This window comes from Schistocerca nitens, chromosome 9 (assembly GCF_023898315.1).
Source record: "Schistocerca nitens isolate TAMUIC-IGC-003100 chromosome 9, iqSchNite1.1, whole genome shotgun sequence".
Taxonomy (NCBI): Eukaryota; Metazoa; Arthropoda; class Insecta; order Orthoptera; family Acrididae; genus Schistocerca; species Schistocerca nitens.
Window position 1 is genome coordinate 390,558,807 of NC_064622.1, and position 72,089 is coordinate 390,630,895.

At 41.4% G+C, this 72,089-nt stretch overlaps 1 protein-coding gene across 1 annotated transcript; it reads left to right on the forward strand.

Annotated features, from left to right (window-relative positions):
• Positions 1 to 34,619: 34,619 nt before the first annotated feature.
• LOC126203804 (uncharacterized) lies at positions 34,620 to 47,089 on the forward strand. Its single transcript, XM_049938171.1, has 3 exons — positions 34,620 to 34,645; positions 42,225 to 42,471; positions 46,472 to 47,089. The coding sequence occupies exons 1-3, from the start codon at positions 34,625 to 34,627 to the stop codon at positions 46,927 to 46,929; spliced, it is 726 nt and encodes a 241-aa protein (XP_049794128.1). The 5' UTR covers positions 34,620 to 34,624; the 3' UTR covers positions 46,930 to 47,089.
• Positions 47,090 to 72,089: the final 25,000 nt, after the last annotated feature.

A 72,089-nucleotide genomic window follows, 5' to 3' on the forward strand; every position in this document is an offset into this window, starting at 1 on the left:
CATTAAGAGCAAAAAGATGATGTTAGCTAATATAACAATAGAAAGGTCACAAGTTGAAATGTGGGTGAGTGAATAAGGGTTTAAAATAACAGGGGCAATTTGAAACTTATTAAACTTTTCAGAGAAGTTGTTTAAATAGTTCTTGTTTTTTATGACTGTTTGCTCAATCAGTATTTTATATGAATGTTGACATACATCGGAGAAAATTCCTGCTTCTTCAAGTAAATTCATGCCCATTCCTTTGCTGACAATATGTAGTCTCTAAAGCTGAAGTGTTGTGTAGGTGTTGAGCTTTCTCCTTGTCTGAGCAATATAAATATTATCACTTTGTAGATATTTAATTTTATAAACACCTGACTGATTACACACCACACTGCAGTTTTAAACCCAAGTAATTGTTAGTCTATGAAGAGCTAGTGACATTACTTTCTTCTGAATAACTGAAAAACCTCTAATAAATGGGAGAATAGTATATCGAGTGGTTATAATTAAGTTTTCCCCATTTAACACGTTATAACACGGAAACTAATTACTGTACGAGTACCAAACTTGGTAGCATTAATGTCCAGACTATGAGGTGCACGATTTCCATACGTCAAGGAGCCACCGTCCAGTTCCAACTATGGCCACCAGCTGCAACGATCAGCCATCATGATTAATAGCCTCACACACATGTCCAGTCGGAGTTCACTTTTTGACATGTCAACATGAGATTGTAGAAAAGGAGCAAGGCATTATTGGTGAAGCTCTGTTATCAGAACAACAGTAATGCCGCAGCTGCATTTCGATAATATCGCTGGCTCAAAAGATTGTGGAAGGTTCTCCACCTGCTGTGCAGAGCATGATGAAGAAGTTCGAATCAAATGGAATACTGGCGTCGTTCCAGGAAGAAGCCGACGACCAGTTGCACCACAGGTGGTTGATGATGTCGCAGTTGCTATGGCAGACAAAGCTGCGCGAAATTCCCAGTCGTCAGGCAGTGCGTGTGCTGTGTCATCACAGTCGAACATCCCGTGGTCCACTGTAGGGAAGGTGCTTCGAACCATCCTCAAATGGTATCCGTACAAGATCCGTATCGCACAGCAGCTTGCAACACAGGACGCTCAACGACGTGTTGACTTGGCTCTCCACTTTCTCGCAAGGATTGAAGTCGACAGGGCCTGGCACTGAACTATCCTATTGACAGAAGAAGCTCAGTTTTCTCTGACAGGTGAGGTGAACAGACAAATTGCCAAGTGTGTGGGTCTTCACCTCCAGTCACTGTGCATGAAGTTCCTCTGTATGATGAACGTGGCGCCATGCGGTGTACTTCATCGCTATCTTCATCATTGGCCCGTTCTTTTGGAACAGACTGGCGCTCAAGGACCAAAGACGTGCATTGTGACTGGCCAGCATTACTGCGATCTGCTTCATCAGTGTTGTACCCGTCCTACAGGAGAGAGACGCACTGAAATCAACAGTTTTCATGTAAGATGGGGCCCCACCGCACATAACTCGTGAAGTTCATCAGCTTCTCGAAAACACATTTGGAAACGATCGAATTATCAGCCGATCGTTTCCAAATGCTTGGCCGCCACGATCACCTGATATCACATCCTGCGATTTCTGGTTGTGAGCCTACCTGAAGGACAGGGTTTACCAGGAGAACATTCACACATGTGCTGATCTGAAGCGCAACTTATCAAGAGAGGTAGCCAGCATATCTACGAACATGCTTGGTTCTGTTGCGTAGAATTCAATCCTGCGCTTCCAGGTTCTTCTGGTCACTGACGGGAGCCATGTTGAGCCCCTGATGTAGAAGTAATGGTACCGGTATGTAATGGTATGATGTACCGTAGCAGCGCATTAAAAGTGTTTCAGTTGAACTGATTCTGGACTATTTCTCTTCCCCATGTCCTTGACAGTAATGCTACCAAGTGGGGTACTCTTACAGTGATTAGTTTCCATGTTATGACGTGTTAAATAGGGAAAGTTTAATTACAGCCACTCGGTATTTAGTTTTCTTTCTGTCATCTATGTTCTTTAATATAATTTAATGCTGTATGAATTTTTATTTACTTGAATTCTGCACAGCAATGTACCGTAAAGTATTTAGCATATTGTGAATAGTGTCATTTGTTACATTTTCTACGTGTTCTGCCAATAAAACACAAGGTTTGGTTTCCTTTTCCTACAACGTTTTCTATCTGTTCTTTCCTATTTTAGTTGTTCCTAATTGTAATTCCTAGGTATTTAGTTGAATTTACGGCGTTTGGATTTAACCGTTCAACAATAAATACTTTCTAAATGAAAACATTCTTAATTTTGGGATGGCAACAAAATAGACTATCTTTCTCTTTCCGAACCTGGACTTTGGTGGCGTTTATTACGACTAACATGTGTGCATATCGGTTTTATGAGTTGCTATACACTAAAATAATACAGAAACAGAGTTATTGTAGAAGGTGACTTGAGAGCTAAGTGGAGTTGTAGACGTTCTTTCATCATTCTGAAAACTAACTGATTTTTGGTTTTTAAATCTGACTTACAGTCAAAATTTGATTTGATTCTACATTTTTCGTTGTTTGGTACTCTCTTGCACAACTGGTTTATATTATTTGTGGTGCAAAAGTTTAGTAAATATTTTGAATGTTAATACTTTCTTACGCACTGAATATTTGTATTAGAACTAGGTTAATATAATTAGCATTTTTTTGTACAAATGAACACAGACGACAATGAAACAACTTCCACAAAACCTAAGAGTTCATTGCAAAGCGAACGAGCTATAGCAGTACGCCTAAATTTCTAAAAATGTCAAGTGGTATGCAGCGACAAAAAAAGTCTGGGCGCTCATGACATATATAATGGAACCAGGATGGTGGTTGTTTTCAAGGAAAGACAATCCTGCTTACCTGTAAGGTCATTAAATTTGGGTGCGGGACAATAATACAAATTATAAAATATATGGTATGTCTGATTCGATTGCTAAATCAGGTACAATCTCTTATTCGGATCTCACAGTGGAATTCATTCATGATCTGAGAAAGTCAACTAACGGGATTCCTAGTACTTCTGGATGCCAGACGTAAAGTATTGAGTAGAACGTAAGAATCTTGTACAATAAAAAACTAACGGAGACTTCTACACACACATACCGGGAGCATCGCATAATCACATATAATTTCCTTATGAACCAGTCAGATATGCAGAATATACGCACGTGGGTATTTTGTAGCTGATTTCCACACTTCAGAAATAAAAATACATTTGCAAAGGAATGTGATTCACAGATTTCGAAGAGATTTAGAGTATCAAGAATTGTATGCACGATACTAGCACAAGAAACAATGTCAAGAATGTCCTGACTTGACAGGTCTCTGTAACAGAGCGTTAAAACAGCATCGACGTTCCCCCAACGGCATCGCGTTTAGCGCTTGCTAGGTGTCGTAACATGGTGCTGTGACTCCGAACGCCGCGGTGGACGAGAAGGTGGGCGTATAAGAGCCCGAAACCGGTCGCATTCTAAATAAAAGAACCTTACAACTGTAGCGGTATTTTCAATAATGCTCAGTTGGGGATGTTCCTCCAACAGGATTGTTTGTAAATGAGGATAGCCAGTCGGGGACCTGAACCACAGTACTCCCGAACGGAAGTCCAGTGTGCCATCCACTGCGACGTCTAGCTCGGCCCTCGCCAATGACACTTCGTACAAAACATCGGGTATACATATATTCGGAATTAAACGTGTCTTTCAGGCATGGACTGAAGATTTTAGGGCAATATTAATCGATTGCAGACACGTACAAAGCTTCAGACGTGGTTCAGGAATACGACGATGTAGTGGACAGAATTAAAAATGGGGAAAAAATCTGCTGGAAAATTCAGTCACTACAGATTTCGGAAGGTAAAGGAATGACGGCAACTAATATGTCTAATTTCCAGTGTGTGATCACCACCAAGTAGAATGAAGAATTAAAATTAAAAATTAAAATTTTCTTAAGAAGGCGTATTTTAAGTTTTCTTAATGCAGAGCAAATAATACACATGAGTTGGGTGACGAGGCTGAGATTTTACGGAAACCTCTCTCCACCACCAAGCAAATTTTAATTACGTCTGCATGTTATGTTTGAAGCCTCGATATATTCAAGCTGCCATTTCCTAACATGGTACCGACAGGACAAAACTGGTGTCACAGGAATGCGAACCCAGAAACAAAAAGCGCCGTGACTTACATCAAGCAGACTACCCAAAAACTAAAAAATCAAAATGATGACAAAGAAATTTTCTTGTTATTTTAAACCACACCACAGCACAGTCCCTGTGATTTTACGCACTGAAGCAAGGGGAAGCAGACACAGCGACACTGACATTTGACGAATTTAGTTCGGCAATATTATGAAAAACTTACAGAATAAAGAGTGACACAGTATACGCGTGGCAAGGTTTGCGCTTTGTGTCATGTACACAATGACAGCCACTCCAAAGCATTTATACCTTCGAAATGAGCCAGTAAGAATATAGAAATGGGCTGGGCCTAAGGTGGCTGTGATAAATGTGACGGTACTACAAGAAATACGGATTAGCTGCACTGGAAAATGTTTCTGACAGCAAGAAGCAAGACAAACTTGGTTAATAGGGCATTCCATTTGATAGACGATAAAGGCACACAAAACTCTTGAAACAATGACTGCGACAATTGGTTCATCTGATTTCCTTTCAACTGGTGGTTCTGGGTTCCTATTCCGCATGAAGGCGATTAGACTTAAACGGAAACTGATTCACTTTTAGTTCTTGCCTCGTTGTCATCGGTATCCTCTGTCCGCCCCCGGTAGCTGACAAGGGAACCTCCCCATCGCACCCCCCTCAGATTTACTTAAAAGTTGGCACAGTGGATAGGCCTTGAAAACCTGAACGCAGGTCAATCGAGAAAACAGTAAGAAGTTGTGTGGAACTATGAAAAAAATAAGCAAAATATACAAACTGAGTAGTCCATGCGCAAGATAGGCAACATCAAGGATACTATCAGCTCAGGAGCGCCGCGGTCCCGTGATTAGCGTGAGCAGCTGCGAAACGAGAGATCCTTAGTTCAAGTCGTCCCTCGAGCGAAAAGTTCAATTTTTTATTTTCAGACAATTATCAAAGTTCAGGAACTCACACATAATCAACTTCGCTCTTCAAAATTCCAGGACATGTTCAGATTTTCTTGGACATATGCAGGATTTGACGGTCTACACACGGAAAAATTTGAAAACGTTAAAAACATACGTTTTGACAGAGCACAGGGAAAACTGTGCGACTGTGAAACATTCATTTGTTGCAATTTATGTGACAAACTCTTATGTTTTCATCACTTTTTTGGGAGTGATTATCACATCCACGAGAAAACCTAAATCGGGCAAGGTAGAAGAATCTTTTTACCCATTCGCCAAGTGTACAAGTTAGGTGGGTCGACAAAATATTCCTGTCATGTGACGCACACGCCGTCACCAGTGTCGTATAGAATATATCAGACGTGTTTTCCTGTGGAGGAATCGGTTGACCTATGACCTTGCGATCAAATGTTTTCGATTGCCCTTGGAGAGGCACGTCCTTTCGTCTACTAACAGCACGGTTTTGCGGTGCGGTCGCAAAACACAGACACTAAACTTATTACAGTGAACAGAGACGTCAATGACCGAACGGACAGATCATAACTTTGCGAAAATAAAGAAAGTAAATTTTTCACACGAGGGAATACTCGAATCAAGGGCCTCTCGTTCCCCAGCTGCTCACGCTAACCACGGGGCCACGGCGCTCCTGAGCATTCAGTATCCTTGCTGTTGCCTATCTTGCGCATGGACTACTCAGTTCGTATATTTTGCTTATTTTTTTCGTAGTTCCTCACAACTTCTTCCTGTTTTCTCGATTGATCTGTGTTCAGTTTTTCAAGGCCTATCCACTGTGTCAACTTATAACTAAATCTGAGGTGGGTGCGATGGGGAGGTTCGCTTGTGAGTAGCCGGCACGGTAGCTCCGCGTGCTCGGTCAGAGGGTTAGTCGCCCTCAGTAATACAAAAAAACTGAGTTAATAGATCAACAACGAACTTAAAAGGGTGTCTTACGACGTCCGCCCCGATCAGATACAACGAACGACAACGAACAAAATGAAATTAAAAAAAAAGTGGTGATCACGACAGACTGTCAATCCTAAGGGCCCGGGTTCGATTCCCGGCTGGGTCGGAGATTTTCTGCGCTCAGGGCCTGGGTGTTGTGTTGTCCTAATCATCATAATTTCATCCCCATCGACGCGCAAGTCGCCGGAGTGGTATCAAACCGAAAGACTTGCACAAGGCGAGCGGTGTACCCGACGGAAGGCCCTCGTCACACGACATTATTATTATTATTTTCGCTATCTTCTTAGCAGGAAATGTCCGGTCAGACCATGGTCTCTGCTGATACTGAGATTTGAGGTCTACAAAAATTGATTTAGGTCGTGATACATCGTATTTTCCATTAATTAATAAAACCTTGTCTTCAGTCACCTTGTTTTTCAATAAATTAATATGTCGCCTAGTGCTAGCATGCATGAATGTGTCAAACAACCACAACGACAAAGAAGCCGGAGAGTGATACATTAGTCTGTTAACATCTTCGTTTGTTCACAAAACAAGCTAAGTGAAACATTCTTAAACATCGCTGCAAAATATTAGTACCTCAATCGAAGACCGCCGCACTCTTGTCTTTGCTCAGAATCACAGGATTAACTGAAACTAGTTCGCCGCCTGGGGACATTACAAGCAGATAATGTTACAGCTTTAGCAAACAGTCATTCAGAACAGAGTAATGATCACAATGATTTCACAGTGCGACAATCTCCCACATTTGTACATCACATGTGTGTCTTACTAATGGTATTCAGTCAAAAACGTAATTTTAACAGCAGAATTTAGCTTAGAAGAAGTCTAAAAGAAGGTTTTCACTGCACGTAAAACAGAGAGTAACGAAACGAAACTATGCTGTTACGGCAGCCTTGGAATATATGTGTAGGAAGTTTATGTCAGATTTGTGCTGAAAAATTCACTTCTAACATCGACGTATGTTACATCAGTGTATACCTCTTTTTACAACCTTCAGTTCACCGTTAAGAAAGCACTTTCTTCCGTTTCAAAATAACTACAGCTGTTTCAAAACCTCGGCAACTCAAGAAGTAAGAAGTATTTGACATACGGAGAAGTACACAACTGTCAAAAATAATACGCTCTGTCGAAAATAATAAGCGTTCGATATCTGGAATCTTTTATGAAACATTTGAGTCGTGTTTGTTCATAGAGGTGGTACACTATTGGTACGCATGCAAAAACATTGGCTATCTAATAAGCTGTTCCTAAACGCCAGGCTTAAAAACAGTATTTCCTTTGGGACTCATAGTTTGGGTTCTGTTGGTCATAGAAAGGTAGAATCAAGTGTTTTGGATAGTCATTGAGCTGGTCACCATTTATCTGCCCAACACAACGGGTCGTGTTAGTGTCACTATCCTACAGTAAAGTGTCAATGTATGAATATTACACACCTTCTCTTGTTTAGGCAAATGAAGCAAATCGGTTGGTTCTTTTCTACATTTGGTATGGTCAACGGGTGGGTCTTCATAGGCTTACGGAGGTGCCATTAGATCATGGGCAATTCCTAAGAAACCCTCCCAACCAACAAAGGCTTTTTTAAAACTATTTTCGTACCAAATCGAGCTACAGATTTCAAGAAGGCTATGCACAACAAGGGCTGATGTTTTGACGATATATTTATAAGATCACGATCGAAAAAGAAGTCGAAGATTTTCTTTATATCTTCGACGGTTTCCGAGTTGCAAAGGTTCAAAGTTACTCTACTTGTACATGTACCATACACACGTAAAATGCGGTATGAGATGAAATCTAAATAATAAAAAATCAGCAGCAAATTATCCTCTAGGCATTTATCCAGAAGCGCTATATTCCCGTTTTCAAAAAGCTTTTAGTTCGTGGGCGGTTCCTTAGAAAGCCCCAAAAACTGTTTCTATATGATTTTTTGCACCAAAATTAACCGCGGATCTCAAGACGGCTATACGCAGCAAATGGCTGAAATTTTTAAGATTCCTATATCGAACAACCTTGAAAAGTTTCTTGACATATTTATCCGTTTCTGAGACGCAGAGGTTCAAAGTTACCATACTTGTACACATAAGGTACGCACATAAATTCCAGTGTGAGGCGAAAATTCAATTTAAAAACTAACGTAGCGTAGAAATATGCTGTAAAATGTCTCTGTTATTATCAGAAGGGTTTTGGGATCCCCGTGTTGCAGTACTGAAGCACATGCAAACTTTTTGAGCACGTAAAATCAGGAGGTGTAAAATTGATTTTGCTTTTTTCAGTTTCACATAAGCAAACTATAATAATTTTACCGACCCACAATGTTACCTCATATGAGTGACATGACACGTTGTACCAGGGAAAAGAAGGGAACCCGCAGAAAAATCCTCCAATCGGAGCAAAAAAAAAAAAAAAAATACGAATATGCTCCTGTTTAAAAGACTGTGACGGAAAAGTGGGGTATTAGGCGACTCGTCCTACTTTCCTCAGCAACTGTAAAAAATTCCCAAACATTTTTGTGTGCGAACATATTCTCTCCTTTTGGTCTGACAGAGGAGAAGACACTGACAGTGTGAAATAGACGGATAAGTAATACATAATTTAAGGTAGTAGACAGTGGTTGTGGTATAAAAAGAGTAAAGGAGACAATGGCAGTGTGTGAGAAAGACAGCGCTGGTAGAATGTAGTTGACAGTGAGAGAACGGTGCTAGGAAAAGAGAGAAGGAGACAGTGCCAGTGGGAGAGGAATAAAGAGAAGGAGAAAGCTGAAGTGAATGAGAGCCAATGATAATGACAGACATAGTCTATGACAATTACAACCAGGAAGAGAGAGATAGAGATAGTGAGAAGATACAACAGTAGTGGGAAGGAAAGACTGAGACAGTAGCAGTGACAGAGAGCAAGAGGGAGACAGTGACAGTGACAGGACACAATAGTAGCTGGACAGAACGATGACGACTGAGGTTGTTAGACAGGAGAAAGTGACAGAGAGACACAAAGAGATAGCGACTATTAGATGTGCTGAAAGAGTGAGTGAGAATGGGCAAGTGGGAGCGGATGGTTTTGAGCGACCTACAGGCATAGAGTAGTTGGGTATGATCGAGTAACAGTTAGGGGAACTTTTGGGCGTGAAAAGTGAGTTGCATAATAATAAGGGCGTATATATGTTCGCAAGCCAAAATGTTAGGGCAAATTTTTAAAGGTGCTGAGGAAGGTAGAATGAGGCAAATGGTATCCCACTTTTCAGTCAGTGTCTTTTAAACAGGAGCATATTCGCCTTGTTTGTGCGTCGAAAATATTTTTCCGCTAGTTCTATAAACTGCTGAGCACAAACTTTCTTACCACCTGCTTAATAGCTTGTTTTTCCGTCTTTGGAACGAAATGCATCACTGATTCTGTGGTATTACATGTCTACGCACAGGTCACGTAATTTGTGTAAATAACGGGCCGCTGATTTGCGTACTTGGTGATAACGCCCTTAGCCACCCAGATGGGTCCCATGGGATTTATATAATGCGAAATTGGTCACCGGGACATCAACGTGGGTCCACTATAACGCTCCTGAAACCACTGTAGCACTGTTCTGGCTCCGACACACGGACTACTATACTGCTGAAAGATGGCATCGCCCTCGGGGAAGTAAGAAGGGATGCAGATGGTTCCCAGTTGTCAGCGTGTCTTCGATTATTACCGCAGGTTCCATTCAAGAGCACGAGAATGTATACCATAGCATAATAATGATCCATCCAGGCTGTAACCGTTGCGCGCTGGACGTTTCGAGCCGCCGTTAACCTTGATGACATCGTTTACGGAGACGACCATCGACCTAATGTAGCGAAAATCTGATTCACCCGAAGAGCCGACACTGTTACATCGAATCTCGATAGTCCCGTTCCCACTGCAATCGTAACTGGCGATGTCGTTGGGTGAACATGTGAACACGTAGAGGTGGTCTGCTGCGGAGTTCCATGTTGAACAATGTACAATGAACAGTGTGCACTTGTGTGTGCACCAGCATTGTGCTCTTGCGGCAGAGATGCCACAAATCACCATATACCCTAATTTACATAGCAGACAACCCTCCGAACGCCACGTTCTGTGAAGAGTCGTGGACGTCCAACTATTTAGCACCTGCTGGTAATTTCACTGTCCTTCTACCCCTTTCCGTAGATGCCCACGGTGGTAGCAGGTGAACGCTCGACCAGCTTCGCCGGTTTCGAAATACTCGTTCACAGACTCTGCCTAGTAATAATCTCCCCTATATCAAAGTCAATGGATTTCCCATTTGCAGACCACATCTTCGCTCAAGTGATCTAGCATGGCTTAAGTGACTGTACATCACAGGTGTCCGATCATGTTGGAATTCCATACTGCCAATACCCCTGAATGTTCACTAGAGGACAGAAACTGAAAATGTCACATTTGGAGTTTGGCGTCATAACGGAGCGATTACAGGGCTTGCGGCCAAGGCAGCGCTCGGTATGCCGTGACGTAACGGTGTCATCAGCTGTTACAGGCGCCTCTCGTGTAGCAGCCGACGTCAGCTCGGTACAGGCTCCTGACCCCACATATTGACACACATACCGGAGTCACGCACCGTACGGTATGCCCCGACTGCTGCAGTCTTCAGGCTCGCCGTTGTCGTAACAGGCCTTTGACACAATCTGGCACACACCCTCGCGTGTGACATAACTTCGTTTGCTGTCTTATTCCTCATAACTGTGTTCATGTTTCTACTAAATCTATGGCAGAGCTACATAAATAATATCGCCTATACAATCGAAAACAAAAGGAAAAAAAGACGCACCAAGGAGGACTTACCGGAATGACACGGAAATAGATGAACAGAGAATCAAATGGTAACAATTTAAAAAAAATGAATGATTTATTCAAGAAAAAGAGTTTCAGCTTCACAAATTGAGTAAGTCAGTAAAGCGCTGATCAACCTCTGGTCCTTTTGCAAGCAGGTATTCGGCGTGGCACTGATTGGTAGAATTGCTGGATGTTCCCCCAGGGACATAATGCCAAATTCTGTACAATTGGCGCGTTAGGTCGTCAAAATCCACCGTGTGTGGTGAACGTTATCTTCCTGAAATGTAAGTCAAGGGTAGCGCGCCGACAAGAACAACGAAAACGGGCGTACAACATCGTCAACATAGTGCTGTGTTGTAAGAGCACCGCGAATGACAACCAGAGGCGTCCTGCTAGGAAATCAAATGGTTGTCGGGCTGTATGGCGGGCGACAGTCAAGTTGGTATCCCACCGTTTCCGGGACGTCTCCAGACAGGTCTTCGCTGGTCATGGGGGCTCAATTCGAAGCGACACTCACCATTGAGGACAATTCTACTCCAGTCAATGAGATTCCACGTCGGAGACATGTCTAGAGATACTAGATAGTGGAAATATTAACACAAGAATCATGACCGGAGCGCTAGAATACTCTGACAGCAATGTCCAATCCCTCCGGATTTGCTTGTAAGAATACTAAATGTCGGTCAACGTTTTTGCCTCGTTGAACAAACCAGTTCCCGTTAGATCACCGATTATAAGCACCGTCGGCAGAGGCCAGTACTTGGACGGGTGACCGTCATGGTTGCCAATTTTCAAAAATGGTTCAAATGGCTTTGAGCACTATGGGACTTAACATCTGTCATCAGTCCCCTAGAACTTAGAACTACTTAAACCTAATTAAGGTAATGACATCAAACACATCCATGCCCGGGGCAGGATTCGAACCTGCGACCGTGGCAGTCGCGCGGTTCCGGACTGAAGCGCCTAGAACCGCTCGGCCACAGCGGCCGGCTCCCAATTTTCCTTTTGAATTTACGGCAGCAGGGACAGGAGGTGTTCTAGCATAAAGTCCTTGATCATGAGTCTTCGCGCCAATGTTCTGGATTAAGTTCCAAATCTCTCCAACGTAACTCGTGATACTTGGCACTGTTGATGATTATCTGTCCGTCGGAAGGGGACATTAAGCTCTGCGACCCCTTGGCGCTCTTTGAGAGGAGTTGGCTACGTGCCGGCACCAGGTTTCATCCTCTCCCGTCTATCAGGAACATGATTCTACACTTAATAGATACTCTTATGCACACAACTCCCATACTTCGCGAAGGAAAGGTGCCTACAAGGATGGAGGGTAGGGAAAACATTTACAATCAGCAAGCCGAACGTGCCCTTTGGAGTCTCCCAGCGTTCATTCCATACTACTTTAATTTAGTGACGGCATATGCCGTAACTAAGAATAACAAATTGACCCTTCTCAGGCAACAATTAATGTTAAAAGGAAACTGCTCACCACATTCAATTACCGGAACCTACATAATCTCCGTTACGTATTATTCCATTTTGTAAAGGAAACAACGAATTGCTGAGAACAACAAATGATGTCTTCGTTAAAGATAATTCAGGCACTGCGGATCACTGTACTAACGTCCTACACTAGCGCAAACTTTACAACGTCCAAAACGGTTACCAGGCCGAGTCTGACGAGAGTGCAGTACTAATAATCTACTTTTCTCCGTGACGAAGGCGGGGTGTGTATGTCACTTCTTAGATGCCTTTTCCCTGCCTTCACCATTTCACGTCACTTAGTCATTCCCCAGGACTCGAAGCCAGCTGGTGGCTCAGATGTTTTCTTGGATGAAACATTAATAAAAGAATTTTCCCCCACCGGCCTCAGTTCTCTCATCACTCAGCAACAATTTGAAATAAATATTTTTCTCACTTTTACTTGGATTTAATATTTTGCTACGGAATAAAATGCGGAACCTTGAAGATGAAGTGAGTAAAGAAAGCTTCGGAAACGGCTTTACAGTATAATTCAGGACACGACCAAAGGGAAGAAACGCGGCCCATCAAGTTAATGAAGTGAGCCCTGAGGTTAGAACAGCTCTCACGGAGCGACAAAAAGTATATCTTGGATTTCGTTTGGTTTCAGTGAACGACTATCTAGTAGTGAGGCAGTGCTTTCAGTCCCAAGACCTTGGTTATTTGGCAAGACATTGGGATAAACAAGTAGTAATTTGTGGACATTGTGGGGAAGAAGACCATATCAGAAAAGACTAATAAAATCAAATAAGCAGCAGCGTGTGTGTCACGTAAATATAAAGGTAAAAAATGCACAGGGAACAGAAACGAATGTCACACGTATGAAACCCTCCTAACGAAATAGATTTTAAGAACGAATTATGGGTAGGGGTCTCATAATAGTAGAAAGCAATGAGGACCGTAATGACACCATCAACTGCTGTCTATGTGAGAAACATAAATTACCATCAAACAGGAGGAGAGACGCCGAAAGAGCGAGGAATTTCTGGCAGAAAGTGAGCAGGAAGTTACATAGAACAGAGAATCATGCACCTATGAAAAACCAGGAAAGAAGTTTCTGGTAAAAATTGAGAACTATGTGTTATAACAAGGAAGAAAGATCAGAGACGGATTCGGAAGTGACATATGATATAACCGAACAGGATTTGGTGACACAAACTCGGTAGCTGTACGTAGAATGCGACAGCACACATCCTGAGGAATACACGGCTCTACCTACAGAAGTAAAAGAAGATTCACCAATGCAGAAAGTGAATCTGCAATAAAAACAGTACGAGACTCAGAGCCACTTCGTGCAGGAAACAAACACCATTTACAAAGAAGTAAACAATAAAACTCAGACCAGGACAGATCCGCGACAGCATAGAGAACGTTATGCAGTTCACTAGACTGGAAGAGGCTACGACGCTTACTACAGCGTTAAGACATCTACTAAAGTACACTATGTGACCAAAAGTATCCGGACACCTCAAAAAACATTAGTTTTTCATATTAGGTGCGTTGTGCTGCCACCTACTGACAGGTACTCCATATCAGCGACCTCAGTAATCATTAGTCATCGCGAGAGAGCAGAACGGGGCGCTCCGCGGAACTCTCGGACTTCGAACATGGTCAGGTGATTGGGTGTCACTTGTGTCATTGTACGCGAGATTTCCTCACTCTTAACATCCGTAGGTCCAATTGATTCCGATGTGATAGTGAAGTGGAATCGTGAAGGGACACGTACAGAAGCGTATAGGCCGACCTCGTCTGTTGACTGACAGAGACCGCCGACAGTTGAAGAGGGTCGTAATGTGTAAGAGGCAGCACAGGAATTCCAAACTGCATCAGGATCCACTGCAAGTACTATGACAGTTAGGCGGGAGGTGAGAAAACCTGGATTTCATGGTCTAGCGGCTGCTCATAAGCCGCACATCATGTCGGTGAATGCCAAACGACGCCTCGCATCGCGTGAGGAGCGTAAACATTGGACGAATAACGGTACACAATGTGGCGATCAGATGGCAGGGTGTTGGTATGGCGAATGCCCAGTGAACGTCATCTACCAGCTGGTGTAGCGACAACAGTAAAATTCGGAGGTGGTGGTGTTTATGGTGTGATCGTGTTTTTCATGGAGGGGGCTTCCACCCCTTGTTGTTTTGCGTGGCACTATCGGCACTATCACAGCACAGACCTACACTGATGTTTGAAGCATCTTATTCCTTCCCATTGTTGAAGAGCAATTCGGGGATGGCGATTGAATCTTTCAACACAATCGGGCACCTGTTTCTAATGCACGTTCTGTGGCGGTGTGGTTACACGACAGTAACATCCCTGTAATGGACTGGCCTGCACAGAGTCCTGACTTGACTCCTATAGGACATCTCTGGAATGTTTTGGAACGCCAACTTCGCGCCAGACCTCACCGACCGACATCGATACCTCTCCTCAGTGCAGCACTCCGTGAAGAATGGGCTGCCATACTCCAAGAAAGCTTCCAGCACAAGATTGAACGTATGCCTGCGAGAACGTAAGCTGTCATCAAGGCTAAGGGTGGGCAAACACCATGTTGAAATCCAGCATTACCGACGGAGATCGCCACGAACTTGAAAGTCATTTTCAGCCAAGTGTCCGGATACATTTTATCACACAGTGTATAAGCATCCAGAAGGGGAGTGTATTACGTAGAAGTAAATATCCTCGGAGTAGTGAAGCAACTTAAATCACTTAATAAAAGCAAGTCTTCTGGTCCAGGCTGTATACCAATTAGGCTCCTTTCAGAGAATGCTAATGCAATAGCTCCATACTTAACTATCATATACAACAATATTCAAGAAAGGTAGTACGAGTAATCCACTAATTTACAGGCCCATATCATTAACGTCGATATGCAGCAGGATTTTGGAACATATATTCGAACATTATGAAGTACCTCGAAGAAAACGGTCTATTGACACACAATCAACATGGATTTAGAAAGCATCGTTCTTGTGAAGCAGAACTAGCCCTTTGCCCGCATGAAGTGTTGAGTGCTATTGACAAGGGATTTCAGGTGGATTCCCTATATCTGGATTTCCGGAAGACTTTTGACACTGTACCACATAAGCGGCTTGTAATGAAATTACGTGCCTATGGAATATCCAGTTATGTGTCTGGACTCGTAAATTCCTGAGGTCACAGTTCGTAGTAAGTGACAGAAAGTCATCGAGTAAAACAGAAGGGATTTCTGGCGTTCCCCAAGGTAGTGTTATAGGCCCTTTGCTGTTCCTTATCTATATAAACGATTTGGGAGACAATCTGAGCAGCCGTCTTATCTTGTTTGTAGATGACGCTGTTATTTATCGACTAATAAAGTCAGCATAAGATCAAAACAAATTACAAAACGATTTAAGGGATATCTTTATGTTGCGAAAATTGGCAATTGACCCTAACGAACGAAAAGTATGAGGCCATCCGCATGATTGCTAAAAGGAATCCGTAAAACGTCGGTTACACGATAAATCAGAAAAATCTAAAGGCCGTTAATTCAACTAAAAACCTAGGAATTACAATTACGAACAACTTAAATTGGAAGGAACACATAGGAAATGTTGTGGGGAATGCTAACCAAAGACTGCGTTTTATTGACAGGACACTTAGAAAATGTAACAGACCTACTAAGGAGACTGCCTACACTACGCTTGTCGCTCCTCTTTTATAATACTGTATCGTGGTGTTGGATCCTTACCTGATAGTACTGACGGAGTACATCGAAGAAGTTCAAAGAATGGCAGCACGTTTCGTATTGTAGGGGAGAGAGTGTCACTGAAATGATACAGGATCTGGGGTGGACATCATTAAAACAAAGGCGTTTCTCGTTGCAGTGGAATCTTCTCACGAAGTTCCAATCATGAAGTTTCTCCTCCGAATGCGAAAATATTTTACTGGTGGCGACCAACATAGAGAGAAACGATGACCGTGAAAAAATAAAGCAAATTAGAGCTCTTACGGAAAGATATAGGTGTTCATTCATTCCGCGAGCTGTACGAGATTGGAATAACAGAGAATTGTGAAGGTGGCTCGATGAACCCTCTGCCAGGTGCTTAAATGAGATTTGCAGAGTATCCTTGTAGATGTAGATGGTTAGGGGTGTTAATGTAGTTTTGTAGTAGCAGAAGTACTTGCAGGTTTCCGGAAAGCTTTTGACACCGTTCCTCACAAGCGACTTCTAATCAAGCTACGGGCCTATGGGGTATCGTCTCAGTTGTGCCACTGGATTCGTGATTTCCTGTCAGGAAGGTCGCAGTTCGTAATAATAGACGGCAATTCATCGAGAAAAACTGAAGTGATATCAGGTGTTCCCCAGGGAAGCGTCCTGAAACCTCTGCTGTTCCTGATCTACATAAATGACATGGGTGACAATCTGAGCAGTTCTCTTAGGTTGTTCGCAGATGATGCTGTAATTTACCGTCTAGTAAGGTCATCTGAAGACCAGTATCAGTTGCAAAGTGATTTAGAAAAGATTGCTGTATGGCGTGGCAGGTGGCAGTTGACGCTAAATAACCAAATGTGTGAGGTGATCCACATGAGTTCCAAAAGAAATCCGCTGGAATTCGATTACTCGATAAATAGTACAATTCTCAAGGCTGTCAGTTCAACTAAGTACCTGGGTGTTAAAATTACGAACAACATCAGTTGGAAAGGCCACATAGATAATATTGTGGGGAAGGCGAGCCAAAGGTTGCGTTTCATTGGCAGGACGCTTAGAAGATGCAACAAGTCCACTAAAGAGACAGCTTACACTACACTCGTTCGTCCTCTGTTATGTAACAACTATAACGGCTTCTGATACCAAATGTAACAGTTGTTACTAAATGTGACACTTCTGTCACTAAATGTAACTGGGTTTTCTCTTTCGATGCAAGTCAATTGTCAGGATGAGCATTCTAAAGCATTCTGTCAGGGTGATAATATTAAATAAATTAACTTTTCTCTCTTACAACATGTGGGCAGGGTGGGTTCTTCCTTGGCTCGGGTATGAGGTCGAATGAAACATCATTTTTACATAAGATAACTTTTATTGAAGATTTGTACAACTGTATCTTACGGGATGTTCTGGTTCGGAGAGCGGCCGCTGTGTCGTTTGTGAAGTCTTCTGCTGCGGCAGCGGCGGCGGCGGCGGCGGCGGCGGCGTCTGATTACGCGTAGCGGTGTGTATCTCGTGTCGCTGTCTCGCTCAGTTGACTGGAGAAGCGCAGCGCGAGGTGGCCCGTTTAATTATTGCGAGCGAAATCGTGCATCGGATGATACCTTGGGTGTCGCGTCCCAGTGTTTCTCTTCTCTAAGCGGCCGCGTGTGTTCTGCGTCGGCCAGCGGAGCGGCGCGGCGGGGGAAGGCCAGTGTCCCGGACTCGAACCACGGACTCCCGCTTGCCAGTCTTCGGCTGTCAGGTCTTCATCCCAGCTCACAGGTGACTACTGATGTGAGGCCGTCTCCTTCCCGTCCTCACGAGTCACCCGGGTATGTAAAAACCAGACTTCAAATACCTTTTAACTTCTGTCTTCTGGCGCTACGGCGGCTGCTTGCTATTCCATTACAGCGGCGGACTTGGTTCGTCTGTGCATGATGCAGACTCTTCTTGCATGACGGTCTTCAGCACCGAAACTGACTGAAAACTACTGCTACTCTTCTTTTCTTCCTTCGTCTCTCGTCTTCGTCTTCGTCTCCGCCTCCGTCTCCGTCTCCGTCTTCATCTGACTTCCTTCCTCTGGCTCACTGCGTCTCGCGTATTTATTCACTTCAGTTTACTGGAGGTGAACGACTTCACGGTCATTGCCTCGTCTGTCACGTTGAAAAGCTTCTCGAAGAATCTTCTTAACGTCGGTCATTGGCTCTTGGAATGTAGGCGAGGGCCTTTGATCACACGTGACGGCTGAGAAACACGTGAGCCGGTCATTGCCTCTTCTGTCACGTTGAAAAGCTTCTCGAAGAATCTTCTTAACGTCGGTCATTGGCTCTTGGTATGTAGGCGAGGGCCTTTGCTCACATACGACAACTGAGAAACACGTGAGCCGGTCGGGCGATGCCCTGACGGCTGAATCGACAGCGCCCGCTTATGTGGAAGTTGCTGACTTCATGGTCATTGTTTCTTCTGTTCTGCTGTTCGGCCCGCTGTTTGCGAGTATGTAACTCTCTTAACTAAACCAAGTTTTTCATTAATTTATTTACTTAAGTACCACTCAACAGTTAGAATATTGCTGCGCGGTGTGGGATCCTTACCAGGTGGGATTGACGGAGGACATTAAAAGGGTGCAAAAAAGGGCAGCACGTTTTGTATTATCACGTAATAGGGGAGAGAGTGTGGCAGATATGATACACGAGTTGGGATGGAAGTTATTAAAGCAAAGACGTTTTTCGTCGCGGCGACATCTATTTACGAAATTTCAGTCACCAACTTTCTCTTCCGAATGAGAAAATATTTTGTTGAGCCCAACCTACATAGGTAGGAATGATCATCAAAATAAAATAAGAGAAATCAGAGCTCGAACAGAAAGGTTTAAGTGTTCTTTTTTCCCGCGCGCTGTTCGGGAGTGGAATGGTAGAGAGATAGTATGATTGTGGTTCGATGAACCCTCTGCCAAGCACTTAAATGTGAATTGCAGAGTAATCATGTAGATGTAGATGTAGATGTAGTTTTTTGTTCCTTTTTAATCTCCCTTTCTTTTTTTAAAAAACGAATGAGCTAATATTGTTAACAAGAAATGACAGTAAAGAATATATGCTTTGAGAGGACAGTCTCAAAATAACCAGACTCGTGAACAGTGGTCGACAACGGGTTCGTGAACTCACACCACTTATAGCCCGAACCGACCGTTTCTGAGCCAAAAATATCCTTTTAGAATGGGAAGAGCTACCCCAAAATTTAATACCATATGGCATAAGCGAACGAAAATAAGCAGAGTAGACTAATTTTCGTGTCGAACGATCACTCACTTCAGAGTCCGCAGCTCGTGGTCTAGTGGCTAGTGTTGACGACTCTGGATCACGGGATCCCGGGTTAGATTCCCGGCCGGGTTGAGGATTTTCTCTGCCCGGGGACTGGATGTTTGTGTTGTTCTCATCACTTTATCATCATCATCATTTATGAGAGTGACTAGATTGGATTGTGAAAATAACATGGGCTGTGAAATAATTGGGTCTTTGTAGGGGCGCTGATGACCGCGCAGTTGAACGCCCCACAAACCAAACATCATCGTCTCTCACTTCAGATACCGTTCGAATAGTAAAAATGACAGCATTAAGTCTTTGAACAAAATCCTGAACGTGGGCTTTCCACGACAGTTTACCATCTATGTGAACACCTAGAAATTTGAACTGTTCAGTTTCACTAATCATACTCCCATTGTGTGGAATTAAAACGTCAGATTTTGTTAAATTGTGTTTTAGAAACTGTAAAAACTGAGTCATAGTGTGATTTAGCATTAGTTTATTTTCTACTAGCCATGAACTTAGGTCATGAAGTGCACTATTTGAAACCGATCCAATGTTGCACACAACATCGTTTACTACCAAGCTAGTGCCATCAGCAGGCAGAAATATTTTAGACTTACCCGTAATACTAGAGGACATATCATTTATATAAATAAGGAACAGGAGTGGACTCAACAATGATCTGTGGGGGACTCCTCACTTGACTGTACCCCACTCAGACTCCATCACAGCCATTCTCAACATTATGAATAATGACCTTTTGCTACTGTTAAAGTAAGAGGCGAACCAGTTGTGAGCTGCTCCCCGTAATGGTGCAACTTCTGGAGCAATATTTTGTGATCAACACCAAGAAACGCCTTAGTTAAATCAAAAAATATGCCTAGCGTTCGAAACATTTTGTTTAACCCATCCAGTACCTCACAGAGGAAAGAGAATGTAGCATTTTCAGTTGTTAAACGACTTCTAAAGCTGAACTGTACATTTGGTAGCAAATCGTGTGATATAACATTATCAAATATCCTTACATACACAGCCTTTTCGAACACTGATGGCACAAAAGAGGTCTAAAATTGTCTACATTATCCCTTTCTCCCCTTCATTAAGCGGCTTTACTACTGAGTACTTTAATCGTTCAGGAGACAGACCATTCCTAAAGGAAAAATTACAAATATGGCTAAATACAGGGCTAACATTTTAATATTCTGTTAGGCACTCCATCATATCCATGAGAGTCTTTAGTTTTCAGTTATTTAATTAATGACTCAATCCTCCCCTTGTCTCTATCACAGAGGAGTATTTGAGACATCAGTCTCCGAAAGGCATTTGCCAAGAAAGATACAATCATCGTCTCCGAACTCTCCCTCTACTGTACTTAGTGCACAATGCTATAAAGTGTGTTCATGTCTATTCGTATTTAGCATTTTCTTAACCTCAATGACGGGACCACAACCCAGAAACGGAAAAGACTCGCACAGCGTGGAACCTTCTCTATAGTATACTGTTGGCATTACACATGATCGCAGGTAAACTTTAACTCTTGCATCGGAATGCAACAGAGAGTAGTGTGAGTCATCGCTCCAAATCACTCGCTTCCAGTTACTATCTAGTGTCGTCGCTCTTTGCACAACTTATCTGCCGCATAGAACTGACTACAAAAATTTTTGTCGTACGAGGAGCTGCTTGTACCCCATATTTTTTAACTCCCTGCGCAGAGTCATTGCTGCTACCACTGTGCGCTGATTCCATGCGATTTTGTACAGCCCCGATCCTCAATGCTCTTTTCTTTTCCTTTATTGTATTTCAATTGCCCATCGTGTGGCGGGCTGGCAGCAGCATATGCGCTTCTCTTCAGCCGAAAGACATAGAACAAATAATAGAAGACATTCAAAAACAACATAATGGAGAAAACATGGAGTACATAGATATAAAAAAGGGGGAACATCATGGAAGGCAATAGACAAAAAAGGATCGACTGTAAAATGGAGATAAAAACCGTAAAAAAGTAGCGCACACAAGAAACCACACACTGGGACAATTAAAAGAACACAAGGCGCAGTATGACCGGAGCACAGAAGTATCGACGGATGGCGTAGCACATAACAATCACTGACAGTCCAGCACACAATTAAGATCACACCTCTCGACGCACAGGAGAAACAGCACTAAACACAACACTGACGGGGCACACTGAAGATGACCAAAACGGAGGATCTGCCAGGCGCAAGGAGATGAGGGAGAAGGGAAGAAGGGAGGGAGGGTCTCAATGCTCGGCGGTCCCTGTCGTTCAATACATGAAGTCCGGCTGGTCTTGGTTCGGCTGTGGCTGTTCTTTCTTCATTCTACATCGCAGTCACATCACCAACATTCGATTTGGGCAGTTTCAGAAGGGTTTCAAAGGTCGCTTCTGAGTCTCTAACTCAGGCGACATTCAGTGAATAGTCCAGGTACTTCTGACCAGACCCATTCTGCCGTTACTGCTTCACTAATCATATGTCTGCACACCCCTATTATACTTGCGGGGCCACCTCTCCTGACATCTAGTGATCAGTTCTGCACTACATAAGAGTGTATGGATACTTTTAATCAGTGTAGTTCGATGAAGCTCTGTATAAAGTTAGTTATGCTTTGGCTGAAATTCATTGAGGTCGTCGCTTTCTTCTCGGCGGGAAACATCATCTCAGGCTTATGGGTTTGAAACGAAACGCCTAGAGTCCCAACAGCACATATCGCATCATCTTCATTTCTTTTATTGAAATTTATCAATGTTCATTATGTTATTGATTTGAAGTGTTCCAACTTTGTGTCCCTTTAGTACTCAAAACCGACAATGTAGAACAGTTACAAGCCGATAAAATTGAAAATTTATCCTACGCTTCATTCTAGTCTGATTAGGGTGTGAAGCTTTATCCCGACGCCCAGTGCATATACTTTTAATTTTTGATTTTATTTAACGCTCTAGTAATGGCAGTGTAAAAAGTTCGTTCAAATATTAAAATGCACCGCTACGTGCTTTTGCTTGAACTAATATGTAATGTAACCCCAAATTCTTTTCCAGCAAAATGGCTATTTGAATGTGGACAGTAATCATTCATCGCGAAATTTTTAATACCTCTTCATCACAATCCGTAAAGTCTATTGAGAGAGATAGACACCTTCCGAAAGTAGATTTTGTGTACGTTTCCTCTCATCTACCTGTTATAAGCTACTTCTTCTTTTTCGTTGCCCTAGCGATCATTCAGTTAATTATGCTTATAAATCGCTTCCTATCAATTTGAGGTATGCTTCTAGGTGCCCACAAAAGATATCTTATGATCTATCTGGTCGATGTACTATTATTAATTCCGTATATCAGTTTCCAGTCTGCATTATTGTGTGTAACTTTGTGGCCATTATGTATTTCGTGAATTAATGTTTTGAAACTTCTCACAATTTTATCAATATAAATCATATTGTTTTGCTTTTGAGAAGAATCTTCAAGAAGAGCATGCTCTGGAGACTAAGAAAGAAAAGTTTTCACGTACGGTGCTGGGAATAATAACATGAAATAGAAACAAATTTCAAATTTATTGGACAGTTACGGTAGTTCTGCTCAAAAGACACTAACCCACTAACCGTAAAAGTATTTTCGTCGATGCCAACATGCATATGTGAGGAACCTCAGTTATAGTAATGTACACAGTCGGATCAGAAATTTAATTTGCTATTTTCACAAGCTAAGAGGAAATCTCTTGCATGCGTTTCTAGATTGGCATTCGTGGCAGAAGAAAAGTTGGATAGATTAACAAAGGAATTAGGTCGCTTGCCATACTGTTCTTCACGAGCCAATAGCAAATACACCCGACGAAACAAACTTTCAAATGTAATACGTACATGATATTCACAAACAAGTAAGGCACCTTTCAAGTTATCGAGTAAGTGCGTTACCGAGTAAACCCTCTAATCAGCTTACGTTGATCACGAATTTTTCCTTCCGTGCGAAATTAGTGGAAAAAAGGGAAATTTATTATAGACTGCAACAAGGGGAGCACACAAATTCGTTATATTATATAATTTTTGGCCCGAAAAGAAGGACAAACCAAGAGAAGAAAAAACGAACTCGAATTTAGGGAATTTCAGTCGTAGTAAAATCTAGCATAAGCTACTTGAACTGTTACAATGTTGACTGTAAAATGTTTCAAAAGGCTCTGAGCACTATGGGACTTAACATCTGACTACTTAAACCTAACTAACCTAAGGACATCATACACATCCATGCCCGAAGCAGGATTCCAACCTGCGACCGTAGCGGTCACGCGGTTCCAGACTGAAGCGCCTAGAACCGCTCGGCCACAACGGCCAGCGACTGTAAAATACAATCATTTTAAATTATCAGCAAAGTTAATTCGACTGCATATACTGCCACAGATTAAGAATTTAGATTCGACTCAAACACTAAGAGAATGCAGACGTCTATATTTTGAGCACAATAATCTTGGGTATTGGCGCGCCTCATTGTAACTACTAAAAGAGTAAATTGCCGACGTTTCGACGGACTTGCTGCAGTCGTATTCAGGGCAGTTCACTGCAGTTACAACATACAAACTAAATGTAGGACTCGTACTGAATTATAAATTGGATAGATTTGATGTGTAAAAATGAAGAATTATAAAGAAAATGTTACGTACACTAAATTACGGAAATTGATACATTATGAGGAAATAAAATAAAGAAAATATTACAGCAATGCATATAGGAAAGTGAAATACAAAATTGATAACTATACGTTAACTAGATAGATCTTAAGATACATTTTGCAGGAATCTAGGCCCAAACATCAAATCAAGAAAGAACAACACGGTTACAGTGACGCTGCCAGTACATAAAATTATTTTATCCAAAATAACACCGGCCTTGGAAGCCTGCGAATTTACACCAAACTCCCATAATTTTGTGTAACCATGGAACTATGAAATATTGTATATCTGCAACGTTATGAGACTGCTCCAAAGCCATCAGACCACTCACTTAATGCAGAGTCATGTAAATAATACACAGAAGCAATTCTCAGTTGCCCATCTCGATGCTGAGGCCAACAAACGTCACATACAAGTGAGACTCGGATACTTGTAAGCGATAGATAAACGTATTTTGAAGGGGTTGCTTAACGGGTTTGTAAACGACCTGCTCGTATAGAGTAACCCGTTACGCTTACAGGAGAGAGAGGTGAGACAGACCTGGATTGCATCCTCGAGGCGTATTATTGACTGTGGGGTGGTACAACTTCCAGCCTGACAGTGGTTTTCGGTGGTTTCCCGCGTTCTTTTTTTGGCAAACGCTGTTCTGGTCTCCAAATTCTGCCTCAGAGAATGCGACACACCAACAGTTAAATACGATGACACAGAACAAAGCCTGCACGACTGATAGACTCACAGCGAACATGACTTCTCCCACCCATATGTTACGTTGACGACTGTGGCGTCAGCAAATTATCCGGATGCATAGTTAAATAAAAAAATTAAATTTGCCAAATCTTGGAAATCAGAACCCCTAATAGACGAGAAATAATTCTAGGGAATAGAAGGCTTACAACCCTGAGACCCAGTTTTAACAAAGAAGTAGTTCTACACGTATGAAAGACAATTATAGACTGGAAATCCATAACGTGCTACGTGCCAAAAGACTGATTCCGAGTTATTCACTTTATTTATTTTTTGACGAAAACAGTACAATGAAGACGTCTCAACAGTTTTTGTTTATTGTCTGCAGTAAGAGTCACACAACCATTACAAAAAATATTTAAGTTCCTTTCCTTTTATCAATGAAAAAAAAGACTTTATTCTGAAAAACCCAGAATCTTTTAAATGCCATATAAATGTCGGCAAAAAACGAGTTGTCTCATGTTAACAACAAACTTTTGTGGTTAAATTATTTTTAATCATTCTTTCTATTTTATAGAGCAGAAAGCAATTTTAGTTGATTAACTTACACACGTACTCTCATGTTTATAGTATGTGTGGATTCAAACAGCTATGGATTAATCACAAGGACGTTGCTACAAATGTAATATAAACTGCGTAAGGGACTGAAAATCGGCACATGGAAATCGATTTGCCGAAATATAAACTTAGTTAATTAGTAAATGCTTACTGATAGCAGTACATTACTACACCATCCTCGCCAAAGGACAACATGTCTCACCGTGTCGCACAATGTTTCATAGTTGACAAAACTGATTCCCACAGTGCAAAGACTTTGGTGGACAACATGTTCTACACTTCTACACTTGCGAGTAGTTTAATGGTTGACAGCTACACATTAACGTCTCCTAACTCAAATATACGTAAAGCATATTTAAACTCTTGGTGCCTTCTTCTGCATTTTCAACATAAATCAATGATTTTGTTACCTATGTGGTTGGTGTTCCAGAAAAATTTATGCATGGTTGATTATAATTTGTTCAGGTGGGAGAAAAGGATATTTTTTTAATGACCATGACCCTCTTTTGCTGTCAGTTAGTCACGACATTCATTTCACTTTACTGTAAATTCACAATATACCAACTCATGCCAACTACATTATCACATTGTAGTTGTATGGTAAACGCATATTACTACAAAGGCCTTCTCGCAGCTAACTTTAAAATACAGTTTCGTCAGCCGGTATGAACTTATATCTGTGGCAAGTACAAGTCTTTACACATTAATCATTTTTCCTTAGGGCATTGTATTCTACGTGGTAATAATTCAAGCCGAACAACGTAGTTATATTTTATACGGATTCCTTGATGATCCTACTAAATTTTGTATTTTGAATCATTTTTTATTCGCTGTCTTTATCGTTACGGACGATACGTTGCCAATTGTAAAAAGTTTCTCACTAATTACATTTTATAACCATAACGAACAAATCACTTTGGTAGACACAAGTTATCTTAATGGAATCCATCATACGCCAACAACAAATTACAAACTACATCTTCGACGGAAAATTGCGAATTCTGCACATCAAATTTTTATGTAGTATGTTTGCGTATCATAGTATTATATTTTTGTAATTTAAGTGACAAACGCTCGCATTCGTACATTTGAAGACAGCAAACATGAAGCAGAAGTTCGTATATACTGAATTTGTATAACAGTTACGTGGAGCAAGATCTCAAATGCGTATTTTAACTGTCGTGATTATAAAACAATAAACGAAAGCTCCCCCTCCCTCAAAACTATATGTACCAAAGGAATCAGGAAAGCCCATAGACTTTAGCCGTAATGGTAGGTTTTTAATAATTTTGACCCTCTAATATCTAGTTTTAATAACAATTCTTAAAACTAAATTTAACTATTTAATAATTTAGCGTATGTAAAATTATTTTTGTCATTTGTTGTTAAATTATTAGAATGTACTATTAAAGACCCTGGTACATATCAGTATTTTACTAGAAAGACATCTCTGGTCACGGTTTCGCTGTTACGGTAGCTGTTGCATTCCACGATAGCTATGCAACGGTCATCGAGGCAGTCGTACATTCTGTAACAATGAAGAACAGGTGCTGATGTGTTGTTTCGAAGAACAACTCAGCGAACTACGGACTTGTGTCAGCTGACCAGTTATGTAATGAGTAATACAGTGCAGTAACGTGTTCCGTGGCTTCTGAAGAATGAGAACCTCGTCGTAAATGTGTGACAGTTTCGTACCGTTCTTCCATCTTACACAAAACAGATTTTCGTACTCGAACAACAGTTACAATTCAGATTAGAAGACGACGTCCTCCAAATAATATCTTAATAAACAGCATTTGATTCCTTTTGAAATCTGATGAAAAAGTGAGAAGAAGATAACGGAGATAAGAACCCCGTTGCAAGTTACCACTTCGCACAGAGAGAACGACTTTGGACTTATCTGGACAGTTGTCAAAGCTATATTGTAAATTGATGATGGTACAATATAAAATATTTGCATGAAATGTAAAAGATGTTGTGGCTTAGGAAGAAGGGAGTGAAAATGTAGAACCAGTGATTAAAGCAAATGAGAAATCGCAATAAAGAAGCGGCTTGCAAACCGACTTTTCCCCAAAACAAGGGTAATGAACAAATTATTGGAACACTTAAAGTAGTATTATCTGCTTTGTATAGAACAACAGATGTGCCGAGATATGAAGATAGGATCTGTGTTGTTTTGGTCTTTAGTCGGAAATCTGGCATGATGCAGCTGCCCATGCTAGTCTATCCTGTGCAAGACTGTTCGTCTCCGAACAGCAACCCACATCCATTTGAAACTGATTAGTGTATTTATTCCTTGAGCTCCCTCTACAATTTATACCCCGCACACTACCCTGCGTTATTTAACGGGATTTCTTGAAGCATCACAATGTGTCCTGTCGTCCAGTCCCTTCTCTTAGCCGTGCGGTTAAAGGCGCTGCAGTCTGGAACCGCAAGACCGCTACGGTCGCAGGTTCGAATCCTGCCTCGGGCATGGATGTTTGTGATGTCCTTAGGTTAGTTAGGTTTAACTAGTTCTAAGTTCTAGGGGACTAATGACCTCAGCAGTTGAGTCCCATAGTGCTCAGAGCCATTTGAACCATTTGAACCTTCTCTTAGTGAAGTTGTGTCCTAAATTTCGTTTGTCCTCAGTTCGGTTCAGTACCTCCTCATCAGATACGCCATCAACCCACCAAATTTTGAACCTTCTACAGCGTCAAACTTCAAAAACTTATATTATCTTCTTGTCTGAACTGCTTATCGTCTTAGTTTTCTTTCCATACAAGACTATACTCCAGACAAATATCATTATAAAAGACTTCCTAACACTAAAAGTTGTATCCGATGTTAACAGATTTCTCTTTTAAGGAATGCACTTGCTGCTGTAGGCAGTCTGCATTTTATATCATTTCCGTTTCGGCCGTCATCAGTTATTTTGTTGCCCAAATAGCAAAACTCACATACTTTGAGTACATCTAGTATCTCATTTCCTAATATAATTCGTTCAGGATCGCCTGATGTATCTCGACTACATTTATTAGTAATGTTGACGCTCGTCGAACAACCTCTTTTCAAGACACTGTTCATTCCGTTCAGTTGCTCTTCCAAGTCCTTTGCTGTTTCTGACAAAATCAAAACCTAGTCAGCAAAACTTGAAGTTCTTTTTTCTCCTCTCTAAACTTTAACCTTCCTCCAAGTTTTTCTTTGGACTTCTTTACTGCTTGCTCGATTAAATAACATAGGGGATAGGCTATAACACTACCTCTCTTCTCAACTACGGCATCCCTTTCATTCTTCGACTTCTACAACTGCACTCTGATTTCGTTAAAAACTATGTATAACCTTTAGCTCCCTTATTTTATCCCTGATACCTTCAGAATTTCGCTGTATTCGTGTAAACATTGTCAAAAGTATACAAATGCTAGAAATATAGGTTTTCCATCATTTAATCTATATTCTAGGATAAGTCGTGGGGTAGTGTGTTCCTACATTTCTCCGCAACCCAAAACGAACTTCTCAGAGATGTATTTCTGCCAGTTTTTTCTTTCTTCTCTAAATAATTCGTGTCGGCAACTTGTAGTCATGACTAGTAATTAGGTTCAGTAATAATCAAACGTGTCATCATCTGCCATGTTTGTAACTGAAACTATTACATTCTCCTTTTTGAATTCTACTTGTATTTTGAATGTGTGATATTTCTTGTACACCAGATGGAAATGTTCTGTCATAGCTAGTTATCCCGAGCATTGGAATAATTCTGACGGAATGTCGTCTACTCGAGAAGCCTTGTTTTTACTTAGATTTTTAGGTGCTCTGTCAAATCCTTCTTGCAGTACCCCATTTCGCATCTCATCTTTTTCCACTTTTCTCTTCGTATAACCAGGTCTTCAAGTTAATTTACCTTATAGAGGTCCGCTACATGTTCTTTCCACTTTTCAACTATCGCTTGTTTAGTTAGTACTGACTTGCCACCTGAGCTTATAATATTCACACATTTGCTTCTCTTTTCTCCGAAGATCTCTTTAAATTTCCTATAGGTAGTTTGTGCTATTACGCTAGTAATACGTGCCTGTACAGAAGCGTAAGATATTACCTGAAATTTAAAAATAATTTTTTGACACGGCCTTCTCGAAATGCAGACTTCTTCGATAATCGTCGATTCGACATTTTATGTGGTGATATTCGATTATACCTAAAATCGATGTTTTCCTTTTGTGTCCCTGGGCTGTGTATCTGTGAGTGAGTTTATTGTACATTATATTCCTATTACGTTACCTTTAGTTCGCTGTATACAGAGACCTGGGCAAATGATAACCTTTGAAAAAATCATACAGCTATTCTGCTAAATACCAGGCCAACAGGAGATGGAGGGAAGGGAGTATCGAATTTAAATATTTGAATGTATTTCCAGTTAAAACACTTTCCTTACCAAATCTAACACGCACTTCCCAAAAACCGTGGTCGGTATCGTGGAAAGGAAACCGCTTTAAATTTAAGGGCGGAGTATCCCAACCAAAGAATATAGAAGCGAAGTGAGGGGCAACGTGCATTTGTTAAAGCGCAACGCATGTGCAGCAATTCATCTGTCCAAACTGCTTACAGACTGAGGGAAGAGTTTCTTAATAATTTAATTTTTTACTGTTGATGCGGCTTATACGAATACGTGACTTAGTTTGAAGAAAACCTGAAGATATAATGGATACTGACTAGGCCAAATGTACCCACAACAAATTTGTCTTGCACTTGGCGACCGTAGAAATTTTTTCAAGGGGAGGGGGCAAGTTTCAAATATTTTCATTTTTTATATAACTTGTTTGGTGAGTTTGAAAACGTATCGTGTTACAAGAACTAAATCTGACAAGAAGTACACAAAAATTATTGCATCTCAAAAGATTTATAATGATGCCTTTAAGGTGGATTACTTTAGTACCAAAATAGTAGGTATGCATCCATATAAAGTACATATGGATATGGATGTCACCTTTTGATTCAACGACTTGAAATTACATATTCATGTGATTAAACCCGGGATATTCATCGACGTATAAAATAAAGCTACAAAACACACACAAAACTAATTTACTCGTACTCCGATAACGTTAGGTTGAAACCGAACGTTAAAAATGTGAAACAGGGAGAAAAGTCAGAATGACTGAGAAAATCATCCTCGATATATATATATATATATATATATATATATATATATATATATATATATATATATATATATATATATATATAATAATACTCTTGAACAGGAGAAACAATTTTAAACATTTTGATCCAACTTTGATATCATATATACCACTTTATTTATAAAACTTCACATCTGTTCATGTTACTGCGCTTCCTTCATGATTTCTACTTTTTTAATTTGACTGAAATGGCTTCAGTTAACAAAGCGTGTTTTGAACGCTAATATTTTTAGGTTGGTTGGGTAAAGTGTAACTGTAGGCCAGTATACGACTGAACCATCCTCAAATTTACCATCCGAATCAAGATAATCTCGTTTCACCAGTTTGTCACATTACTGTGCAGCCCCTTAACAGGAAAGCAGAATGCGTGTGGCGCTGTTTTGCGCCCACGGATTTTGACAAGATCCTAGTCCTAGACAGCACTTTTTCTGGCTCGAAATTTTAGACCGAGCGAGGTGGCACAGTGGATAACACAATGGACTCGGATCCGAAAGTACGACGGTTCAAACCCGCGTACGGCGATACTCATTTAGGTTTCCCGTGATTTCCATAAATCGATTAAGATAATTGCGGGAATGGTCGCTTTGAAAGAGCACGACCTATTTTCTTCCCCATCCTTCCCTAATCCGAGCATGTACTCCGCCTCGTTGTCGACGAGACGTTAAACGCTTGTTTCGCACTTTTTACCTCTCTTCTAGTGCAGCAAATGGTATTTTGTTTTCGATTGATGTGTTTGGAATTAAATATAGAAAATCTACAATATGCCACGGCTGTGTACTTCCAAGTGTACTATCATAGTTCTGTCCTGTAAAACTTAATGTAGAATTACCATTACCGTTTCACTTTTTCCACGGACAAATGCTAAACTGCTGTTTAGCGAAAGAAGTTTATGGAAGACACTTGCCACATCAAGTGATACTTTAGTCGGACATCTCCTACGGCACCCAGGAATACTTAACTTGACGTTAGAAGGAGCACTAGAATGCGCAAATATTTCGGGAAGACAAAGACTACAAAAAACATAACGGATTTTGGAGACAGCTGGATATAACTTGCGTACACGTGAAAAATTAGTACTACAGAAGATAGGAAAAAATGGAGGACAACGTTAAACCAGTCGACAAACTAATGACTCATTAGGTAAATGAGTAAAAATAAATAAATAAGTTTTAAGGAAGTTAACCTACGTGTATAAAAAATCCAGTTATTGATGAAGTATTCTTACCCATACCTATTACTTTTCCATCTGATGTTCAAACTAACATTTAATTTCTGAACTGTAGTGTCACATATTTCTAAAGGAGGCAGTGTTGATCAAAATTAAAACAAAAGTTCTTGTAGTTATACGTCCAGAAACCAACACCAGTTGAGATATGGGTTGAATGTCCACACATCACAGGCTCCATTATAGCAAGATGTTCGGAAATTCCCTTTAAGGACTTCTAGGCCTTGTAGAGGGTAGTGAGTGACGATTTCGTTTCAGATATTTAACTCATCCACTCCTGCTTGAGGAATTCGATTAGGTATGGCGCAGTAGAATTATCAGGTAACAATTCGAAAGGAAACGTATCGAAACATCTGTTAATCACTTAAGCACATCTGTTTGTGTCAACACTTAAACATTACGCGTTTACACAATTAAAAAAAAAAAAAAAGAACCAGATTACCGTACGTACGGAACAATACTGATGCATTAGATGAGCGGCTTCATGTGGCGACCACCAACGTTGTTACAGACATCTACATCTACGTGATTGCTCTGCTATTTACAATAAATTACCTGGCAGAGGGTTGAATGAACCACCTTCAAGTTGTCTCTCTACCGTTGCACTCTCGAACGGCATCCAGGAAAAATAAGCACTTAAATTTTTATGTGTGAGCCCTGCTTTCTCTTATTTTGTCATGATGATCATTTCTCCCTACGTAGGTAGGTGCTAACAGAATGTTTTCGCAATCGGAGGAGAAAACTAGTGATTGAAATTTCATGAGAAGATCCCGTCGCAACGAAAAACGCCTTTGTGTTAATGATTACCACTCCAATTCAGGTATTATGTATGTAGCACTATCTCCTCTGTTTCACGATAGTACAAAACGAGCTGCCCTACTTTGAACTTTTTCGTGTCATCCGTCAGTCCCACCTGATGCGGATCCCACACTGCACAGCAGTGCTGCAGAATATGGCGGACAAGCGTCATGTAAGCAATCTCTTTAGTAGACCTGTTGCAATTTCTAAGTGTTCTGCCAATGAACCGCAGTCTTTGGTTTGCTGTGCTCACACCATTATCTAAGCACTGATTCCAATTTAGGTTATTTGTAATTGTAATCCCTAAGTACTTAGTTGAATTTTTGTGACTTATCGCGTAATCGAAATTTAGCGGATTTCTTTTAGTACGGATGTGAATAACTTCACACATTTCTTTATTCAGGGTCAATTGCTACTTTTCGCACTATACCATTATCTTATATAAATCATTTTCCAATTCGTTTTGGTCATCTGATGACTTTACAAGATGGTAAATGAAAGCATCATCTGCAAACGATCTAATAGGGCTACTCAGATTGTCTCCTTTGTCGTTAGTATAGATCAGGAACAATAGAGGAGCTGTAGCAGTTCTTTAGATAACGCCGGATATTACTTCTGTTTTACCCAATGACTTTCCGTCTATTACTACGAATTGTGACCCTTCTGACAGGAAATCACGAATCGATTCGCACAACTGAGGCGATATTCCATGGGCACGCAGTTTGGTTAGAAGACCCTTGTACCTATGAAACATGTTCTAATACACACTCTCCATTCCACCTGGTGCCTCTTCAGTTTCTAGTGCATCGGACAGAACGTGTGCCAGCACGTCTCTCTCCGTCTCTACAGGAGTCTCATAAACTAAGCTTTTCGTACGATCACACGAGGAATAGCACACGCCATCTTGTCAACCCTGACACTTTTCTCTCTTCGTCACCAAACGTGGACGCGTTACACATACGATTTGAAGCCGTCATACAAAAGAAACGGCCCCTTTCTGTACATAGGTTCCTGTACAGAATATTATGTACTTACACCCATGTAGAAGCCGTAGAAGTTTGCAACGGGAATCTGCGTTTCCAGATGTTGCAGGGTTCACTAGAGGTGGCATATCAAAGTAGATGATGCAAGTCCTCGAGCAGTCATGGAGGTAACACATCAAGATTGCTGCATTATCAATGCATGGCCAGGAATTGTCGGTGACAGACTCATAAGGCCATACAGTTTACTAAACAGATTAATAGCTACTGTGTATCACCGATTTCTGTGAGATTAATAACCAGTGCTATTGGAGAACGTTACCCGTGCAAGAAAGACAACGATTATGGCCTATGCACTACGGGGCACAACCCCATTTTCTGAGGATCGTGCAACGGTATCTCAGCGCAATGTTTCATGGACGAGTCATCAGTCAAGGAGCATCCGAAACATGGCCTTCCCGTTCATCGCACCTGAATCAGTTGGATTTCTAGCTATGCGGATATTTAACGACATCGATGTTTGACCACAATGTGCAGACGTTAGTGTAGCGTCTGATCAATGTATGTATTTGAAAGAGTGCGTGATACACTGCGAAGAAAGGTTTAAGGATGTCAGGATCCGTGGTATCCATATGTAGCGCCGCCTATAGAGTCTACTTCTACGTAACAAGCGGATAGGAATGAGATATATTGCCCGTATCCTAACAGATACTGGTTTCCAGGTATAACATTACTGAAACAATTCTTTTAGTTCTGAGCGGTACTAACACCTGTATAGCATGTTAGTTTCGTGTGTGTTATTTCTGCTTTGTTCATCTTTCACAGAAGGAACGCAGAAATGCACCAAGTGTGTGGTTAGTGTCGAGTAGGGTGTCGTGCTGAAGAAAAAGAATGATCTTAGCTGAGTGAGGCAGCCTTGAGAGCTGTTGTATGGGATACGTGTGTTAACTTCGCGTAGTCGAAGGCTGTACTTCGGCCGTCGCCGCCGTTCGTGACAAACCGTCAGCAACAGCTTGTGCACCATTGCTGAGTCTGAATGCTTCACCTTGCGCAACGGCGGTATAAAAGCGTGGGACCATGTCAATGTACAGGCCCTCTCTACGAAAGCGGGATGGCGGCACTACAGTCAGCGGTGAGTAGCTCACACTCTGTCTGACGCCGTTCTAACAACATCCACTTGATACATCAGGACACTTAACACCTCAATGTACAGCTTTCATTTACGGCATGATTTGTAACGCGTGCTTTCATTTATCTTTAGTTCACTATTTTGCCCTGCCCCTCTGCCTTCCTTGTTTCTTTTTACCTGAAATTTTTGTGTTCATAAAATGGAAGCGTGGACAAAGCTTAGTATAATATTTCCATTGTAAAGGGTGGGGATCGTAATAGCAGACGCAGAATACAACTTGAGTAATTTTCACTCACTTTTTCTTTATTCGTGGTCTAAGGTAGAAAATTAACGATATGACCTACTAGTGCCTGATCTTTGCAGTTTGCCTGTATGTCTGAACTCAAGCAGACCGTGGAGTTCATTGAAGTCGGGCAGCTGCGACTTACATGAGCGAAGTGAGCACCATTGCCCGGGAAAATGTTCTTAACGCAAGGATGAAATCACTCATCAATCTAAACGGGGAGGAACATATTATATCAGTCGATAGGAGATCTGAAACTTCCTGGCAGATTAAAACTGTGTGCCCGACCGAGACTCGAACTCGGGACCTTTGCCTTTCGCGCCAGGAAGTTTCATATCAGCGCACACTCCGCTGCAGAGTGAAAATCTCATTCTGGAAACATCCCCCAGGCTGTGGCTAAGCCATGTCTCCGCAATATCCTTTCTTTCAGGAGTGCTAGTTCTGCATGGTTCGCAGGAGAACTTCTGTAAAGTTTGGAAGGTAGGAGACGAGGTACTGGCAGAAGTAAAGCTGTGGGTACCGGGCGTGAGTCGTGCTTCAGTAGCTCAGTTGGTAGAGCACTTGCCCGCGAAAGGCAAAGGTCCCGAGTTCGAGTCTCGGTCGGGCACACAGTTTTAATCTGCCAGGAAGTTTCATATCAGCGCACACTCCGCCGCAGAGTGAAAATCTCATTCTGGAAACATCCCCCAGGCTGTGGCTAAGCCATGTCTCCGCAATATCCTTTCTTTCAGGAGTGCTAGTTCTGCATGGTTCGCAGGAGAACTTCTGTAAAGTTTGGAAGGTAGGAGACGAGGTACTGGCAGAAGTAAAGCTGTGGGTACCGGGCGTGAGTCGTGCTTCGGTAGCTCAGTTGGTAGAGCACTTGCCCGCGAAAGGCAAAGGTCCCGAGTTCGAGTCTCGGTCGGGCACACAGTTTTAATCTGCCAGGAAGTTTCATATCAGCGCACACTCCGCTGCAGAGTGAAAATCTCATTCTGGAGATAGGATATCTATTTTCCGATACGTCGTCCCGGTTACGCTGCAGTTCTGCAGCATAAGCAGGACGACACAGAACATTCCAGAACAAAGACCATCTGCAATCTGAATGCAACCAGGTATTTATCGTGTTGTCGAAACCATCGATATTATGAAGTGCTGTAGGACTGTACTATGAAAAAATTGTTTGAAAATCTTGGTAGGGAGTTTTTCTAATAAGTTAATATTGCCATTCCGTAGTATAACCTGAAATAGATCATAATCACTAGTTTTTATCGTAGTCTATTAAATCCCTTTCTCCCGTAACTGTTCCATTAATAATCTGAAATGTAGATATAAGTTATAAACACAGACAATTATTATTTTCATTCGTGTTTTGAGTTCACCTCCAGACTGACAAGAGCTCTCGATAAATAGTTGTAACTGATTAGTAAATCAGCAGTTATCATTACAAAAAATTTCAAGTTGGAAATCTGTCCAATATAATATGCTTTTATTATTTACCCTTACACGTTAATTTTATACTACACGTTAACAGATTTTGGAAGCTACCTTAAGCTCACCATCCGTATGTTACTCATTACTCTAGCCAAGTCAGCATATATTACGAAATGAAATTGAGTGCAACCACAAGCGTAACATTCAAAACGATTATTTGCATTTATTTACAATCGCTGTTCATTTGGTATCCTACATGTTTTTGTACTCTCAGTCAAATTAAATCCAATCTTTCAGTAATATGTATCGATCAGTGATGGCCATGGCTACTGACGGGAATACTCCAAAATTAAACGTGACTTTGTGCAGTTCCTATTGCACATTAAATAGCATCGATACACTTACACGTCTTCTAATAGAAAACAATTTTCGGAGCTGCGTCTAGTTTCCCATTGTGCTGTTGCCACATCGTATATTTTTGTAAAGTTTATTAGAAAACGGATAAAAAGTGTTACACTTTTGAAATAAAACGCTACATAGATTGGTAAACAACTTACATATATATTTCTGCGAGTTTTGATGTCTATCCCTTCGCAAAAGCCCCTGAAACGTTTACGTGTATTTTCACCAATATGCACCAATGATCCTCCTGCATGTTGCTTTATGAAATCAACCCACTTCCCACCAACTTTTCTTCTCGGTATTTTCTGATCTCTTAGTATCCAGCAACGAACTTCCTAGCTTTATTTACCATCATCTTTCAGGGCTACAAGCAACACACATTTTATTTTCATTACAGTCGCAATTACGTCTTCCACTCCACTTTTATCCCTGATGCATATGATTTCTTTCACCCGCCTCTCCCTACGGTACGGTACCGTGCGACCGCTACGGTCGCAGGTTCGAATCCTGCCTCGGGCATGGATGTATGTGATGTCCTTAGGTTAGTTAGGTTTAAGTAGTTCTAAGTTCTAGGGGACTGATGACCCCAGACGTTAGGTCCCATAGTGCTCAGAGCCATTTGACCATTTTTGACCCGCCTCTCCAAGGATTTTCCAATAAGAATCGCTTAAATATCTAGTAGTAGCAGTTGTCAGTTCTTAATAAGTTTTTACATTAAAATCGATGTCGAGCTTTAGAATCTATCAGCGAATAATTGAGAATCTTCCGTTTTAAAATATCGGAAGCATAGTTTTGAAAATCGTATTTCTTCTTTTCACTAGCATTTATTTCGTCTAATACGGCGTGCTTTTTCAGGATTTGGCAAATTTTTTTATGACATAACTCTATGGCTGAATACCCTTGCCGGCCTCATAATCATGGAGGTGACATAAGGGAATGATGTTGTGGGTGCCATTGTAGTGTCGGCAGACTTGCCAACACTACGCACACTAATTGAAAGAGGCGGCCAAGATGCACGCGCTAACTCACGAAGGATGGAGTGAGGTCTGAAACAGGAGACTTAATGAATGTGATAAAGAAAATACGTATCTTTGGAATATACTTAACTTTTAATACATCCTTGTATACATCGTTCTTGATGAGACATCTGGAGATTGTGGCGATACAAGTGACTCTTTATATACAAGCTATTTAAGGCTAATGGCGCCTTGCTAAGTCGTAGCCATTAACTTAGCTGAAGGCTATTCTAACTGTCTCTCGGCAAATGAGAGAAATGGCTTCGTCCGTATAGTCGCTAGCAACGTCGTCGTAGAACTGGGGCGAGTTCTCGTACGTCTCTCGAGACCTGCCGTGTGGTGGCGCTCGGTCTGCGATCACACAGTGGCGACACGCGGGTCCGACATGTACTAATGGACCGCGGCCGATTTAAGCTACCACCTAGCAAGTGTGGTGTCTGGCAGTGACACCACAGCCATCATCAATGTAAATCGTGTAAAATTTGTTCTGGATGCTGTCGTATTAAAGCTGTTTGTGTATCGTGTTATCTGAGGTAGAATCTGGGGACCAGCTCAACATTCGCCTAAACGAGTATGGGAAATCGTCGTAAAACCACGCACAGGCTGGCCTGTGTACCAGCCAACAGTCGTTTGCCTCCCGCGCGAGTTCGACTCCAACGTAGCTCACCTCTCAGTTCTCGGATATTCTAGAACATTGAAAATCGTATTCAGTTTAAGAAACTCTCGAAGAGATTTTCACAATTTATTCCACTGTTCACCCAATCTTTGGCTTCAGGTGTCCTAAATAATAATAATAAAATAACGATAATAATAATGTTCATCACCTGTCACTATGGCTCTGTCCGCCCCCGGTAGCTGAGTGGTCAGCGCGACAGTATGTCAATCCTAAGAGCCCGGATTCGATTCCCGGCTGGGTCGGAGATTTACTCCGCTTAGGGACTGGGTGTTGTGTTGCCCTAATCATCATCATTTAATCCCCATCAACGAACAAGTCGCTGAAGTGCCGTCAAATCGAAAGACTTGCACATGGCGAACGGTCTACCCGACGTGAGGCCCTAGTCACACGACATTTATTTACTATGGCTATATTCTCAGGTTTTACTGTTCTTTTTGCTAAATTTTGTGTGTTTACACATTATTTCAGTCTCTTTATAACAGTTCCTGTAGTAGGCTCTTCCGTTCGTTGCTGGAGGTGAACTGAACTAAGGGCAAATAGTACGTAATCAGGGAAACGAAAGCGGTACAAATATGTTCAGAATAATCTCACTCTGCAGCGGAGTATGCGCTGAAAAGAGTGACCTGGTGCGATCGACGTATATACTAGACACACTGGCCGTCACATCTGTGCAAAGCCTCATCAAACTTTCACAGTGATTTCCATATCGTGATCGATCTCGACTTACTTTCCGAATAACCCTCGTACGGGGATAAATTTCCGTATCCTATGATTTCATTGGCTTAGGACCTCGACTTGTTTCACCCGTGAAGGGACCGTTGGCTTTAGTATTTGACATAAATTTCAGCTTGATACCTTTACCCGTTCCCAACAAGGCAACCTCCCCATCGCACCCCCCTCAGATTTAGCTATAAGTTGGCACAGTGGATAGGCCTTGAAAAACTGAAAACGGATCAATTGAGAAAACAGGAAGAAGATGTGTGGAACTGTGAAAAAATAAGCAAAATATGCAAACTGAGTAGTTCATGGGAAGATAAGCAACGTCAAGGACACTGGGAACGCAGGAGCGCCGTGGTCTCGTGGTAACGTGAGCAGCTGCGGAACGAAAGGTCCATGTTTCAAATCTTCCATCGAGTGAGAAGTCTAATTTTTTATTTTCAGCTTATGTGAGAAACTCTTATGTTTTCATCACTTTTTTGGGAGTGATTATCACATCCATAAGAAAACCTAAATCGGGCAAGGCAGAAGAATCTTTTTACCCCTTCGCCAAGTGTACAAGTTAGGTGGGTCGACAACATATTCCTGTCATGTGACGCACATGCCGTCACCAGTGTCGTATAGAATATATCAGATGTGTTTTCCTGTGGAGGAATCGGTTGACCTATGACCTTGCGTTCAAATGTTTTCGGTTGCCATTGGAGAGGCACGTCCTCTCGTCTACTAATCGCACGGTTTTGCGATGCGGTCGCAAAACACAGACACTAAACTTATTACACTCAACAAAGGCGTCAATGTACGAACGGACAGATAATAACTATGCAAAAATAAAGAAAATAAAATTTTCACTCGAGGCAAAACTTGAACCAAGGACTTCTCGTTCGGCAGCTGCTCACGCTACCACGGGACCACGGCGCTCCTTTGCTCACCTTGTCCATGATGTTGCCTATCCGACCCGTGGACTACTCAGTTTGTATAATTTGCTTATTTTTTCACAGTTCCACACAACTTCTTCTTGTTTTCTCAATTGATCTGTGTTCAGTTTTTCAAGGCCTGTACACTGTGCCAACTTATAACTAAATCTGAGGGGGGTGCGATGGGGAAGTTCCCTTGTAAGAAAAAGGGATGTTAGCCGACTGGCAGACAGACAGACGGACAACAAACTGATTCTACATTAGTTGCGTTTTTACCGACTGATGACCAGAATCCTTAAAACATTAGATTTTTATTAGTCAGAGAAACAAACCGGCCTTAGAAGTAGATATTGCCGAACGCATCTTTTTAAAGTGATGAACGTGTTATTAGAACTGAGCATGAATTTCCACTATGCCTGTCATTCATACATTATGAGAAAGCTTTTGATCATGTTCAGTAGTATCTGTACTGCTCTGGCTGGAAAAGTCGCAAAATTTTTATTTATAACCATAGCGGAATATTTCGGGTCCTCAAACTGGAATACGAACAAGCTTTGCATACAAGTTGAACATACATGAAACCTTCTTGCAGATTAAAACTGTGTACCGGACCGAGACGAACTCGGGACCATTGCCTTTTGCGGGCAAAAGGAATCTGCCAGGAAGCCTTCTGCAGGTTCGCAGAAGAGTTTCTGGGAAGTTTTGAAGGTAGGAGACGAGCTACCGGCAATATTAAAGCTGTGGGGACGGGTCGTGAGTCGTGCTTGGGTAGCTCAGTTGGTAGAGCACTTTCCCACGAAAGGCTAAGATCCGGCACACAGTTTTAATCTGCAAGGAAGTTTCAAATATGTTCAATTTGTACGTATTGCTTGTTCGTATTCCAATTTGAGGATCGGAAATATCCCGCTATGGTTATAAATAAAAATTTTGAGACTTTTCCAGCCAGAGCAGTACAGATACTACTGAACATAATCAAAAGCTTTCTCATAATGTATGAATGACAGGCATAGTGGTAATTCATGCTCAGTTATAATAACACGTTCACCACCTTAAGAAGATGCATTGTGCAATATCTACTTCTAAGGCCGGTTTGTTTCTGTGACTAATAAAAATCTAATGTTTTAAGGATTCTGGTCATCAGTCGGTAAAAACGCAACTAATGTAGGATCAGTTTGTTGTCTATTAGTCTGTCTGCCAGTCGGCTAACATCCATTTTTCTTAGGAACGGGTAAAGGTCAAATACTAAAGCCAACGGTCCCTTCACAGGTAAAACAAGTCAAGGTCCTAAGCCAATGAAATCAAAAGATACGGAAGTTTATACCCCTACGAGGGTTATTCGGAAAGTAAGTCCATATCGATCACGATATGCAGATCACTGTGAAAGTTTGATGAGGCTTTGCACAGATGTGTTGGCCAGTGTCTCTAGTACATCCATTGATAGCTCTACGTCACTATTTTTAGAGTTGACTGCTCAGTGAGCACATAAAGATGCCTAGAAAATAGCATCTCCCGCCAATGACGACGGCGTGGTGCGAGATTGCGCCTGATGCCATACAGTCCGCATAACACAACTGTCATGCGGTACCTTCATGACAATTCTCGACTGCACTCTGCAAGAGCTGCTTCATTGCGCTTTCGAAGGGAAATATTTCATCACCCAAAATACAGCTTGTAACTGGCTGCCCCTCAGTTGCGTATCTACTCACATGAATCGCTGACATTTTGGAACAGTCATATTGTTAGTCACCGTGACACACTAGGTGTCTAAGTTAGTTTGTTTACTTCATATTTTTACTGTTTTCAGCTGCGTATCTAATAAAATTTCACTACATCTGTCCACTTATTTTTGAAGGTATTTTAGGTTAGATTTGTTTAATTCAGCATATTCCATCATGTTCTGCTCTACTGTCATATGTTTGACACATTCTCATTCTTTCTTTAGCTGCCTCGATCTATTTTAGAAATTTCTTTTTCTTTTTTTTTTTTTTTGTTTTTCAGCTGCAGTTTGTTTTGATCTTCAGCTGCTTGTGTTAGTAGATTTATTTTGTTTAGTTTATAGTGCCCGTCTCTTTCTTGTGTGTGTGTGTGTGTGTGTGTGTGTGTGTGTGTGCACCTCTCATGACATAAGTTACTTAATGATTTACCTTTTTATTTGTTCTAGGTGTTCCTGTTGCTAGCATCCTGCCTGATTCTACTTGGAGATTCCGAGGCACTGTATCCTGGATACTATCACAATGACTATCCTTTGTACCCATATAAGGCGTACCCCTCATATCCATATGGTGGCTGGCCCTTAGAGCACTTCAAAGGTGTTCCCGAGCTCGCTGACAAGAAATTCCCGGCCTACTACAGCCCAGTAACCTATGATCCGTACGTGCCCAAATACGACGGATTACATCGACACTACCGTGAGTAGTTTCGAATCACAGTTACTGTCCTGTGACTTTCATACGACAATAAGAGTCCGATACTTGCAACGTATAATAAGATGTGGAGTGCATAGTTCCTTCTTTACGTTTCGTCTCATCTTGCCTTGCGAGTCCGATATTTGATGGGCACTAGTTCATTTCATATTTTTAATGGTTTTAATCTTGTTGGAGAATGTCGTTCCCATTAGTTAAACGTGGAATTTACTTACTGTGAACAGTAATGCATGTAACGTGTTCCCGAATTGTATAGACTTTATTCTGCCTGTTATCGAGATTTGCTTGTTAGTGAGCTTTGTCTGTGAGAGGGGGATGAGTAAACTGACTGTCTAGACGGGTGTATGGAAAGCAGTTCACAAAATATACTCGGACTACCAACTGCCTTAGGCCAGCGGCCGCTAAGCCGATGAGCGGCGTTAATTCGCATCTGACTCACCTCCCAGTGTCGTAATACTGTGCTGCTTGCTTAGCTCAATCAGAGATTATCAGAAGAACGTATTTATATAATGAAATGTGCTGGAACTAACTACGGAATTGTTTCCGCTTTTTTCTGCGCATTTTAAATCTGCTCCAGCTTCGAGAATTGCACAGCTATTTCTACTTAGACCTCTCAACATCTACCAATTCGTTTAAATGTTAATGGCAATTTTTCACACTTTAGCAAGACGTATGAGACAGGCGAAATACCTTCAGTCTTCAAGAAGAAGAATATAAATCTAGTTCCGAAGAAAGCAGGTGTTGACAGGTGTAAAAATTACCGAACTATCAGCTTAATAACTCACGGCTGCAAAATCCTAACACGAATTATTTACAGACGAATGGAAAAACTGGTGGAAGTCAACCTCGGGAAAGATCAGTTTGGATTCCGCAGAAATGTTGGAACACGAGAGGCAGTACTGACCCTACGATTTATCTGAAAAGATAAGTTAATGAAAGGCAAAACTACGTATATAGCATTTTTAGATTTAGAGAAAGCTTTTGACGATTCTGACTTGAATACTCTTTTTATAAATCTGAAGGAGGTAGGGAGCGAAAGGGTATTTATAATTTGTACAGAAACCAGATGGCAGTTATTAGAGTCCATGGGCATGAAAGGGAAGCAGTGGTTGAGAAGAGAGTGAGACAGGGTTGTAGCCTATCCCTGATGTTATTCATTCTGTATATTGAGTAAGCAGTAAAGGAAACAAAAGAAAAATTCGGAGTAGGAATTAAAATCCATTGAGGAGAAAGAAAAACTTTGAGGTTTGTCGACGACATCGTAATTCTGTCAGAGACAGGACCTGGAAGAGCAGCTGAATGGAATGGACAGTTACTTGAAAGGAGGGTATAACATCAACAAAAGCAAAACGAGGATAGTGGAATTTCGTCGAATTAAATCAGGTGATGCTGAGAGTAACAGATTAGCAAATGAGACACTTAAAGTACTAAATGAGTTTTGCGATTTGGGGAGCAAAATAACTGGTGAAATAGAGAGGATATAAAATGTAAATTGGCTATGAAAGGAAAGTGTTTCAGAAGAAGAGAAATTATTTAACATCGAGTATAAATTTAAGTGTCAGGAAGTTTTTCCTGAAAGTAATTGCATGGAGTGTAGCTATGTATGGAGGTCAAACATGGACGATAAACAGTTTAGACAAGAAGAGAACATAAGCTTTCGAAATGTGGTGTTACAGAAGAATGCTGAAGATTAGAGGGGTAGATCGCATGACGAATGAGGAGGTACTGAATAGAATTGGGGAGAAGAGGAATTTGTGGCACAAGTTGACTAGAAGAAGGGATCAGTTGGTAGGACATGTTCTGTAGCATCAAGGGATCACCTATTTAGTACTGGAGGCCAGCGTCGAGGGTACATGTCGTAGGGGGAGACCAAGTGATGAATACGCTAGGCACCCAAGCTAACTGCTCTTTATTGGCGACGAAGGTTGGAATTCTCAAGCTAATATTGTAGCTGGAAGTCTCCTGAGTGGCTACAGATGAAACATATTTTACGCTCCATCAGAGTGAAAGATGAAACCATGCAACAATTATCGGAAGGGTACAGGCCAGAGGAAAGAGCGTTATCGACTGCTGAATGTTATCGTGACATTCCCTGGGTGATCTCGTCATTCTGGAAGGCACAGTGGATCACCGAAGTATGCATCTATCCTTGGGAACCATGTCCCTCTTACACGCAGTTTTTTTCTCCTCGGCACAATGGCATCTACCAGCCGTACACTGCAAGGTGTCACACAGTTCGCAGTGTATGTGCGTGGTTCGAATGGCACCGGGATCTGTTTACCGGACTCCGCTGGTCAACAAACTCCGAGGAATTAAACGTAATCGAGAATCTGTGGGATGACTTCGATCGGGGTGTTCGCGCCGTGGAATCACAAACGAGAAACCTGGCGGAACTGGCTGCAGCACTGGGGTCGCCATGGCTCCATATACCTGTCGGCACCTTCCAGAATTTCATTGACTGTCTCCTTGCAGGTCTCAAAGCGGTCTGCGATGCAAAAGGGGGTCATTCAGGCTGTTGGCAGGTAGTCCTAGTATTACTGGAGCGCAGACAGGTTAATACTCCGTTATCCCACCTGTGACGTCAGAGATAAGGCGCGCGCTGCTCCAAGCTGAGCACTGTGACGTCATACAACCGGTCTGCTGGGAGCCCACTGCGCTGCAGCATGGAGCGTCATTCGCTCTGTTAACGTCGAGGAGTGCGGGAGCTTAGCTCTAGGCATTCACTGGGTGTTGGCTTGCTACGTTCACTGTGTGTTAACGTGCCTCTGCAATGCCTTTATGACGAGGGTACCGTCGCCGTTGGCGGCGCAGTGCTCCTGTGTACAAGTCGCTGAGAGCAATAGAGAATGACTTGGCTGGACAATTTAATAAGCAACAGTGCATTAGTCTCGAAAACTGCTCCTCTAACACTGAGTGATGTCGTTAGGACATTGGAGAACCATGCATGGGGCTGTTGTCATACTCCTGTCATCGAGATTTGGATTTTACATGGTTTTTCCAAAATCACTTAAGAACAACAATGCGGCAACTACTTTCAAAGGGCGGACCATTTTGATTTCCTTCGTCAGTTTCTGTTTGTGCTACGTCTCCAATAAGCTCGTCGTCGAAGTTACATTTAATGCTGATTTCGCTTCCATCCTGGCGTGTTACAAGTAAAGGATAAATTTAGAGTACTGTAATATCTGCTATGGTAAATAATCAACTAGTTTTAGTTTGAAAAGTCATCTGTAGAGGCTAGTTTTGAAAAAGAAACGATTTGTTATTTGACTTAAAAATTGCTTTGTTCCCTTTCAGGAATTTTGTGGTATTGAGTGAACGATAAAATATTTTTATGATAGCATAGTAAACAACTTGGTGAGCCAATGACAACTTCTGTAACGCATAATGAAGGTGCTTTTCTTTTCTTACTGCTGTTGTAGTTATAAATGTTACTACACTTCTTAAATAGTGTTGGACTGTTTAACCTCGGTCGTTCCTCTAACAGAATTTAAGTAAAGCTTGTGTATGTAAAAAAGGATAAAGTGTTTCTGATCTTAGGTAAGGGGTTCAAAACCGAATCCTGTGGAACCCCATAGGTAGTTTCTCCACTGTCGCTAAGTATTTTTCCCGTCATCTGAAAAATTTTACGGAACTTTTTGCATGCGTTTATGTGTTAACTATTGGTGTTACTTATTTTGTTGGGAGTGACTTCTACATGTCTGATCAGTTGGCTGTAAAACTTAATCACCATGTTACCGTTAGGATAATGACGAAATCAGTTATGATATTACCAGAATGTCGGATTAAACCTGCTTCGAAGCTTAATGCTGCCATGTGAGAAATGATTGCCCGCGACACTGTAATTGCTCGTGGCTTCTTTCGAAGAAACGACAGTACGTTTGCTTAGCCTCTTGCCTATATATTTCATCGCATCAGGCAGTGTGGGTGGTTTATTTTGGACTGTAAACGCCTCAGTAATTACTGCCCTTTTGTTCTTTGTCGATAGCTCACGTCCCAGTGTTCCGTCCAATTCCGCCGCCCTCGTACTTCAACGTGTACAACATCTTCGACGGCGGCAAAACCAAGCAGACGGCCACAGCACAGGCGAGCGCCGCCTCATCGGCTGGTGGCAGCTCCAGGCAAGCAACCAGCGCCGAGTCCGCCCAAGAGATGACCTCCAGCAGCGACGTCCCAGCGTCTCTGGAGGTCTCTGGAGAGCGGACCGCCGCGGCCAGTCCCTCGCCTGCGTCAGCTCCTGTGACCGTCACCTACGCGCCAGTGTCGGCACACAAACTGACTGTGTTCCGTCCCCCCGCTCGCGTGAGAGACCACCATGCGGCCCCCAAGGCACACGTAACTGCTGCCAGTGTCGAATCAGACTCCCGCAGCGCTGAGAAGCTAGTGGCTGCTGCTCCAGCCTTCACCAACCACGGCTGGTATCCTCACAATCCCAGACACGTGTGAAGCCAACTAGATGCAGGGATGAACCGCCTACCGTGAAGCTTGATCAATCAACGAAGAATCTCTCCACTAGGTCTCAAGAGATTTACCGCGAGATCTATGTAAGCTAGTCTATCCATTATTCAAAAGCACTCGCCACAAAACTAATAAAATGTTACAAGCGCAGAGTTTATGAATTATTTTAACAAGAACATAAAACATGCTGGTGGATTAAGGCAGTGTGCTGGAACTCGAACTCGGAACTTTGGGATTCACAGGCAATGCTCTTAGATACGGACTGACACTCCAAGTCCAGCTCAAAGTTTTAATCTTCCAGGAAGTTTTCAAGCACTCCGCTGCAGAATGTAAGATTCGTTCCGATAAAACATACCATTTGGTCAGTATGAAATCCTTTTTTCATCCTCACATCAAATACGACGTACTTTGGCTGAAATACTCCGCGACAGATCCTTGAGTCAAAGTTGACTTTGTCAGACGGTAACACATGATCTGTTTTGTAAAATACTATTTTTATTAACAACCTTTTTGAACGCATTGGATGAAGTTATAACAGTTTACCGGCTTCGAATCTTATTAGTCATCATCAGAATTAAAAAGTAGAGATAAGACAAACGCTACAGTCAGAATTAAATATAAAAAACTAAAATTTTACATGTAAGCTACGTATGCTTACGCTCTTTCTACGAACACAGCAGTTTCATTTTCGAAGTATGAACAGGAACGACATTTCGCTGTCAAGCGAACGAGATGGACGATGCTGTTATTCCATCTGGGACTGTGGCTGGTCGAAGACTTGAAGGAAATAGATACCAACGACTTCACTTTTAGTTAATAGTTTTATGTACGAGGGCTATTCCGAAAGTAAGGTCCGATCGGTCACGAAATGGAAACGACTATGAAAATCCGATAAAGCTTTGCACAGATGTGTTGGGTAGTGTCTCTAGTATAACCCCAGTTAGCATCACGTCGCTCTTCTCATTTCTGAGCTCGCAGTGAGTGCGTAAAGATGTCTAGAAAATAGTGTCTGCCGCCAAGTACGGGGGCCTGGTGAGAAATTTCCCCTGAAGCTATGCAGCTAACATTACATAACTGTCGTGCTGTTTCGTCTTCAAGACAATTCTCAGCCGCATTCTGCAGGGGCAATGAAGATGCTCCTGCATCGTTTTCAAATGGAAATGTGAGATTACCCACAATACAGCCCGTAATTGTCTCCCTCTGAGTTTCAGCTCAGGTCACATGAACCGCTGGTTATGAAGACAACATTTCGGCACAAGACAACGAGCCGTAGGCCAGCGTAGAGAAATGGCGGAGAGCACTGGCGGCTGCCTTCTATAGCGAGGGTATGGGAAAGTTGGTACAACGCTACGATACACGTCTAAGTCGGGTCGGCGACTATGGAGATAAGTAGCTGCAAGGTGTATCTAACTGTTGCAAATAAAACATTTTTGATTTTTACCGTGGTTTCCATTTCGCGACCTATCGGACCTTACTTTCGGAATAGCCCTCGTAGTTACCAGTTTTGATGCCTCACTGGCACCATCTTCAGGCCCCTGCACATGAAACTAGGCACACACATAAATTTCTGTTTTGTTGGTAATTCTCTTGCCAGTGTCATTTCCTTACGTTTGGTAGACTGTATAGGCTTAGTGTGTTTATTGTGCAAGTAGGTAACAATTTAAGGGTCAAAATCTTTTTGTTCAGCAACGTATTTTAGAATCTGCAACGTAACATTATACAAAAAAAGATATAAACCCTAAAACACATTGCAGATCGAAATGGTTTTATCCTAAAAGTGTCACACGCTTATACAATAAACGCTCTAAGTCTGGAAAATCCGCCATACATAAGAAAATAACACTGACAAGGGAATTATCAAAATAACATAAATTTATGTATATAACCGCTACATATGCAGGAACGATATATCACACAAATAACGCATTACTGAAGCACACTAATATAAAATCGGCCTGCCTTATCTTCGAACATTACTACATTCCGGACACACAAAGGTAACCATATATTCAAATCAAGGCATATATAAAATTCAATGCAAAGTATGTGATAACTTCTGTGTAGTCAGACAGGATGGAATTTCAATATTTAATACCGAGAACACATTAGAGAGAGCGACAGTAACCCATCAACTTTCTTCCACTAGTTGGAAACGGAACGACGTACAACGGACGATATAGAACTCACTATCAAAGTTTTACATATTGCACAAAAGGGAGCACTAATGACTATTCTTGAAAAAATCGAAATGTATTCATGCGCATAAAAATTACACTGAAGAAATCCTAAATCAACATATCGATTACAAACACATAAATTACACAGAAAAACTTATTTAAATTATCCTTACAAACACGAGGTGAGTAGCCAAACAAAATCTACAAACATATCATAGACTATATTAGGGCGAAATGAAAAATAACCTGTCGAAAACATAATTGGAAGAAAATAGCAGCGGGAAATTACCAGAAGCCGTGTGCGCCACAACATGACTGGTGTAAACAAGTCCATAAAAAACAATAGGATAAAATTTCACACAAGTGTAGAGCCACATAAACACAAATCATTCAAGCAATATAATATAATATAGCTACTAAGAATAAAGATATGACCTATAGGATACCATAGAGGGAAACAGCCTGTACCATGTAACACCGCTGATCCAACTGTCAATACACCTGTCACGAAATGAACTTTTACAATTTGACAACTTTACACATAACTACTCCAGCAAAAGTTTAACATCTACTATAGTTCCAACATCAAAGGAGAATACTTATACAATAGTATGACAGCAACTGAGACATCGATGTCATATAGATATAAATACCACTTGATGTACGTATCAAGCCTTAACTCGATAATACGTTAAATTATCTAGTTAGAAGTTTGAAATATTGGACACAACTATGTAGTTTTCACCTTTTCACAGATAAGTTGACGATAGCAGTCACGCCGAAGTAGACCTATTGTAATATACAGACAATTGCACACAGAAGTGTCTTGGTCTCAAAACATAATATATAAAAAAAGAGAATTACAATTTATAGCAGTAGTTTGATTGTTTTTTGGTACGGCGTACATAAACATATTTACATGCATACAAACACTTCTAGTTTCACAGCACATTTTCATAAAATTTAAACAAGCCACATATCATCTTAAAGTAAAAATGCCATATTTTTACGTATACAGAGTTCTTGTTATTCCTAAGATAATATAAATATGTCACGAAATTTGACTTTAAGAATAACACCTGTGTATATGTAAAAATGCAGTACCTTTACATCCTACGATTTTTAAAAGAACCGAGTGTCCTATCATTTGGTTTCGATGAAAAAGAAAAGAAAGTGCTCAAATTCTCATTTAATGCTGCAAGTGCCTCGGACACAAAAGACTAAACTGTATTTCCTGTTGATGGTCTCTTTGTTGAAGCCAAATTACATGTATAACAGTAAATGATATCTACTGAAAAATAGCAGGACGTTTTATATACAACCTTCTCAAGGAATCGCAAAATTTAGTAAGTTAAGAAACTGGTTCCTAATAGCCTGCATTATTTATTATTACCTCAGAAAATAGCATTCGTGCAATACTATAATGATAGCTTGCAATAGAGCCTTTCCTGCATCAGTCAACAAACTGAAGATCAATGGATGTCGTAATTTGAAGAAGATTATATGATTTACTAAACTGCTGTTTTCGAAAGTATCTTTTCGAAACGAGAGAACGTCTCTGCGTCGTGCTAGGTCAATGAGTCATGGAAAGGATGATCTAGTCATAAAGATTCAGGAGCAATGGAAATAGATTCTCCTTCCATGTTTTCGAATTCAAAGATGTGGCTTCTTAGTAGATGAAAACACTGCAACAGCATCGGAAGCACGTGGTGCAATCTATTAGTTATCTGGCTGGAGTCATAGGTAGAAACAACAATCGCTGTCTAACACTTTTGGCCACATAGAGTACTGCGACAACTAGGCTCCTTACACTCATCCTGGTACATGAGTGTTTCCTTGTGGAAAAGTATTCACGCGCAGTAATAAAAACGAAACAGAAAAATCTCTCAGACGAGGTTAGGGAATACATTCAGATGTTACACGAAGGAACTAGCAAGTAAACCTACGAAACGGATACACTTCGATTTTGATCAGCTTTGAATACGTTATACCGTAGAGCAAAATAAGAGAAAATCTTTTTTGTAGGTGGCCGTACGGCGTCGTACAAAAGTGGTTACATTGAACGGAAACCGCCTAAATATGAGACATCTGTGCACTGTTACATTAAAAACTGTGACCTTTTCGTGATTCCTGTCCTGAAACTGCAAATATCCGTTGTAGTTGGTGGGCAAACTCAGAGTGCATTTAGCATTTTTCTGACTGGTACAATTCTTTGTTTCCACGTTGTTGTACAAATTCACAATGATGTATAGTCAGTCTCAAATATAACATAATTAAATCTGAAAAGGTTATAACTTGAAAACAAACGAAACTCACCAAACGTAAAAAGAGAACAAGAATACAGCAAAAGATATTTTATATTTCATAAAATTAAAGGGAAATATACGTATAGAACAATGTACGTATAATATAGAATGTAGAATATATTTATCTGCAAAATACTGTTTAAAAAACCTAACATGACAGATGGCGCTGTAGCGGACACGCAGCGGGCGCTGGTATGGCGATATAGAAATATTTCTAGCATCTTTCTAACAAATGCGGCTTTAGAAGGCCACTACACCATGTATGATTGTATTTTGAAACTAGCCAAATGTCGAAATGAAAAGCGAAATAGTGGGGAGGAGGAGATTTCGAAAAACCGACTTTTTCGACAACTCTGGGTGCAGCTTTGTAGCTTACATTAAGAAGCTTAGAACGTTTATATGAAGCTTTTCTTATATCTATTACCGTTTCAACAGTATCCATTCAGAAAAATTTAACTCAAGTGTTTTTCAAGGGAGTGTTTTACCTCATTAACGGCCACAGAATTTTGTGGAGAAATAGTTAAGGGCTCATTTTACTGACCTGGCACTCTGACCTCAAGTCGAGTATCTAAGAAAAACTGAGGGCAGCAACTTACATGAAGGAAATAGAAACCAGTGATAAGTTTCACACATGACGTCAAAACACTTCGTGGGTGTAAAAACGTGGCGAATGAATTTGCTAATGGCTCACATGAGCATGAAAACAATGATGAATGCTCTTATCCTTAATTTAATTATGAAAACTCGTTGGTGCAAAGAAGCTGAACGTGTATGATCTCAACGACAGAAAAAATAGTCAGTTAATTAGAGAGAATTTTCCCACCTACATCAATCAATAGAGCGAAAAATACAACAAACACTACAGATACGAGAGCATGTATGAAGACGGAGGTACAGGAGATTAAGGAACTGAATACAGTACAGCTGGCCGAATAATCACTATAAAAAATTAAAAATTAAAACATATAACCATAATAATCATTCCTTGTGTAGTCCTTAGTGATTCTGTTAGAGCACCAAGATAACCGGGTACTAATCTATTGTTATACCTCCAGCAGAGTGACAACTTTTTCACAGGGAATCTCAGTGTCGCGGGATGGACACGAAAGGCTGTTAGGCTTTCATTCCAAGCTCTATCCAAAAAGAATCAACTCAAATGGTGTGAATGATGTATTAATCGGTGAAAAAATAACACATGCATCACAGGCTTTTTTACATCCACTTCCTCTGTGATGCGAGAGGAAGCAAATAATGTTTCTTAGAAGAGGTGGTTTTTTGCACAAGTGTATTGTCTTGAAATAAGAATGAGACAGTTTCCAGAAAGAATCATTTTGGACCAATCATACAAGCAAACGTGTCTGCTGCATTCGGCATTTTACAACTTCAAGACACGCAGCGACATGGACCCCGAAAACTGTAGAAAATACGATCTAGGCGTTATACGATTGATAGCTCGTGGGAGGTACTCAGCTCCTCGGAATTCTATGAAGAAGTCCACCTCGACGAACCTATGTGCATTCTAAGTACTCAAGAACGGTTAATATCTGCGAGCGAAGACCAGTTTAGGGTGTGGCATGTGATGACTGGTATTTTCTTTTTTCCCCTGTGTTTTGCTCCACTTGCGACTGGCTCGTGGACAGGACGACACACGGTGAACCCCCGTATGAGATGTTCACTATCTGTTCAAAAACATCCGGCCACTTTTAAGTAATGCGTAAGTGACCAGTGAATATGATGAGGTGCGGACCCGCTAGTGTAACGGAAGGTGGGGAGTATTGCGTTATCAGTAGAGAAGCTTGATCGGTCATGAGAGCTCAGTCACTTCGAAAGCGGGCTAGTCATTGAATGTCAACTGCGCGAGAAACCAATCAAGAACATGTCATCCCGTTTAAAGTTATCCAAACCGATTGTTATATGATTTGCAGTGTTCGATCATTCTGTACTCTGTGGCAATCCAATGGGTTTGCGTTCAGCAAATGCCTAGAGAACATTACGTGCCGTCATGAGGAGTGTTAACAGTGAAGCACGGCATGTTTTTCGTGGTAGGGTGTGTTACCTTTTTTACACTTAAGAAAACGCTAGATGCAAAAGGATATGAACGTATTTTGCTTGTTGCGTATAGTCGAGGAACAGTACGGGGCCGATGATTGTATCAAGATGATAACGTGTCCTGTCACAAAGCAGCATATCTGTGGCAACGGTTCGTGGATACTAACATTCCTGGAGTGCACTGGCCTGTCCAGAGTCCCGACCTCACGTCAATGGAACAGCCTTGGGATGAGTTCGAACATCGACTTCATTCCAGAACCCAGTGTCGAACGTCACTACCTTCTCCGGTTTCGACTCTTGAGGAAGAATGAGTTGCCATTCCTCCACATAGGTGCAAACGCCTTATTAAAAATGTTTCCGGCATAATTCAAGCCGTCTTAGTGGCAAAAGGTGGACACAACCTTCATAAATGCCCACTAATTGGTGTTCCGATACATCTGAACTGTCCTCGACGTGATCTTTTTGACGGATGTGGGAGGAATTAATCTGTTCCCTGAATTTTCCTGGAACCTACACACTCGGAATTTCAACAGTGATGTTCTCCGTGACTCTCTCTTGTAGCCTCTGCCACTAGGGTTTAACGAGCATAACTTCTTGCACTCTCTAAACGAACATGCCACTCCTCGTAGAATCTTATGCCTTCTGTACCTTTTTTTATATTATTCGCTCATGTCGTAACACTTGTTCTATCATCCTGTCACTTCTTCTTGTCAGTGTTTTCCAAACGTTTCTTTCTCCAGCGATTCTGTGGAGAACCGCACCATTCCATATCTTCTCAGTCCACCTATTAATATCACCCAGTAGAAGTTTCCAGACAAAGGAACGATACCCAAGAATCTCTCGAACGATTGTTTTCTAAGTCACTTCTTTCGTGAATGAATTACATTTCCTTAGGACTCTCCCGACGAATCTCAGCAGCGTGGAATACAGTTTCTCTATAGCTAGTTGCATATGGCCATACAAGTTGATGTAGCTCCAGACATTTTGCCACCTTACTGTTTCCAGTGATTTGTAACCGAACAGTAATAGACGTCTCCGTCTATTTGTACGCAATGCTAATGCTTAATTAAGTTGGCCGTCAACTGAGAGTCACTGCACTACGCTATACGAAGTGAGTGAGTGAGTGAATATATACAGGCCGATGAAAGTAAGCCATAAACGAGCAAAGTAGTTTTTTTCCGGAAATGGCAAGGTAAACGCCTTTGACATGCTCCTTACTTGCTCCTTTATTTGAATGTTATAGTAGTTTCTCTTCCAGGCTCAGTTGTTAAGTAGAGAATAAATGAAACCCGAGAAATAAATATATTACGGACTATGCTATGTACAACACATTCACTTGTAGGTGATTTCATCATGGATTCTGTCTCATGGGGAAATACATTGTACTGTTATGAAATAAATGAATCGAGCGGAGAGAGTCTGAACTGTGCAGTTCATAGTCATCCAGCACAGTTCAACGTTCCATTGCGAAGTTGTCTGTGGTCAGGGGAATGTGATAACGTTAGAGTTGCATACCAGGCTGCTTACAAAACGAACGTAACGAGTCACTCTGATCTACTTTTAGAGATGACACAACGTTTCTGTATTGCTTACGCGTCAACGTGTCGGCAAACTTGTTTGGCACCTGATTCGGCATTTTACAGTTTGCAGATCATTTATGACATGCAACTAATCATACTGTCAACGTTACACTGTAATCCTGGTGGCATTTCATTCCTTTTTGTTAACTAAATTGGGAGAGTATCAGAACTTGGCTCTTCGTCTGTCTGAAGGTATAAGAAAATAAACTGCCTATAGCACATAGCTCCAGTTTAGTTTTCAAAGCGACGAACACAGCCCTCACTCCAGGCACTGTGAAGCTAATGTCTACAAATTAATTCATCTGAACGTACATGGAAAAATAACAACTTTTTTAAGTTTATGGAAATCTGCATGTAATTTTTGTTTACTATCTAATATCTGTACGAGCTTACTTCACCTGGAGGTGTCACACCTAATGAAATCTGACAAGAATCCGAAAAACGATTTGTAAAGGAATAAACATTGTATCGGAATACCAAGATTAGCAGTTGTTTTTTTCTCATTGTTATCATGTTCATACAAATTTTAGATTTACATTAGGAACATTATTTTATTTATTTTGTCCAAACTCTTAATAGTACGTATCAATCTCAGAAAGGAATAAGTTTCAATTTCAGATATTCTTTACAACAAATTCAAAATTTCCTCCCATAGCCCCCGTTTGCTGCCATGACTAAGTAGACACGTAATTCTGTTGTGTTTCTCATTTTAACAGTAATCTGGAACAACGAAAGACGGTTCACTACTAAAGGCTGCTCCTTGTCACCCAATTAAGAATTCCAGATGTGGCAGTCCATTATTAATTGCTGCATTTAAACTTCGAAAATTATTTCATCTTCCAAGAATTCATTGGAAGAAAGTGAGATAACAGATTTTCGATGGATTATAAAGGTACTTTAGTAGCTCTAAAACAGAGCAGAAGTTCTACAAACCATTTCGTAGATATTACTCTATTGGTTCACTACCTATGTTAAAAAGCAATATGACGGAGAATCGTAAAACCTTCTGATATAATAATATTACTAGTTAGGCTATCCGGCTTCGCTCAGTGAGTTGATAAGAGATTGTATGGTAATTGGAATAAAAGACAAACTTGAAAATATAAGAAGTCAAAAATAATTATTGAAAACATATTCTAACTATTTACAATAGTAGCTAAAGTATACGACGTAAAAAATATTGAAAGCGTATTGTAACTATTTACAATACTATTTATTTATAAACAACATTTTTCATTTTGTTATCCGGTGTATACCAGGTGATCAAAAAGTCAGTAAAAATTTGAAAACTGAATAAATCACGGAAAAATGTAGGTAGAGAGGTACAAATTGACGCAGATACTTGGAATGACATGTGGTTTTATTAGAACCAAAAAAATACAAACGTTCCAAAATGTCCGACAGATGGCGCTTCATCTGATCAGAATAGCAAAAATTAGCATAACAAAGTAAGACAAAGCAAAGATGATATTCTTTACAGGAAATGGTCAATATGTCCACCATCATTCCTCAAAAATAGATGTAGTCGAGGTGAACAGCACTGTAAAGCATATCCGGAGTTATGGTGAGGCATTGGCGTCGGATGTTGTCTTTCAGCATTCTTAGAGATGTCGGTCGATCACGATACACTTGCGACTTCAGGTAACCCCCAAGCCAATAATCGCACGGACTGAAGTCTGGGGACCCGGGAGGCCAAGCATGACGAAAGTGGCGGCTGAACACACGATCATCACCAAACGACGCGCGCAAGAGATCTTTCACGTGTCTAGCAATATGGGGTGGAGCGCCGTCCGGCATAAACATCGTACGTCCCAGCAGGTGTTTATCAGCCAGGCTGGGGATGATGCGATTCTGTAACATATCGGCGTACCTCTCACCCGTCACGGTAGCAGTTACTGACATTTTGCTGTCCAGCGCCATCTGTCGGATTTTTTGTGAACTTTGTTTTCGTTCTAATAAAACTCCATGTCATTCCAAACATGTGTGTCAATTTTTACCTCTATGTCTACATTTTTCCGTGGTTTATTAAGTTTTCAAATTTATATTGACTTTTCGATCACCCGGTACATGTACAAATTTTTTGAATTTCCTGCTTGAGAGCAAGCTACGTATAGTTAACCGTGAGAGAAGCAGGGGTCTTTAGGTTGTTGCCGCAATATTAAAAAAAAAAGCCTTGCGCTTTGTTAACTGCAAAACTGTAGGCTAATTTCATTGGAAATTGCAGTTTTTTAAATTGGAATGGCGGGTCAGCAGAGATCAGTGGTATTCTGGGGATGAATGATTTGTGTCCTTCGTGCTTTTTCGCTGGGTACTCAAATCGGCCGAACATTTATGGGATTTAATCGAGAGATCAGTTCGTGCACAACATCTTGCAGCGGCAACACTTTCGTAATTATGGACGGCTACAGAGGCAGTATGGCTCAATATTACTGTAGGGGACTTTCAACGACTTGTTGAGTGCATGTCATGTCGAGATGTTGCACTAGGCCTGCCTGAAGGAGATGTAACAGGACATCAAGAAATATCCATAACTTTTGTCATTTCAGTGAACAGTTTTTACCCACAAAACTTCCTTCCGCTGAGAAACTGATAATTCATTGACGCCCTTCCTTCAAGTATACACTTACTCATATCGTGATCAGTGGTTTTGGACGCACGATCTAATGGTAAATGACAAATAAATAAAATAATTTCACTAGGCTTGTGTTTCGTGTAAACATGTTCTTGTATCATGATTTACACAGTAGGAGAACTACACTCCTGGAAATTGAAATAAGAACACCGTGAATTCATTGTCCCAGGAAGGGGAAACTTTATTGACACATTCCTGGGGTCAGATACATCACATGATCACACTGACAGAACCACAGGCACATAGACACAGGCAACAGAGCATGCACAATGTCGGCACTAGTACAGTGTATATCCACCTTTCGCAGCAATGCAGGCTGCTATTCTCCCATGGAGACGATCGTAGAGATGCTGGATGTAGTCCTGTGGAACGGCTTGCCATGCCATTTCCACCTGGCGCCTCAGTTGGACCAGCGTTCGTGCTGGACGTGCAGACCGCGTGAGACGACGCTTCATCCAGTCCCAAACATGCTCAATGGGGGACACATCCGGAGATCTTGCTGGCCAGGGTAGTTGACTTACACCTTCTAGAGCACGTTGCGTGGCACGGGATACATGCGGACGTGCATTGTCCTGTTGGAACAGCAAGTTCCCTTGCCGGTCTAGGAATGGTAGAACGATGGGTTCGATGACGGTTTGGATGTACCGTGCACTATTCAGTGTCCCCTCGACGATCACCAGTGGTGTACGGCCAGTGTAGGAGATCGCTCCCCACACCATGATGCCGGGTGTTGGCCCTGTGTGCCTCGGTCGTATGCAGTCCTGATTGTGGCGCTCACCTGCACGGCGCCAAACACGCATACGACCATCATTGGCACCAAGGCAGAAGCGACTCTCATCGCTGAAGACGACACGTCTCCATTCGTCCCTCCATTCACGCCTGTCGCGACACCACTGGAGGCGGGCTGCACGATGTTGGGGCGTGAGCGGAAGACGGCCTAACGGTGTGCGGGACCGTAGCCCAGCTTCATGGAGACGGTTGCGAATGGTCCTCGCCGATACCCCAGGAGCAACAGTGTCCCTAATTTGCTGGGAAGTGGCGGTGCGGTCCCCTACGGCACTGCGTAGGATCCTACGGTCTTGGCGTGCATCCGTGCGTCGCTGCGGTCCGGTCCCAGGTCGACGGGCACGTGCACCTTCCGCCGACCACTGGCGACAACATCGATGTACTGTGGAGACGTCACGCCCCACGTGTTGAGCAATTCGGCGGTACGTCCACCCGGCCTCCCGCATGCCCACTATACGCCCTCGCTCAAAGTCCGTCAACTGCACATACTGTTCACGTCCACGCTGTCGCGGCATGCTACCAGTGTTAAAGACTGCGATGGAGCTCCGTATGCCACGGCAAACTGGCTGACACTGACGGCGGCGGTGCACAAATGCTGCGCAGCTAGCGCCATTCGACGGCCAACACCGCGGTTCCTGGTGTGTCCGCTGTGCCGTGCGTGTGATCATTGCTTGTACAGCCCTCTCGCAGTGTCCGGAGCAAGTATGGTGGGTCTGACACACCGGTGTCAATGTGTTCTTTTTTCCATTTCCAGGAGTGTATGTTTCACGTCTAAAACTATTTGCCATTTTACCTAAATTTCCTCGCTACATGATGACCTCATCTGTATGTAATAAAACATTACGCATTGATTATTTATAAAATCTGTACACTCGTCATCACAAACAGCATCTACAAGTGAGCAGATAGATTCTGTCTTCTAGATTCCCAATGCTGTAGTAAATTGTAAGCTAATAACCATACAGGATCACACAAATTACCTTCACAGATATGTGACTTACTCGATGAATATTTGGCTAACAGGACACAGCACATTATACTGGACGGCGAATGTCCAACTGAAAAGAGAGTAATATCGGGTGTTTCCCAACGTTTCAGATAGGATCTCTAATATTCACGGGCACCATACCAAATGGCGAGGGAGCAATGCCTCCAACTAGCTCTCAGGGAAAGGAGACATATAATGTAGTTACGTGTTTCTCTTTCAAGAGAATGATTGAGAAGTCTACATTAAGCAAGTTTTTAACAGGGTCGGGAATAAGCTATTTATGGGTGCTTGGAACTGGAGCTATTTATAACTACTTACAAGTCGCCACTAATCTTCCAAACTATTAAAAATACTCGCTGATCAATTCCCCCTCCCCACAATCTGTTTTACAGGCGCCGTTGCTAATATTATTAGCATTTTAAATGATTTATCATATAAGATCATCAGTATTGTACGATCTCTGACAATTCTGTTTTCAAAAGGGAGGTATCGCCTTCGATTGAAAAGAGCGGCAGAGTGATTTGCTCAAATGCTTTTGCAGACACTGATCATCTGGATGCGTAGGAAAAATACTGAGAGGAAATATGAATTAGGATGAACATACAATATCGGTATTAGTTAATGCAAATAGAGGATTTAGACTGGGAGAGTTACAGGAACGTGCCGTGTGTTTGTAAAGTGAGCCCCAGGAGAGACGGGGGTGCGACCAAATCACGATTCTACCAGCTGGAGCCCGTATCAAGTTGACACGACACTAGAGACGGCTCAAATGGTTCAAATGGCTCTGAGCACTATGGAACTTAACATCTGAGGTCATCAGTCCCCTAGAACTTAGAACTACTTAAACCTAACCAACCTAAGGACATTACACACATTCATGCCCGAGGCAGGATTCGAACCTGCGACCTTAGCGGTCGCGCGTTCCAGACTGAAGTGTCTAGAACCGCTCGGTCACACCGGCCGGCCACTAGAGACGGATAGAATTCATATGCGCACTGCTAGGACTAGAACAGACTGGCCTAGCCCACGCAAGTCATTAATCTCTGCTTAACTACAGGAGCCTTCCTTCACACCAAAGTAATTACTGTAGTCAGCTTTATTCCGAATCCTACCTACCTACACACCCAAACACTCCCTTCCATCCATTACAAAATTAATACCCTTTAATGCCTCAATATGCGTGTTATCGTCCTATCTGTTTCTTTAGTCATTTTCCAACAAAAATTCTTTTCTCCCAGACTCTGTTCAGTACCCCTACATCAGTTGTTCTACACGTCGAATCGTCAGCATTTTTCCGTAATACCATAACTCGAAAGCTTCATTTCTCCCCTTGTTCTGTCCATCGACTACACTGCAGAAATATACAGGGTGTATCAAAAAGAATCATCCGATTTTTAAAAAAAATGTATAACTATAATGTTATTTGAGATATGTGCTTGAACAAAGTACCGGTACTGTTGGAAAGAGCAAACTGTGGAGTTTCACATGATGCATCAAAAAAATCATCCAATTTAAAAAATCATAACTATTATGTTATTCGAGATAAGCTGCATGGTCCCTTTTTCTCTGCCGAGAACGCTGTTACAGAAAGCACATACCTCGATATGCTTGAGAACTTTCTTTTCCCCCAGTTGATTCTAACGACTTCATTTACCAACACTATGGGCCACCGCCACATTGGACTCTGGAAATGTGGGAATTTTTCAATCAAAGGACTACTGAGCGATGGATCGGTCGCTCTGGATCAAATGATTTAGCCTTACGTTATTGGTCTCGAAGATCGCCGGAACTGACTGTATGTGATTATTTCTTGTTGGGGTTTATAAAAGACTCTGTTTATGGCCTCCGTTACCAACAACCATGAATGAACTGAGACATCACATAACAGCAGCTAACCCCATTAACATGCGCTGTACATCTGAAAGGGGGCATATTGTACAGATATGAAGAAAAGTTTTTGAGTTTCCCGTTCATAAAAAAAAAAAAAATTCATTGCATATGTTCTCAGAAATACGGACGTACGAAATCGGATGATTCTTTTTAATATATCCTCTATTTTAACAGAATGGTTTCCAACAGTTTCATTTATATTCGAACATCTATATCTATAGTCCACAAACTACTTCATGGTGTGTTTCAGGGGGTACTTTGTGTACCAATTTCATTCTTCCCACCTTCTGTTGCTGCTCCAGTCGCGGATAGATTGATAAATGCACTTGCTGATGATGTGAAAATGCCATTGCATGGTGCAACTAGATAATACACGCTGTTCTGCAATTCCAGCTATAGACTTCTGCATTTGTAAAGGGGAGTGAGTCCATAATATTTTGGGTAAGAATCCATATCCGTAAACGTATCGTTTCCGTTCTGCAGCCGTTTGGAAACATGTTTGACAGGTAGGTATGCAGCAGGTTAGTCAAGTGGGGGGGGGGGGGGGGCATTTGACGTCCATCCTACCTCTCTGATCTGGTTCGAGCCCCATTCGCAACATGGTTGAGCACACATCTGCAGAATACACCAACAAGATCCTTCTGAACAGAGAAGCTCACCGTAATGGAATAGCTTTTCGTGGCCTTTACCAAGATCATTATCCGCAACGTCCCTATCCATCGCATACCCTTTTCGCCATAATTACGCAACAACTTCAAGAAAGGGTACCTTCGCTATCAGCAGGCGTGATTGTGGTGCTCTAAGGAGACGCCCCACACCCGAATTGGAAGAGGTTGTACTGCATCACTTTGAAGAGAACCCGTCAACGAGTACAGGAGCACTTCCTTTGACTATTAATGAGTGTAACTGTAAAACAAGTGATGCACTGGTCACACCTGATCAGTTACTTGCAAAACTGGCCGCGTTGCCAACATGTTTTCAAATGTTTCTAACACGGAAACGGTACGTTCCCGGACAGGGGTCCCAATTTAAAATGTTATTTGCACACTCCCCTCTACAAAAAAAAAAAAAAAAAAAAAAAAAAAAAAAAAAAAATGGCTCTGAGCACTATGGGACTCAACTAAATGGCTCTGAGCACTATGGGACTCAACTTCTGAGGTCATCAGTCCCCTAGAACTTAGAACTAGTTAAACCTAACTAACCTAAGGACATCACAAACATCCATGCCCGAGGCAGGATTCGAACCTGCGACCGTAGCGGTCTTGCGGTTCCAGACTACAGCGCCTTTAACCGCACGGCCACTTCGGCCGGCTATGGGACTCAACTGCTGAGGTCATTAGTCCCATAGAACTTAGAACTAGTTAAACCTAACTAACCTAAGGACATCACAAACATCCATGCCCGAGGCAGGATTCGAACCTGCGACCGTAGCGGCCTCGCGGTTTCAGACTGCAGCGCCTTTAACCGCACGGCCACTTCGGCCGGCACTCCCCTCTACAAGTCTAGAAATTTGTAACGGGAATTTCCGAGCACCCTGCTTAATCCATCCCAGTTTTCTCTCTAGTCCTTTCCATTTCACTAACCCGTATCTGGTGTATCACAGGTATAAGCTACAACTTGTCTACTCTTCCCAAAATGTCTAATATGCACCCTCCTGTTAAAGTATGATATGAAAATGAGATCATCAGTTTTACCATCATCTACTTTTCTTCTACTGATTTCGTCCTAATCGATAGGCACTTCACGATGAAATTTACAAGGTAACTAATTATGGTACACAGGTAAAACAAAATTAAATAACCGAAAGCTTGTAACGAACATACCTAGATCGCCGTCTTCTAGATGTTATTTCCTCAGTTCAGGAAACCTGAGCTGTCTAAGTCATTTGATTGGGTTGCTAACTTACACCTTAAATGAAGGCCAAGTATTCCTTTTGTCGGCTATCCCTCCTAGCCATTGCATGGGTCGCTACCATCTCGTAGCAGCGGTTTCGTCCTCAGTTCTCGTCAGACAGGAAAAGTGTGCCCCTTCCGTCAGCTGCGCTGTGCCGAAGTTTTCTTCTCCACTGAGAAATAACACACAAGCGTCTGAATTGATAATTCTAAGACCTGTTGAAAGTTGTACAAAATTAGACAAAATAAAGGATGTAGTTGTTGGATAGAACTAGAAAAATAAAATAAATTAACGATGCATCAGACGATAATAAATTTAGCTTTCGGAAAGATAAAGGCATCGGACACCAAGTTCAGAGTTGCGCTTGATAATGGAACCAAGACTCAAGAAAGCGCGACCTCTATCACAAGATTTTTCAACCTAGAAAGAGCGTATAAAATCGTAAGGGAAAGACAGGTAATATACAATATACAATATACAAGTCCCTGCAGACGAAATATCCTCTGTGCCCTCGTTGGCTCAGATGGATAGAGCGTCTGCCATGTAAGCAGGAGATCCCGGGTTCGAGTCCTGGTCAGGGCACACATTTTCAACATGTCCCCATTGAAGTATATCAACGCCTGTTTGCAGCTAGGGTGTCTATTTAATTAACATTTCAAATATACAATGTGTATGAGACTCCAGAAGGAACAATAAGCTCGGAAGGCGAAGAACGAAGTGTTAGGATTAAAAAGGACGTAAGACAAAGATGCAGACTTCCACCTCTGTTATTCAATATATGCATCAAAGAAGAAATGACGAAAATAAAAGAAAGTTTCTGGAATGGAATTAGAATTCTGGATAAAGAGATATCAGAGACAAAATTTGGTGAGGACATTGCTATCCTTAGTAAGGAGGCGAGGAAGATTTACACGACATACTGAACTTAGCAATATAGTGAGCAACTAATATGAATTGAGAGTAAACCGAAGATAGACGGAAGTAATAGAGAATACACACATTACCGAGAAACTTAATTTCAAAATTGGAGCAAACAAAGTAGACGAAGTCAATGACATTTGCTGCCTTGGCAGTAAAATTACACATGAGGGACGAACCAAGGGAGACATTAAAAGAAGAGCAGCAGAAGGAATTCTTGGCCAAAAGAAGTCTGTTGTAACACTACAAAAACATTGGCTTTAATTTGAGGCAGAATTATCTCAGAATGTATGTCTGGAGCACGACATTGTATGGAGGTGAATTTTGGTCTCAGGGGAAACTGGAAAAGAAGAGAACCAAGAGATTCGAGATGTGATGCTGTATAAGGATATTGAAAATTAGGTGGACTCTTGAGATAAGAAATGCAGAGTTCTCTGCAGAATCGGCGAACATATTGAAAATATTGACAGGAAGAAGAGACAGAATCATAGGAGTTGTATTAAGACGCCTGGGAATAATTCCTATGGTTCTAGAGACAGCTGTAGTGGAAGACGGAGTTTGAAATACATCCAATAATAATTAATGACGTTTGCATGTAAATGGTATAGTACTCCAAGATGAGGTGGTTGGCATAAATGGTTGTATTCACCCAGTCAGAGAACTCGCGATACCAATCTCCCTCACGCCCCCCCCCCTCCCCAAAAAACACGAAACGAAAGAAAGGGTTAGAACTTGAACCAACGAACGATATAATAGATGAATATAAAGTTGAATGGAAGGTCCATGTGGAACCAATATCAGAGAGCCACCTAGTACTAGAATCCATGAAAGATTTACTTCATGGAATAAAAAGTATTGGGGATCCTAAGACGAAATGCTAGAATCAGTATTATCCACGAATACGCGAAAGACGGCCCGCCTAATCCATGAAAGTGAAGGTGATGACTTTGATTAATTTTAATGAACAGGAAAAATGATAATCGTTGACGGATAAGATTGATAAGCGTGTTTAGTCGAAGTCTACGATGAGTGACATTGCAGAGTGCGCCCTTTTGCTTGCGACAGGCGGTGAAGTTGAAATTGCTGAGTTTCAAAACGTGCTCTTCGACAGTGACCGTATAAAAGCGCGGAGCGGTGCCAGGGCGACCTTCAGCGTAGGTGTGATGGCGAACCCACGGCTAATGGTGAGTAGCACACTCCTTTGCTTTCAAACGTCTTCTGCAGTGTTCCAGTCGTCTTCTTTTCTAGGCACACTAATGTTAGTTGATCCCTTCTCTACAACTGGCTGTTTAGACTACTACTAGCACAGAACTTGAGGAATGAATGGAGAGAATAGCTTAAGCAACAGCTGGACTATTTTAAAATTCATCAAACGGGAAATTAATACGATACATCGCTATAATCTGAAATGGAAATTGAATACATTGATATTGTGGGTAATTGTTATGCAGCTACTGAGGTGTAAACATCATTTAATTACGAACGATCGGGCTTAGCACAACGACCGAAGCAGTCATTCCACGTTCCAACGATACGGTAGAGTTTAATCTGGTAAAATGCATTTTAGGTGGTCATTTAGGCTTGAACATGTTGCGTATCTCACGTACTGAAAATTAAAGGAAACGAGCCCAATTTCAAAATTTCAAATGGAACAACTGACGGCATTAATGCCAGATTGTACCTAAACCGTAACCGTCTTATTAATACTGGCTACGGAACGACTAATTGAAGAGCACGATCCATAATGTGAAGTTAAATCTTAAAGTCTTCGTCTACCTTTCTATCCTTATTCTGCAAGCCTCTTTACGGTGTATGGTGGAGGGTAGTTTTGGTACGACCATCTTTTACCCAGTTTCCTCTTTCACTTACAAATGGAATAATGATTATATGTAAAATCATCATATATTATATGTAAAAGCCTGACCAACAGGCATTACATCCATTGAAATCTATTATTTACAAATTAAAATCATCATATCCAATTTCTTTGATTTTCTAATCGTGATCTTCTGACACGTATATTGAATGAAGTAATGTTGGTCGACTCTTTTTGAAATGTACCAACTCGAAATTTCAGCAGTAAACCCCTCTCCTGACGCACACCGCCAAAAGCGTCTCTCACTGGAGTTTATTGAACATCTTTGTATCTTTCCGCCCCGTTTAAGGGAGCCCGTGACGAAATGCTCAGGCTCTCGTTAGATCTTTTCTCACTATCCTATTACTGCCACTAAGCTCGGTTGCTCCAGCGACAAGTGAAAATTAGGGGCGGACCGGGCTTTGAACCCGGATTTTCAACTTGACGCGAACGGTCTCCTTAATCGTTCGGCTATCTGAGCACACTTCACATCCAACACAAATCCCCATCTTGTCGCACACAACGTATGTAGCGTCCCCTGTCCATTACCTCCATTGCTCAGAGTCACAAGCTGTGACTTATAAGAGTTCGGACTAAGACTGCACTGAATGATCATTAAGTGCCGTCAAGGCGCATATATTTACGTGTGTTGTGCCTGTTCTTTCGGAAATGTCTGAAGGAACAGGCTCCATTTGTTTTTGGTCTCGCACACATATACAGATGACGAAACTGAAATTTCGACAGTAGCCGCAATGGACAGGGGCGCCATGTATGTAGTGGGCGACAAGTTGAGAATTTGGGTTGGACGTAAAGCCTGCACAGATAGCCGAAGCGGTTAAGGTGACCTCTCGAGTAAATCCGGCTTCGAGTCCACAACCGACTCAAATTTTCACTTGTCAACACTGAATTTTTTTCAGTGCCTGACTCCGACTAATGCCGCAATTTCAGTTTCGTCATTTTATTTTTATGTTTCTACAGGAATACTGTGTTTCTGTCTATTGCTAGGAATGTGACAGCAGGAGTTCTATATTCCGACTACAGTGTCGCCCAATTGTTATGAACTACAACAGTCTTTGCGATCAATACGAACATTAAGTTTGTGAATTACTTTTATTGTATGTGGTGCCCATTACTCTAAACTGTATCTGACTAAGTGTAAACAATACACATAATGGTTTCCTCAGCTAACAATCAAATCAAAATGACTAAACGTTACGTACTGAAACAGTGCCCTGTTAGAAGGAGCATCTGTTAAATTAAATGAAAATTTTTCAAGTGTATCCAGTTCCCAACTTAATCTCACAAAGTTCATAATTGTTTCTTACGTGCGCAACGGACAATCTCTGCTCTGCAATATGAAATGTTTAACGGTGTAATATGAACTTTCCAACGGCATGTACCTAAACTAAATCACTGCGTGGTCATTGCTTTAGTATTTATTTCAGGATGCTTTGTCAAATAGAATTTTTTGTATCTTTTAAAAAATGCAGCTAACTGTCCACGCGTAGTACACGGTGTGACAGTGTAGTAATGTTACGATTTGCACTGAAGCTGTGAGGATGAACTTCGTGAAAATCTGGAAGATAAATCAAAAGGTAGCTTTAAGTTGAAATGATATTAAAATGCTTTTAGTGAAACGGAAGTGAATCGTACGAATATAAAACTATGATCTTCTTTGTAATATCGTAAACAATGCGTGATGCACTTAATAGTTTCTATAACGAAACACTAACTGTCTCGAAATCTGGCACAAACCCCAATGAGATTCTGGTCGTATATGAAATACACCAGTGGCAAGACGTAATCAATATCTTCACTGCGCTATAACGATGGTGATGTTACGGATGACAATGTCACTAAAGCAGAATTACTAAACACCGTTTTCCGAAGTTCTTCACAAAAGAAGACGAGGTAAATATTCCATTATTCGAATCAGGAATAACTGACAACATGTGTAACTTAGAAGTACATATCCTCGGTGTAGCGCAGCAGCTTAAAACACTTGAGAAAGGCAAGGCTTTCGTTCAACAATGTATACCAGTCAATTTCCCGTTCAGAGTATATTGAAACAATAGCTTCCCATATACAACCGCTCTCTCGTAGAAACATTTGCATCCAAAGACTGGAAAGTTGCACTAATCACACCAACACCCAAGAAAGGAAGTAGGAGTTATCCTCTGAATTCCAGACCCATATCACTAACATAGGTTTGCAGTAGGAGTTTGGAACATATACTGTGCTCGTACATTATGAACCACTTCGAAGAGAACGAGCTATTGACAGGCAACGAACACGGATTCAGAAAGTATCGTTCTAACGAAGTAATGACGGCTATTGACAGGGAATGTCAAATTGATTCCATATTTTTATATTTTTCGCTGTTTCTTATAAGCGAATTCCAATTAAATTGTGTGCCTATGGAGTATGGTCTCAGTCGTGTATCTGGATTCGTGATTTCCAGTCAGGAAGGTCACAGTTCGTAATAACAGACGGAAAGCCATCGAGTAAGCAAAGCTAGGGTTCCCTAAGGGAGTGTTATTGGTCATCTGCCGTTCCTGGTCTACATAAACGATCTAGGAGAGAATATGAGCAGCCAACTTAGATTGTTTGCAGGTTATGCTGACATTTATCGTCATGTAAAGTCATCATATGATCAAAACGAATTGCAAAATGATTTAGACAAGATACATGTATGGTGCTAAAATTGGCAATTGACTTTACATCACTAAAAGTGTGAAGTTATATGCATGAGCAATAAAAAGAATCCGCTAAATTTTAGTTACACGATAAATTGCACAAATACAAAGGCTGTAAACTTAATCAAGTACATAGCAATTGCAATTACGAATAATTTGCATTGGAACGATCACATAGAGAATGATGTGGGAAATCAAAATAAAGACTGCATTTTATTGACAGAAAGAAAACTGACAGGTCTATTAAAAAGATTGCTTCACTATGCTTGTCCGCCCAATTCTGGAGTATTGCTGCGCGGTGCGAGATTGCAGGAGGACATCGAAAAAGTTCAAAGAAGGGTAGCTCCTTTTGTACTCGTGTTCTCCCGAAATAAGTGAGCGAGTGCGAAGAATATGATACACGAATTGGGGTGTCAGTCACTGAAACAAAGGTGCTTTTTGCTGCGGCAGGACCTTCGCGTGAAATGTCGATCACCAGCTTCCTCCTCAGAGTGTGAAAATATTTTGCTGGCGCGCCCACCTACATAGGGAGAAACGAGGTTCTTGATAAAATAAGAGAAATCGGAGCTCCCACTGAAAGACTTAAGTGTTCGTTTTTCCCGCTGTCTGTTCGAGAGTGGAACGGCAGAGAAGTAGCTTAAAGGTGTCTCGACGAGCCCTCTGCCAGACACTTAATAATGAATTGCAGAGTATCATGTAGATGCAGATGTAGATATAGAATGAACAACGAAAACTGATTTAGACAATCTGTACCAAAGTTGAACAATTTACTCTTTACTTTTCTTATAACATACTTTCAATTAAAAACGGATGGTGACTAATAGTAATTAAGCTTCCGAACTCATAACCGATAATTCGCCCTGAATACCAAAACGTACATATTGTTGAACAAATGTAAGCTTTATACTACAATACTCCGCGGTAGTTGCATGCAGCAAATGACTGTATTCATTTTACCTTTTTTCCAAATGTGTCTTCTCGCAGTGGAATCATCTCAAAATTATCCTCTTTCTTCATCTCACCGAGAAGCATCTCAAATAAAAATTCATTCTTTATTCGGCACGTCTGCCATCAACTCACCGAAGACTCAGCACAATCTCTGTCAGCTGACTGACTCTCTGTCTTCCTTTACTGTTAGTACAGCCTGTGGTAGCCAAAGAGTAACGTGTTCAGGCTTCGAAAGACGCTCGTAATCACGTAGATTGTAAACAAACTTCCATTTCTCATAATATATAAATCTTTCCTAATTTTATGTTGACGTCAGTCTTTGTTTGGTGTGTAGCCTGGCTTATATGACTGCGAGCATGGATGGTAAACCGAAAAGGGATTTTGTGTGTGTGTAATGCTTTTTAATTTCTATATTTTTCTGTACATACTTACAAGAAACAGGCGCGTATTTAATGTAGCTGTGTTTGCCGCTATTAGCTTACTCTCGTTTGATTTAGTTCAAATCAGTGACCGACAAATAACTCTCAGTACTACCCGTGGTATCAGATTAGGAACAGCGACTCTTGCGCATTACTCTTCTTTTACTTTGTAACTGAGCGCGCCAGATATTTCACTTATTTCACTTATTTATGTCACAAAAGATCTAAATTCATTTAAAGATACGATTAAAGATTGTAGCCTTTGTACAGACACTTCGTACGGTACGATTTTCCTTAAAAGCAACTGTTGAGATTAGATGGCGAGAGGGGTACAAGTTATTTGAAGAGTGAATAAAATCAGGTGCCAAGTGGCCTACTGTCACATGCTAAAGCCTATATACAGAAGTGTTGTTACAAATTTGTAATACATGAAAAATAAGACCTTTTGTAAAAGGGTCGGCCAAGTAAAACCGAGACAAATGGAAAAAAGTAAGTAAACCGTTTATTATTTCAAACGTAGTTGCCATACTTTTATGGAAGTATGTTTGCAGTTGCCTGGGGAATCAACAGTGTGTCCTGGTGCGCAACTCTTCGTCCGAAGCAAGTCTACGGCCAGGAATGTCTTTCTGTGCATAAGGGATTCCCAGCTAAACTTCCGCTACGTAGTCGAAATAGCAGGCACGCCAGCTCCGGGAAAGTTGTGATGATCTTTTTCTTTGACTCCAAGAGCCCGCTGGTCCTTGACTTTCCGGGGCGCGGTGCCACAATTAACGCACAGTGATACGTGGACACTTTACAAAATTGGAGCACACCATCAAGTTCCAAAGCCTAGGGATGTCGACGGAAGGCATCATTCTGTTGCAGGATAACACCCGCGTACACTTACGATTACGCTGTAAAAGTTTCTATGGGAATCCCTTACACATCCTCCATACCGTACGTATCTCCGCAGATATTTTCACATTTTTGGAGCCCTGAAGAAAGACATTCGTGGGCGTCGCATTGCTTCGTACGAAGAGGCGCACGTCAGGATACAATCATGGTTCCGTAGGCGACCACAAACATTCTTCCATGAAGGCAGTGACCGTCTTGTCCCACAGTGTGATAAAAGTATTAACAGTTATGGCGATTACTTTAGAATTAACAAACACTTTACGTAATTTTTTCCATCTTTCTCGTTTTCATTTTGCCCAGAAAGCTTAATACACATATATCCATGTATGTTGCAGGTGTACCTTCTGCTGGGAATCTGCCTCACTCAGCTTCTCAGCTGTCAGGCGCAATATCCTCCGCACGATTACGAGGAGTACTATCCGTACAAGTACTATCCCTATCCCACTTACAAGTACTACCCTGCACACAACTACAAGACGTATCCCGTGTTCCCTTTTAGAAGTTATCCTGTGTACTATGCCGACGATGACCACCCACACAAGGAGTTCCATTACGATCCTCATGCCGATTACCATAAACATCCATACAACGAGTGGCGCTTAGAAGATGTAAAACATCTTCACCATCAGCCATACATCCACGATCTCGACGGATATGGATACCATGGTAAGTAATCTCCACCCACAGTTGTTAATCTCATAATCTATACGTTCATATTTTACGAAGTAAAAGGTCTATATTTCAGGAAAACAATTTGGAATAGAGCTTCATCAATCCACTACGTTGATTTTAGTAAATTATTTCATTATATGATACGAGAAACCTGTTTAATCCGTACACGAAATAAAATAAAATGCAAATTATAGCTAGCACGTCTATTATGGAGTCAATGTTATAGTAGGTAATTGGAGAAGGTGTTTCGTCTACAAATTACGAAATGATAAGAGAAAGAAATATTTGTTTAAACAAAAGGAAAGGAACGTTATTCTTTCTGTGCAGCCTTCAACGTAACTTATTCACTTATTTTTTCAGAGTAGCAGCAATGAGTTATAAATTTTTAATTGCAATGGTTTTATATCACGTATCTGATTCATTTGAACGAATAGCATACGAATCA

What these genes read in the sequence shown, in the direction of transcription:
- LOC126203804 (XM_049938171.1), top strand. Translation starts at nt 34,625, where the DNA reads ATGGCGGCACTACAGTCAGCG. An exon ending in TGGCGGCACTACAGTCAGCG is followed by an intron (nt 34,646 to 42,224) that starts GTGAGTAGCTCA and finishes TATTTGTTCTAG; the next exon opens with GTGTTCCTGTTGCTAGCATC. An exon ending in CGGATTACATCGACACTACC is followed by an intron (nt 42,472 to 46,471) that starts GTGAGTAGTTTC and finishes CTTTGTCGATAG; the next exon opens with CTCACGTCCCAGTGTTCCGT.